General features: G+C 37.7%; 1 protein-coding gene across 1 annotated transcript; it reads left to right on the top strand.

The window, feature by feature from the left end:
• The first annotated feature begins 25,137 nt into the window (after positions 1–25,137).
• Positions 25,138–44,080, top strand: cmklr1.S (chemerin chemokine-like receptor 1 S homeolog). Its single transcript, XM_018242903.2, has 3 exons — positions 25,138–25,394; positions 41,805–41,878; positions 42,712–44,080. Exons 2-3 carry the CDS (start codon positions 41,837–41,839, stop codon positions 43,747–43,749), a joined length of 1,080 nt encoding a protein of 359 aa, XP_018098392.1. The 5' UTR covers positions 25,138–25,394; positions 41,805–41,836; the 3' UTR covers positions 43,750–44,080.
• Positions 44,081–72,089: the final 28,009 nt, after the last annotated feature.

Raw genomic sequence — 72,089 nt, 5'->3', positions numbered from 1 at the left:
ACGAGAGGTTTTAATCGCTAGCTGTCTAGGATAGGACCTAAAAGATTATCTCCATCTAAAGGGCAAGTATATCTGTATATACACCTTTCGGATGAACAACATAAACAGAACTTGCACTTAAAATACATTCTCCCAATTCTTTTTAAAAAAAATCCATATTTATATTTTTGTATTATAAAAGTTAGTTGGCTTCTGTTGATATTGACCATAGTCAGGTCCGGATTTGTGGCACGTCCACAAAGGCCTGGGCCTAGTGCTGCAAGATTTTTGGGGCAGCATGTCGCCCAGCCGCATTCCAATTTCATTAGAAGCACTGGGGAAGAGTGGAATATAGCATATAATGAGTATATACTGTAGTTATAAGCTGTGGAAAGCTTTCTAATTTGAGAAAACTGATAAGTTGAATACTATGCTGTGCCCCAGGTTTTTAGCAACTAGGTTTATGTGTTCTCACAACGTATAATTTTGATTCTCTAAAATAAAGGTATGAGGATTATTGCTCCTGTATATCACTTGCGGTAAGTGGCAAACCTGATGAGCACTATAATTACTTTTAAAATAACAGATCGTTTCACTTACATTTCACATCAAATGCAAGTTACACTATTATAAATTTTATTACAGCTAAAAATTATATACAGAATACAGCACATTGTCTGGGAAAGTGGTGGCAGGCTCCATTCATTAGCAGCGATTAATCAGAAAGAAAGTTCTGATGTTTTTTTTTAGCTTGTGAAGAATAATTGTGCAGGGAAACTTACCACATTATACACAGTGTCGAGAAAAGGGATACTATACTCTGGGATAACTTCACAGCCTAGCATGAGGCTTTCCACCTGCAGATACAGACTTTTGAGGAATTTTTGTGGCCCATAGTCTGCCCAGAGATCTCACAGACTTCTTTTCATGGCATCACTTGATAATACAAATTGAACCTTAGATACATCTTCTGTAAGGTTATGGACAGACATTACACAGCTCTAGAGAATGGATCAAATTGTGCTGTGGCCAGTGTACTTAGAACATCCCACTAAATACCCACTTGCCACCAAGCTGCTTTATAATCTCCTGTGAGTATTCGTTGGGTGATATGAACTTTTATTTATAGTCCCAAGTGAGTCCAGCCATCATTAGAGGGACCCTTCCACAACTAATTAGGTACATGAAGGCATTATTGATTAATATGCAATTATACACATCCATTTCAGCAGAATGACTCCTTAGTAAGTGAACCCATCATTTTATTTACCTTTTAGGTGCTATATGTACAGAAGGGGACCTGTGCATTCGCGAGCACAGTGAGCAAAGTGCAATTACGAGGCAAGTATTTTTGCCAGAATTCTGACATCATTGCCGTTGCAATGCTCTTAACACAGTTGTGGTGTACCGACTGTGTGTGTCCGATTTGACCAAATGAATGCAATGCAATACAGCATGTGACATGTGCCCCCTATTTTTTTGGCGCAGTTGAACTGAGAAACCCTGGAGCTACTACCTGGTCTGAAGGTGGAGGTAGATACAGGGTTCCCATTTGTCAATAATCTGCAGAGAAAGAAGAAAGAGGGGAATACTGTATGTGCTGCCATTTTCCAGGTTTATGCTTTATCCCAGACACAAATAAGGGCTTGTTTATGAACACAGCTGCAACTGGGTTATGCAATAAATGTATGTAATTGTTGAGCTCCGTGCACCCAAACGCGACATCCATCTATGCCCCTTTCTCAAACTTGCTACCTGACCTTATTGAACTAGAAATGGCAAAACTGAGGTTGGGGAGGTGGGGGGATTAGTGCATGCACTTTTCATACAATCCATGTAGGGAATCCGCAAACCACCCACATGGTCAGGGAATCAGGGACTTTCTTTTGGTGAGTATCTAACATGTCTCAAGTGCCTATTGAGGAAGGGAAACACTGGTAATTATTAACATAGTTAGTTAAAAAAAAAAGACACATGTCCATCAAGTTCAAACTTTTAAGTCTACAGTTAGGTCCATAATTCTTTGGACAGAGAAAACTTTTTTTCTAATTTTGGTTCTGTACATTACTACAATGAATTTTAAATGAAACGACTCAGATGCAGTTGAACTACAGACTTTCAGCTTTAATTCATTGGGTTGAACAATTGACTCAAAGGCTATTTCATGGGCAGGTGTGGGCAATTCCTTTGTTATGTCATTATCAATGAAGCAGATAAAAGCCCCGGAGTTGCGGAGTTGATATGAGGGGGGGGTGCTTTTATGTGGAAGATTTTGCTGTGAACAGACAACATGAGGTCAAATAAGCTCTCCATGCAGGTGAAACAAGCCATCCTTAAGCTGCAAAAACAGAAAAAAACATCCAAGAATGTATCAGCCTGTACGACTGATTCCACATCTTCACAGCTCTCACTTTAAAAAAAAAACCCTTCTGAATATTTAGCAGGATCCTCAGAATGGGTGCCCAATATCAGCTGGAAAGACCTACTGGTAAATAATTATTACCTGATTCCCCTTATGAATTTATACATAGTTATTATATGACGCCTCAATCCCCCCTCAAACGCCTCTTCTACAGCATGAACAACCCAACTTAGCTAGTCTTTCCTTATAGCTGAGATTTTCCACTACTTTTACCAGCTTAGTTGCCCTTCTCTGTACCCTCTCTAATTTAACCAACTGTACCGCATATTCTAAATGGAGCTTTGCCAGCACTCTATACAGTGAAGAATAATCCCCTTCTCCCACAAATCTATGCCACTATTGATACAGCTCAAGACTTTATTTGCCCTAGATGCTGCTGACTGGCATTGCTTGCTACAGCCAAGTTTATCATCTACAATTACTCCACAGTTTGTTTCCATTATGGATTTGCCTACTGCAGTCTTTTTAAGTGTATACTGTAAATGTCTTGCATATTTTTATATCTCAGGTGACTAACTTTACATTTATCAACATTAACTCCTATTTGTCACTTAGCTGCCCAGATTCCCAGTTTGTCAAGATCATGTTGCAAGGATGCCACATCCTGGATGGAATTAATTGGGCTGGATAGTTTTGTGTCATCTGCAAATACTGATTCATTACTTACAATACCCTCCCCTAAGTCATTAATGAAGTTAAATAAAAGTGTGCACAATACAGAGCCCTGAGTGACCCCACTAAGAACGTTACTCCAAGTAGAAAATGTACCATTAACAACCACCCTCTGTACCCGATCCTGTAGCCAGTTTCTTATCCATGTGCAAATGTCTTATTTATTATTATTATTATTATTATTATTATTATTAATAATATTATTATTTCTTCAATTGTAGGATGTCAACTGCAGCCTGGGTCAAAAGGCACTGCAGACTTGCACCTTGCAACTGTGCTGAATGCAAATCTACACATGTACAATGATGCTGGAATTGTAGTAAAAATGCTGCATTATGGGTAAAAAGTCAAAACAAGCTAAAATTCTGCTTTTACACCTGTAATACATTATTAATGCAAATGGGTTCCCAGGTCTTGTTGAAATAGGCCTCCACAAGAGGGAATGAGAAGGTCATATTTTGCATTTTAGCTCTGCTCATCCATTGCACGTTTAATCTGTTGATAACAATAAAATATCAAGTAGAAAGTATGTCCACTTAACTTGCATAGTATACAGTTGTATATGTGACAGCTCCCTTATACCTATACATAATAATCAATATCATTGCAATTTCACTGGTGGAGAACTGGTAAATAGCATTTAGTTTTCATAGTTGTAGTCCTGAAAATGAAAGCCTATGAGTAAGTGTCCTTGGTAGACATGAAACGCGTCAGGCTTTGGCTTAATTGGGGAAAATAAAATGTAAGCTTTTTTAACCGTTTTACAATCTGACTCTGGCTTTACTACTTCGTGGGTCCAGGCTTGTGCCAGCCTCTTTTGAAGTTTTCTGGTGTTTGGCCCCCCTTGCTGAAAATCTGATGTGCATGCTCTGGGCCCAATGTACACAGTGGTAAGCTCAAACAACTGTTTCTAAACTCAGCATATACTGGTTAAATAATTGTTAAGTCTGAAAATGAAAGTCAGATTTGTTGTAAAAGTCACATATCACACCTGAGCTACACCTGAAATTCACATTTGATTAAATTCTGATAAATTCTGATGCTTATTGCACTGGTCTCAGAGCTGCAATACAATTAGAATCTGAATAATGCATACACGTATATTCTCTATATACAGTATATTGTGTGTCAGTCCCTAAAATCAGGTAACTGACAACAGCAGAGAGCATGTGCAGTGAAACAGTAGAAAATACGTCTGGAAGCTACTGGGGGGCTGATATGTAGAAAATACATTTAGAAGCTACTGTGGGGGCTGATATGTATATGTGTGGGGTCACCTAAAACTGTTGCTTAGCATTGTAAATTATTATACAGTTAAAATGTTTGTAAGTGTATGCTATGTATGCTATTTTAGTGTATATGCAGTTCTGTCTGAGCTTATTGTCAGCCCTGTCTACAGCCCAGCTTAAAGGGGAGAGAACACTAGAAAACACAGACTGAAAGACAGTGAAAGGGGAGAATTAATGGAGTAGATGCCAGTCACTAGGATGAAAGCAAAGTACAAACATTTAGTTAATGTTTCTCAGTTGTTGATATATAATAAGAGAAACAACGGATAAATGGATATGACATACAAAGAGCAAGATGCCTATGAGACATGGCCATTCTTGTGTATAACAGACATTTTCAGTGATGTGCAGTAAAAGCATTAAAAGCCATTCATGAAATGAGGAACTTTTGAATTACAGGAGGCAGTAATAGTGCCAATTGAGCTGCAAGTCAAAAGGAGCTTAGTTAAAAGGAAAAAATGACTAGTGTTTAGCACTTAGCTGTAGCTGTTCTGCCAGAGGAAGGCCAAATGCTGTATCACTCTGACATGTTCAACCTTTTAACTTAAAGTAGTTTAAGTAGTTCCACAGCTGATTCTGGGTGCTGAGAATCCAACCTCTTCTATTGTTGCCTCAATAAGATCATACGTCAACAAAGCTATAGCATCACAATAAGAGGCATGTTGTGTTCTTTATGTAGATACAGCTCTCATAGATCTTGAAAGCAAAAAATAAGGTAGGGAGTTAATGTTGCTTAATCACCCCCCCATTACACGTGGCTTGTACCTCTTTGGGTTCTTTGTCAGGTGTGTCAATTCTTTGTAAATATATGGAAATACACTAGGGGCGACATTTACTTAGCTCGTGTGAAGGAATAGAAGAAAAAATACTTCGAATTTCGAACGTTTTTTTGGGCTACTTCGACCATCTAATTGGCTACTTCGACTATGACTTCGAATCGAACAATTCGAACTAAAAATCATTCGACTATTCGACCATTCGACAGTCGAAGTACTGTCTTTTTAAAAAAAAAACCCTACTTCGCCAAGTAAAACCTACCGAACCTCAATGTAAGCCTATGGTGAAGGTCCCCATAGGCTTTCTAAGCTTTTTTTGATCGAAGGAATTTCGTTCGATCGAACGATTATTTCTTCAATCGAACGAATAGCGGTAAATCCTTCGACTTCGATATTTGAAGTTGAAGGATTTAACTTCGACAGTCGAATATCAAGGGTTAATTAACCGTCAATATTCGACCCTAAGTAAATGTGCCCCCACGTATCAAACAATTGTGTCACAAGCCCTTTAATTAATGTGAGTATAATTATATATATATATTTATATATATATATATATATATATATATATATATATATATATATTGTCTTAAAATAATATCAATTCATATTTATTATTATATTGCTGAGACAGATGTTTTCAACCAGACCTAAAAATGTGTATAACTTCCAAACTTGGTTGGGAGAACGGGTCTCAACCTTAAGGCAGTGTAGGCTGTGATTTTGGTGTGAAAGCTTATTAGTCCTCCTAAATACACTTATAAACCTCAGCTTGAAGGTCAGTTTGGGTGAGGTTTACTCTTCTTGAAACTATGGCTGAATGACTGATACACCAATGTTATCCTCGATCTCATACTTTATGAGCCTTGGAGGCTCTGAACAAAGATTGGACCTCCAAATGGGGGGGACTTAAATTGAAATAGTCTGACAATCACTATGTTAAGCTAGTAAAGTCAAAGTGCCAATGCCGGCAGATAGAGTGTGAGCTCATGCACACTTGAGAGGGGATGGGAGCAAAAAGATATGAACTAGTCTAGGGGTGCTGGAAATAGAAATCTGGATTCTCACTCATGAGAAACCCCCATCTTGTCCACTAAACAATCCCATCACAGCCGCTCTCCTCTTATCTGTCCCAAACAAATATTTTTTTTTACAGATTTCCTTCTCCAATCTCATATGCTCTCAGTGGGACACCCAGTCTAATTTATCCCTTCAGAAACATTACTCCCAGACTACTGAGCACTACCTCCTGGACACCTCCAGGCACAGAGAAGGGTGGAGGTTCCCTGCAGTTGACTGAGGTCAACGGCCTATAGGACAAAATATTACATTTAACATCTGCAGCTTTTTTTCTTGGAAAACTAATGTCATTTAGACGAATTGGTAATGGGTAGGAAAACACAAGAAATATTATTTATGTCAACTTTATAAACAAAATACATATTCCTAAGTTATAAAACAGTTCCACAATTTCTTTTCAAACCTTAGTGATTTTTCACTTAAGCAAAAGGAAGCATGCTGCAATTCCAATCACTGTTTGCTGCTACATGATGCAACGAATGCTTCATTTGAAACCTTTCTCACAAATAAAATGCCTCTTGCTTTACTAATATAAATGACCATCAGCATCAGGGTGGCAACCCATAGTAATTAATCATACTGTATATTCTGTTTTATTATTCAGAACAGAGATCAGAGACGATATTTGCTTACTAGGTCTATCTGTCCTAATTGCAAAGTTGCACTTTAATTAGTAAGGGAGCCTGGGAATGATAAATGTAGGTTTATTGTAAGCTTAAGGCCAAGGCATGGAACTCTGGCTCTGCTGCTCTCAGCCTGTGTTTTTTTCTTTGACAAACTGAGAGAAGATGATCCACTCCCTTTCTCAGCTCCATTGATCTGCATTGAAAAGTATTGCATTTTGCTAGTATGTAATACTGTCACACTATTGAAAAAAGTTTTCCCCCAATTGTGTTCCTTGTTTCCTATACTGCCTGGGTTATCAGGTCGAGTTGAAACCTCTATGACAATATTTTACTGTTCTTTAGCACTATTTTGGGAGTAAGTGATATACAAATATGGAGAAATACTCAGCTGTAGACGGTTTTGTTTGTTAGTTAAAATTTTTATTGGTATGTAATATATAAATGGAATGTCATCTCTCCTTGTAACTGATTGTACTGCTGGTGATTCCCTCTGTGTAGGTGATCATCTGTTATCTGCGAAAAATCAGAAACATGGTTACTTTATATCTTACATGGATGTAATATGGTAAACCAATAAAAAAGTTTTGAAAAGAAAAGTATTGCATTTTGGGGCCACAGAGGGTGGTTGTTAATGGGACATTCTTGCACACAAGCAGAAGCTGCACTACTTTTCACTGCAGATCAACAAATCTGAGAAAGTGAGAGGATCCTCTTGTCTCAGCTTGCAAAAAAAGCAGGCTAAAAGCAGTGGAGCCAATGCTCCTTGTGCCCTGCCCCTCATATAAAGATTAATATTAGGCTTAAACCAGCATTAGCAAACAAACAGTATGTATAGAAGCATCAGCTGTAAGGAAATGCTGACAAGGGTTTCTGCAAAGTATATCAACATTACAGTGAGGAAGTCTGGTGTCTAATTGAATTTGTTTATAATATTACACCATATTGCACATGGAAAAAGCTGCATTGTTAATGTAAAAGAGGATGTGATTGTGTAAAATGTTTAGGTAAGCAAAGAAGAGTAACTGTAGAATGTATCATATGATAATCTAAGAAAAAGGATATGAAACTGGCAATTTCCAGATATTGAATTGAGGAAACAAGAGAATGCTAACTAAAGAGCATTTCAGAAAGTAATAACATCACTGAAATCTATTGCTGGCTCCTATGTGCTTTACCTATGTTTTCTAACATTGACTTTTAACACATCTAAGATGAGTACTATTAGAAAGTGTTCACCGCAAAGATTCCAACCATCCCTGCTGCTCTGTACTAAACATACAAACATTTCAGCTACTTCTACAGCCAGGACCACTGCAGTCCTAGGGCACCTAAAACGTGCCCCCCAGTAGTGTTCACTTAATCCCACTTTCCCATATAGTTGGCTTTTCAGAAGGTTTTAGGATCAGCCCACTACATCTGAAATGTTAAACAGCACTTTTGCCTTGCCTTGTCTGTGGTTTCTTGTAACCAAAACTCTCTCCCATTCCATAACGGATTACAAGTAGTTTAGAATTGACTTGTTGTAAACATGATTTATATATATATATATATATATCCTATATGTTGCTATGTTAGATTTCTGCTTGCTAATGCTGATGTCACAGCTTTTACATTCCCATCCTGTTCTTTTTTCAGTTCTTTGATTTCTTAATGTTACTTAGGGAAATGGTGTATTTGTAAATGGTGCAATTACCAGTGCTGACAATACTATTCGCCCACCTTCTCTGGGAACCCATTTAGAAATGGAATTCTTTATAAACTTGTTCATTTCTGGAGGAAAGTGAAGTAGCATAAATGAGTAAACAATGTGTGCTACACCCTAATGCAAGTGCAGAGGAAGTTTAACTGTTGCAATCACAAGCCAATATCTGTTTGTGTTTAGTCAAACGTAATACAGTACTAATGTCAGAATTAAAAGTCTTTCTGATGTTAAATTAAAAGACAATTTACACTTGGGTGTTTGTGTGTTGTGTAAATCATTTATATATTAAATTCTGGAGCTCTATATGTTTGCTTCCTCTAACAGCCTACCATTAGTTTCAATAATAGACTGGAAGATGCATAAGATGCATATCTTTTAGATTAATCACTTATTAATAACATTGGCATCTATTTAATGTCCATGGTTAACATTCGACATTTCAAATCAGGAGTTCAACACTGTGGCAAAAGTCATGGCTAACAGTTCACAGGTTTGCTACAAGTCTAATTTCCTCTAGCAACCAATCAGCAGGCAGCATTTACTGGCCACCTAGTTGCACCTGGCAAAACTTTGCACCTTTTATTACATATGGAGGTGGATTAAAATCAAATTAGAGGTTTCTAATCAACCAAAATGTATTTTGCAGTGAGTTTAGCATAGATTGCCTTGAAGGTGACTGATCGTTTATAATTCTATTCCTCCCTCACCACAACTTTAGACGGGGGGAGGTCAAGGAGGGAGCCACAATAATTTCCAGCAGGTCTGGGTGGCAGAGCCCAGGAGGGCTACAGCCCCTGGGTATTTACCTGATGCTCCACTGGCACAGTGAGACAATGCTTCCAGTTGGTACCAGTATTAGGAACTATTGTTTAAAAACTGGGTAATAAGGTAATAAGTCTAATAAAAAACCCAAATAGGACTGTTTGGCCACCAAAATGGATTCATGCAGCTTAGCTGAAATCAAGTATAAAGTACTGTTTTAAAAAATAAGCATTAGTTAGTTACATAGTTACATACAGTAGTTAAATTGGGTTGAAAAAAGACAAAGTCCATCAAGTTCAACCCCTCCAAATGAAAACCCAGCATCCATACACACACCCCTCCCTACTTTTATTAAATTCTATATACCCATACCTATACTATAAAGGGGTGGCCTCTGGTACGGTGATCCACTTTATGGGTAAAAAGGTCCCCTGCCATTTGTCTATAATGTCCTCTAATGTACTTGTAAAGTGTAATCATGTCCCCTCGCAAGCGCCTTTTTTCCAGAGAAAACAACCCCAACCTTGACAGTCTACCCTCATAATTTAAGTCTTCCATCCCTCTAACCAATTTAGTTGCACTTAGTCTCTGCACTCTCTCCAGCTCATTTACATCCCTCTTAAGGACTGGAGTCCAAAACTGCACTGCATACTCCAGATGAGGCCTTACCAGGGTCCTATAAAGAGGCATAATTATGTTTTCATCCCTTGAGTTAATGCCTTTTTTATACAAGACAGAACTTTATTTGCTTTAGTAGCCACAGAATGACACTGCCCAGAATTAGACAACGTGTTATCTACAAAGACCCCTAGATCCTTCTCATTTAAGGAAACGTGTATAACTTGCATTTATATTATTTTTGCCAAAGTGCATAACCTTACATTTATCAACATTGAACCTCATTTTCCAGTTTGCTGCCCAGTTTTCCAGTTTAGACAAATCACTCTGCAAAGTGGCAGCATCCTGCATGGAACCTATAGTTCTGCACAATTTAGTATCATCTGCAAAAATAGAAACAATACTTTCAATGGCCACCCCCAGGTCATTAATAAACAAGTTGAAAAGCAAGGGACCTAGAACAGAGCCCTGCGGTACTCCACTAACAACACTGGTCCAATTAGAAAATGTTCCATTTACCACCACTCTTTGTAGTCTATCTTTTAGCCAGTTCTCTATCAAGGTACAAATACTATGTTCCAGGCCAACATTCCTTAATTTAACCAGTAACCTTTTGTGTGGCACTGTATCAAATGCTTTAGCAAAGTCTAAGTAAATCACATCCACTGCCATCCCAGAATCGAGGTCTCTACTTACAATCTCATAAAAAGAAATTAAGTTAGTCTGGCAAGATCTATTACGCATAAAACCATGCTGGCACAAACTCATAGTATTATGATTTGCTATGAAGTCCAGTATCTTATCATTTATTAACCCTTCGAAAAGCTTTCCTACCACTGACGTCAGACTAACTGGCCTATAGTTTTGAGGCTGAGAACGGGATTATTTGCTTAAAACTGACTACATTGAAGATGACCTTCCTGTCATTCTGAGATTTGACGAAAATGGGATTGCCATTCACATAAGTTATTTGTGTCCATTGGTTATTTTATAAATTGTTCTCCATTTTACTCAATGTAATGCACATATTTAAATCCAAGAGATTGATTTACAGGTTGATTTGGTGTAATGTTCTTTATTGATATGTCACCATGTCTCTTAATCTTGCTACCCACATTTGTGCACCTTAGGAACAACTCTTTATCTAACATTGTCAAATAATTTGTTTTGAAGGTACAACTACTACACTCATAGTTGCCCCACAAAAGGGTAATAAATATAAAAGTAAAACTTTGGAATAAATAGAACAAATATGACAGGATCATATAAAAGCATTGTGATCGCAAGTTATAGCAAAAGTCCTTAAGTATCTAAGGCCATCAAAGTTGCTAAAATATGTCTTCCATTTCCATTTCTACACTCATTTCAATTTTATACCACAGTTACTAGAAATATTTCGGAAAATTATATTTTCCTTTCCGAGATATATTGGATTAGCAAACTGCTAAGGGATTTGAGAAGTTTGTTCTGCAGCCACTTGATATACAACATAAGCCAGGTTGCTAAGACTATAAAGTACGGTATGTTTATTTTTATTTATGTACTGTAGCACTAGTAACATCCACACTATTTTCCTTTCTTGACTGCCTTTATTACATTGTAGCTCCTCTTAAACAAGGTACTGATCTTTTCTTATTTTAACCATATTTAAACAATTGCACTCATTACCCGTGTGCTACAATTACCATCTACAGTGGTGGTAAACATTGGATCACTTAGCAATGGTAGAAACCTTATTACATTATCTGTTCACTAAGGGCACATAAATATAACAACCTCCTTACTCAGCCTGATTATTGCATTTATAAAATGTAGCATGTGCTTAGACATAATCAATATTGCCAAAGAAAATGTGCTTTAAAACATATTCTTTTCTGGAAATTTGCTACACCCCACTGTAGCTTCTCCCAAGTATACAAAAACATTTACTCCAGAACTGGAAGGACTAAACTGGCCTGTATTGTTTAAGGTACACTGGGCAAGTTTTTTTCCATTGGAATCAAATGCATGGCAATAGCACACAATATAAAGAGCTCTGGGCCGGTGCAGACAAATTTAGATCAGTTTTCAAACAGACATGTGTATTCACACCGAAACCCACAACATGTTTCTGTTCCAAGGCCAACGCAGTGTCTATGAGCGCAGACACACAAATGAGCAGAGGTCACAGGATGGGTTAATTCTTAGTCTGTGTTTATGCACAGTTTTTTTATCTCTCTACATATATACTTTCACTTGATTTTACTGTTTTTGTCTGCTAGCAATGGTCCTTTTTGGAACACAAAATATGCCTACAAAGTAAATTCCATCCACTCTGGGTCCCCTGCCGCCCAGTTCCCCAGCCGAGCCCCCCCCCTGCATACGTGCAGCTTGTATTTGCCATGACCTGCGGCAACAAGAATAGCACAAGGAACAGGACTGGGCCAGTGGGGCCCACAAGAGCCGGGGGCCCATCTGTTTTTTTTCCCAGTGCCCCGCCAGCCCAGTCTGACCCTGCCCTATACTCATATCCCCCTGTACTCAAGAACAAAGGTTTGAGGTAAAGGCTGGCTGCAATAAAAACACATAAAGAGCCCCCTCAACATTATTTTTCAGCCATAAAACAATGGGGATTGGGTAGGGGAAGGGCATTCAAGAAGATGTAAGGGATCATAGGGTTAATGCTCCCCTATGGCTTTAAATGCATACACTTCCTTATTCTTTGGTTGCCGGGCAAAAGCCCATGTATCTACTTTTGCTTATTAGCATAATGTGTACAGTGTGTTATTGGCCCAGCGGCTGACGACAAGTTCCTGCTACACTTTAGTGCTGGGCAGAGCATGGAGCCAGGAGGGAGTGGAAGGTAATTGGATGCTGGAGCTTAGGCCTCAGTAAAGGGAAGGCTTTGGTGAAGTTGGGGGATACAGGGACCCTGTGAATGAGCTGTAGTCAGGACAGGGTAGTTCTCTGTAAAGCACTTTCTAGGAAAGTGAGGCAGATAGAACTAATGAGCAAGAGCAGCCTGGCTCCAACTAGGAGAGATATCCGGGGGTAGCTCTCCCCTCAGGCAAGACTGGCAAGAGAGACGGCCAGATGTCGATTGGGCAGGGGGAAAAATCCAGTCAGATTGCGGACCGCATCTGTTTGTTGATGCGGTCCCACGACCGCCCATTTGATCCAATTGTTGGGCCATAGGGCCCACGATCAGATAAGCCTCATATCACCCACCTCCAGGTGGGCATATTGGGGAGAGATATGCTTGTTTGGCAAAATCGCCAAACCAGCGGATCTCTATGTATATGGCCACCTTAAACGTTAGGTTTAGTGATTTCCCTGATCAAATGTGTGGGGATCCAGGTCATGCTACAGAGATCCTGAGAGTGCATCTATCCATGTGGTACACTATCGTCACAGGGATGTCACAAGGTGCTGCCTCTGAAATGCTGTGCTGTTACCTGACATGTATGTGTATACCTCAGACGATTGTGAGTATCCAAACCCTGATTTGCGCTTTAATGGGGGAATGTAATATGTTTTGCTGGCACAAAAAACCTGCGCAAAGATGATTAAGAATGTTAGCGACCATGTTTGCGTCCTTTTTGACTGATTAAAGACCTCAACGACTTCATTACAAAGTTTGCGAAGAAATAGTTTTTGCGAACATTTGCAGTGGATGCAATAATTTTTGCTCCAGAATATTTAACAAAACTCCAGAGCAGGAGCAGTTGTTAACATTAAACCTTTGCTCAGCAAAAATGCGCAATGTAATATTCACCAGCGACTACTTTGTGAGCAGTGCTAAACATTCTCAAGGATGCCATTTTAAATACCACTGCGACTTTTAATTACATTCCCCCCAAAGAAAATAAAACCTGTTGCTGTTTGTATCGTTCAAGAATCTTCTGGCATCCAATTCTGTTATTTAGTCACTCAGCACAAGTGAGGTGTATTTGCACAAAACACCATTCCTTCATCCTTTCATATAGCAAAGGCCCATCCTGTGGAGAGAGGGTCAAATGTAACCAGTGCTCTGCCCGTTCTTAGCAGGACAAGGTCTAGCCGAATCTGAGAGTCTCACTCATAACATAGTACTAACTGGCACATACCGAGGAATGGAGACTGAAACTAATTTTATTAAACTTCTTAGCAGTAACTACTTGAAAAGATGTTACAGGGCAACCCTTTTGAAATAAAAAAATAATAAAAGTAGTATAATGGTTAGATAGTTACATAGTTAAATTGGGTTGAAATTTCAACCCCTCCAAATGAAAAACCAGCATCCATACACACACTTTTAATTAAATTCTATATACCCATATCTATACTAACTAAAGAGCTTAGTATCACAATAGCCTTTGATATTGTCTGTCCAAGAAATCATCCAAGCCATTCTTAAAGGCATTAACTGAATCAGCATCACAACATCACCCGGCAGTGCATTCCACAACCTCACTGTCCTGACTGTGAAGAACCCCCTACGTTGCTTCAAATGAAAGTCCTTTTCTTCTAGTTTCTTCTAGTGAGGCCTCTGGTACAGTGATCTTCTTTATGGGTAAAAAGGTGATACCTTTATTGGTATCAAGCTTGAAAAAGGAACTGAAGACCTGAAAGCTTGTTATGATTAAATTAATTAGCCAATAAAGGTATCACCTTTATACCACTTTTGTTTGTTTTTTATTTCAAAAGGGTTGCCCTGTAACATTTTTACTGGCTAACCCGGTACAGCAACTTTACCTACTTGAAAAGACAAATTAGCGAAAAAGACATGTATTTCATTAATTTTAGTTAGAGTTGTCAATATCCTCATTCCTAACGTTTTTAGCTTTTTTCCCTAACAATGATGGTCAGACCAGTGAAATGGCAACCCTACTTTCAGGGGGTTATTTATTAAAGTCCAATTTGTTCTGGTTGGAATTTTAAAGGGGAAAACACCATTTTGTCAGAGAAAAAAAAACAACTAAATTTTTGTGATTTATTAAACCCTGAGGCTGCTAAAAGTCTGAATAAAAAAATACTCCACCTCAAACCTGTCGAGGTCATGTAGAAGTCAATGGCAGATGTCCTGCTTACAAATGGAAGATATCATGATCTGTGCTGGGTTTTATAGAATAATCCAAAGAATTTGTGGTTTGTGGGTGAAAAAATCTGAATTTTTGGGTGTCAAATTAAAAAAATTATTACGATTTGGATTTTTTTCACAATTTTAATGAGTCTTTTCCTACAATTAATTTTTTCAAGTTAATTTATTGATAAATGCGATAAAAATGTGCACAGGGGTTTGGTCGAAGTGGTTTTAAGAAAATAGTGAACAATTTTAAGATTATTGTGAATAACCCCCTCAGTGTCTAGTAGTTTCCTTTTCATAATTAAAACAAGAGCAATTCGACCATTAATTTACTATACCATTACATTATGCTGCCACATTTTACTTTTTAGTAAAGGGCAATACTCAGGCTTGCATAGGTTTATTTTTACCTCTGTATAGACTATAGCATTTTATTTGGCTGACTATGTTTACAATAAAATAATTTTACTACAATAATGGTGTCTTGTAAAAGCATAAAACAAAAACCTGTCTAGAAGCCTACATAACAATAGATGAGAATAAATCTGCCATCTCTTGCCTCACAAAAGGCAAGAGTAGTAAAAAAACCCATCTTTGTCTTTGACATCCATCATGGCCCATATAAATTCTAATGTGCTGACAACTCTACTGCAACATTTCTACTACTACTACAGTACTTTGCAAAAAAACCAATCATACTACTAACTTGGCGATCTGTAAACTCTCCACCCATAAAAAATTTGGATGAACATAATTTATAAATTCTCCTTATCTTAACTTTTTATTTTTCTATGTAAGTATAGGAAAGAGCTATAAAGAGATAAACAAGTATTTAACTTCCTGTTTTACTTTCTATAGTTTTTATGAAGCTACAACATTTGTCACCATCTCCTAATTATGTTGGTTTGAAACTCTGCCGCATCTTATTATGTTGTTTAAAAAACTAAAGAAATTGTTCTTCGACTTGGCTTATTCTTTCACTTATTCTTACCCCCGTCCATTTTCGAAGCAATTCGCCTCCTAAAGTTTTAGGGGTACAACACCCAAATTCTCCACATTCCTATAGTGAAGCAGGTTGCTTGTGCTTTTCTAAGTGAACCTACCCTCTGTCTTTTTGGGGCGGCACTCCGAACACCCCAATTTTTCCATTGACTTTGACAGGGAAGATTTTCACACTGCTGCCATTTTGACACAATTTAAAAAATGGTCCCCAAAATTTGTACAGTGTTTTTTTACAACATTACTGTGGTCCAAATTTAGAAAAACTGGGTGGAGGCAACAACAGCCAATCAGGATTTATTCAGTGAGCTTGTTCTCAAACTTCCCTTTTCTTGTATTATCTTATAATCCTTTAAGAATAATATAGAGCTATACTACATAATAATATTGGAACATAGACACAGACCTACCTGATTCCACAGATTGAAAGCAAGCCATGATAGTCTGTCTGTGTGTCTCTGGGACCAGATCTTAACCCCCTTAGGCTCACAGTGTCATGGCACCCTCCCCCACCTTGTTCTATTGTGAAGTGATCGATTCTCTGGATTGAAGCCCATCTGCTTTGGTTCCCAAATTCTTTGGAAAGCAAAGGCACTTTAGAGTGCAGAATCCATCACTTTCCAATAGAACAAGGGGAAGAAGGTGGTGCAAGACTTGAAGTCCATCTGCTTTGGTTACCAAATTCTTTGGAAAGCAAATGCACTTAAGGTTGTAGAATCCATAACTTCACAATGGTGAAAAAGGGGGTTGCATTAAACTTTTATCCTAAATGTGGTTGGGAAATTGTTTGCCTATGCATATGTGGACCATAACGACTTCCTTTCAACGTGGGCTGTCGGTGTAAAAATTAAATTTCTGCTTATTCTTGGCAGTTCAAAATGTGTTTATGAACCTGTTCTACATAAGCCCCAGCTGAAGGAGCTTATAACATAAAGGGGGTATATTTTTGCTTATGGATCACAAGATACAGTATTTCACATAGGAAACAGCCTAATGTTTTTCACTTCCAATTATGGACTCTGTAAGTCATGGCAAGAACTGTCTGAACGGGCATTAACAATAATATGCTACATTGCTGACACTAACATGTTTTTTTTTTTTTTAAATGTACAGACAGTATTTAAAAAAATGGTGACATGGCAGCTTCCAGTTAGGTTTGCTGTACCCTTTCCCTTAATTAAGTGTGCAACGAACTAACTTCCTACATCAACTATGTGAGCTGGTCACTAGAGTTCACTTAGAAGTCCACTGAAACAAAGTGCCATTTAAACAATGAAGAACGTTTGGGAGAATTGCACAAAACACCATATATGTTACAGGTGGGGAGCTTACTCCTTTTATTTTAGTGACTACCTGTGCATCCACGTAACCCTCCCTTCGTCAGGATCCTGAACACATTCACCACAATCACATTTTTGCAGCTGTTTAGTTTAGGGCTATGGCACACAAAACCTTTGAATTCGATCAAGAATGGTGTTAACCCAAATGCTGCTACCCATCCTGGATCTCACCTGTATTGTACAGTACATCCTGTGAATCCAAGTGAATGGGATGTAATCTGAAGTGGTTATCAGTAGTGAGGGGCGAATCGATTCGCCGAAAATTTGCGAAACGGGCAAAATTCGGCAAAATGCATTGAAGTCTATGGATGACAACATTTTTTTGATGTACGACAAATTGTGCAACAAAATTTTTTTACCCATTAGAGTCTACGGCCATCGTTTTCACTGTGAAACTTGCCGAGAAATTACGCTCATCTTAGGTTATCAATGCTTTGGATCATCAATAGGGATTAACGCAGTATTCAGTACCATAGACCTTACAAATATTTTGAAAATTAGTCAGGTGTAGATGATGAGAAATGAGATCTCAGTAGCAAAAATAACCCCCAACAAAAAAAAAAAAACAAGGAAATGAATTTACAAAAGAAATCCTTTAGTGGTTTACCTTGTCTAATAGATTGTTGCGATTATTGCATGCTATGGTTGTGTAGTGGTTACCCACTGCCAATATACTGTCAGAGCAGACAAACCTTGCATTTTAACTGAATTTATTCATTGTGGGTTTATTCTGTTTCTGCAATACATCAATTTTGTTCTAAACAAGTGGAAAAAAATGTTTTGGTGAACTCTAAATGGCCTTCCAAATAATACATTTTTGTTTCCTAATCTCCATGTTAATTGTGCAATTGCTTTGCTTATCTTACATGAACCACACTGCATCTTCTATATATTTTACATAAGGCCATTGGAACCTAGACATGCAGAAGATGCATCGATGGCTAACAGCAAATGACTGAATGATATGTAGCTTTCAAATCATATAGTGCCTACAGTATACAAAGAATTTTACAACTGAACTCAAACTGAACTAGATCATACAATAAATACAATAAATGTGAAAAATTTACTCCATTATCTGAGTTATATTCCAGTTCGTACTAGTTAGTACTGGATCAAAACTATTACATTAGTATTATATAGTCTGATGACTACAGGGTCTAGGGTTGCTTAACCACTCCCATGATGTTGTTTGGTTTCTGGTTCATTTCTAAGGACCAATTTTTAGAGACCATGTTATACATAGGCATAATATTTTCGTGTTGTATTGAGCTTAGTATGGGGCAATAGATTTACTGGGATCATTTTATCTTATCCCTTTGTCTAGGCTATGAGCATCAAAGTTTGAACAGCCACTCGAAAAGATCTCTTTTGATATAGAATGTGTTCAGAATGTTCTGAAGGGGTTCATTTGATTTGGCTGTACCGCGATGCCATTTAAGGTTTTTCCTCTTTAAAAAGCTGACTTTTAGGGGCAGATTTATCAAGGGTTGAGGTGAATTTTCGAATGAAAAAAATTTGAGCTATTTTTTTGTGTACTTCAACTAGGGAATAGTCCAAATTCTATTTTGAATTTGAAAAAAAATAGAAAATTCAAATATCGAAATTTATCATGTACTGTCTCTTTAAAAATTCAACTTCGACCATTCGCCATCTAAAACCTGCCGAATTGCTGTTTTAGCCTATGGAGGAAATTCTAGAACCTATCTGGAGTCAATTGGTGGGAAAAACTTTGAATTGAATTCAATCGAATGCGCTATTCCTTCGATTCATACAATTCAAATTTGGCCTAATACGGACCTATTTGATCGAAAATGATCATGGTTGGTCTTTTTTAATTCAAAGTTTTTGCAATTGGAAATTCGACCCTTGATAAATATGCCCCTAAATGTGAATATGTATGTCTATGATTAAGTGCCAAAAACATGAAATGTGTCAGGCAATGAACTGTATTTTTTAATGAACTACAAATAAAATGGAGTCCAGTCCAGCTTGTGTTTATCTGAAAAACTGTTGTCATGTTTGAACATACGTAATTGTCTGATCCAACTAATTGTCTTACTGGACATTTTTAACTGCCACAGACACCACCAGTGTTGCCATGAGACCATACATACAGCTTGTTTTATTAGAATGTAGGGATGTGAAAATCTTAGACACCCTTACACTTTACTAGACAGGCACATCCCTAGTAATATGGACACCTCAGTGGGTCCTTATGGGGACCTTGTGCTTATGCAACCCCTGTAGTTCACACAGTGTACACCAGATGGCACTGTGCCAGAGTATAAAAGGTTTAGGAACCATGTGCTCTGGGTCCATTGCTTTAGCCCAACCAAGCAGGCTGGAAGGGAGTGGGTAGTGTCGACCCTAGGCTCCTTGGCCCTAGTAATTAGACAGCTATACTTGTTTTATAGATCGCTCTAGGAGTGATAGAGAGGTTATTTAGTTGAGCAGCTCAAGGCTCCGCCGAGGAGATTAGAGGGATTAAGATCCCAGGGTATTACTGACCCGGAGTAAGGACTAAAGTGTTGAGATAGGGATGGTAGGAATTCCCCTAGTCTGCCACTGGAAGATATCCTGAAAACTGGGCAATACCCATCACATGCTGTCAACTTACTCTCTGCTGTATATTCCCTAGCCTGTGGGGATTAAGCCTATACGTGCTGTGAGTATATGCTTCCTTTATGCTGCTGTGTATGTTCTATGCTCCATTGTGGATCAATGTGCTAAATGATCTATGTGCTATTGTTCAATAAATACAGTTCTATGTTCAAACGTTAAAGAACTACTGGCGCCCATCATTGTGCTATCGCACCCTGGTTACAGTTACACTACACCCTTGCCTCCACCGCGTTGCGAGGGCTTACCTCTGAGAAAGAGAGCTCATCTGTGGTCTTAGCCCACAAAGGAAAGTAGCTAGAACTGCCCTCGCACAAAGCAGTTTACTATAGTGCTACAAGAACAATTATAATACTTTCATAGGTTAGCAGGTGGTTATCGAAACTATTTTGTCAAGGAAATTAAAAATATAATGGATGTTCAATAACTTAAACCGCAAAGTGAATTTGTAAACCTCAATACTAAATGAAGCAACAGCATTCAGCTCTTTCTTTCATTCTTATTTCAGTAGATAGAGTATCAACCCTTTATTGTATGTTATACCAGTATTTGCTTTTATAAATAAATTTGTCTAGTCTCTCCTATGTTAGCACTTAGCTTTTACCAAGTCTTTACATAGTTCTGTCCTTCTAAACCTGTCAAGACTCCCTCAAAACTACAAAACTCTAGGGGCTTTAGATGTAATTAAAATAGCAATGAATATAATTCCAACAACAGCAAGTGATACAGGTTTCTCACCCCATCTTTCCTTGGCACAAGCATCATATTTCTTAATATACACAAAACTGTTGCCTTGAAAGAATAGAACAATTTATTTTTTCACTGTACCAGCGTAGGACTCAGTTTGTCATTTCTAAAGCAGACAATCATTTATCATGGTTATTTCTAAGAAGCTTCGCATTTCATTACACACCGTGAAGCAATTTTGCTATTTCTTGTAAGGACTGAGTGGTCTTTGTGGCAAATATATCACAAAATCAAGCTCATCTAACAATGAAGCTAAATATTCCAAAGTAGAAAGATATAGTGAGCGAAAAAACGAAATACGATTTCTAGAATGATTTTTATTTATTCAATTAACTTTCTTATCAGTCTTTATGCAAAACTGTTATTAACTAGGAAATACAAAAAAAAAATCACTGAGCTTTGTGCAGTGAACCTAAAAATGGAATATTATAATGCAATTGTACTACAGAAGGTAGTGTAAGAAAAATGCTTTGTTTTTCTATTTGTAATTATACTATATAAGAAGTGCTTAGTGCAGCACAAGGTGTGAAAAAGAAAGAATTACTGCTCAGTAATATCCATCATTCTGCAATATTATCAAGATCCTTGTAAGAAAAAGTTAAAATTAATATATGTAGGGGCAGATTTACTAAGGTTCGAGTGAATTTTCGAAGTTAAAAAAGTTTGAATTTCGAAGTAATTTTTTGAATACTTAGACCATCGAATAGGATACTATGACTTTGAATTTACTTCGACTTCGATTCGAAGTAAAAATCGTTTGAATATTCGACCATTCGATGATCGAAGTACTGTCTCCTTCTTTGTACATCGAAGGAAAATCCTTCGACCGTACACTAAAATCGTTTGAATCCTTCGATTCAATGGATTTAATCATTCGATCGTTCGAACGCTAAATTCGTTGAAAAATCCTTTGACTTTGATATTCGAAGTCGAAGGATTTCAATTCAACGGTCGAATTTCGAAGTTTTTTTAACTTCGAAATGCGACCCTTATTAAATCTGCCCCGTATAGTCCTTTAACAGTAGCTTTATTCACAAAAGAAACATTTTACGTGGAAATTCCCTTAAATGTATTCCAGAATCGATATACATATCATAAATAATATAAAGTAGTACATAGTATTATCACATTTATAGGATCTATTATCTGGAAAGCTTGGGACTAGTGTTTTTTCTGACAAGAGATCGTTCCGAAATTTGGATCACCTGAAGTCAGCGAAAAATAATTTAAACCTTTAATGAACCCAATAGGATTGTTTTTTCCACTAATATGGTTTTGTGCAGCTCAATAGTACAAGGTACTGGTTTATTATTATAGAAAAAAAGGGAATCATTTCTAAAAATTCAAATTATTTGTTTTAAATGGACTATGTTAGAGATGGCTTTCCTGTAATTCATATATTTCGGTATAATGGGTTTCCGGATAAGGGATGACATACCTGTATTTAGTTACCATAAAAAAATCTATTAGATCTCTTTTAATGGTTACTGGCTGGTTACATAAACAACACAATTACAGTATATTGCTGGGAAAGTGAAAAGTAGAACACGCCTTTAACAAGCATTATATTGTCCTTTGCAAAAAAAAAAATTCTCTTTTTAGTTTTTGTATAAATGTATTTATTCTTCAAGCACTAACAAAGAAGTATACTGAAAGGAAAACACCCAAGCATACAATAGAGACTTATTAATAAAGGTGAATCATAAAAAAATCATAAATTGTAAAATACTCTGTTATTCAATTTACTTGTGTAATTTTTTGTTAACTTTGTAAAGAACTTTCTTTAATCCTTGAGATTTGGGGCATATTTATTAACAATCAAGTTGGAGTTTTTACTGCGATTTCAGGCTTTTCCCCCCCAAAACTTGAATGATCAAGATTTATTAAGTGGTAAAAAAAAAGTAAAAGACTTGAATGAAAAGATGTGCCATCTAAAAACTGGCAATTTCGAGATTTATTTGAGATTAGGCAGACTCATTGAAAATGATGGGTAGAATGTGACTAAACTCACATGAGGGAATGTAATATGTTTCGTTAGCACAAAAAACTTTCATAAACACCTTTGTGAACGTTAGCAACCATGTTTACACTATTTTTGACTGATTATAGACCTCAGCAACTTCTTTGCAAGGTTTGCGACCAAATTACTTTTGTGAACATTCTCAGTGTATGTAATAAAATTTCGCAATCGCAAACCATTTTTTTCATTGAATTTATTAAAAGTTCCGGTTTAAAAAAGTATAAACGAAAGAATGCACTGAGAGGTCCCCTCCAAAAATCCAAATACCACGGAAACCTCTAAAAATTCAAGTTTTTGATGCAATTCATAGTAAAAATAAAATCCGAAAACCTCTAACATTCTGATTGGTTTAAGAATGGTTCCCATTGACTTCTGTAGCACCTCAACAACTTTTACTTTGCAAAGTATGTCATTAAAGGCTTTTTTTTCATCAGGGAGTCAAGATTCGGCCAAGAGATTTTTCTGACAGTGAATTTCCTGACAGTGAGAAAAGATTTCATAAATAAGAAAAATATAAAAAAGCTGATCTGTGTTGAGAGTATCCCAAATCCCAATGGGATTTTCAAAACTTTCTGATAAATATCCTGCCTGTCCCCAACCAGATTCTGACCAGACAGCAATTGTTTTGGTCCTGTACACAGCTAAAAGGCTGTTAATACAGATGCTGTTTATTTTTAATTTATGAATTTACATTATTTTGTTATAGATAATTATTAGGGATGCACCGAATCCAGGATTCGGTTCGGGATTCGGCCAGGATTCGGCCTTTTTCAGCAGGATTTGGATTCGGCCGAATCCTTCTGCCCAGCCGAACCAAATCCTAATTTACATATGCAAATTAGGGGCGTGAAGGAAAATCACGTGACTTTTTGTCACAAAACAGGGAAGTAAAAAAAATTTCCCCTTCCCATCCCTAATTTGCATATGCAAATTATTATTATTATTTTATTATTAATATGTATTTATATAGTTTATAAATTAGGATTTGGATTCAGTTCGGTATTTGGCTAAAACTTTTGCGAAGGATTCGGGGGTTTGACTGAATCCAAAATAGTGGATTCGTTGCATCCCTAATAATTATAGATTATAGATTGACAGTCATTAAACTTTTTAAGCAAAATAAATGTCAGCAATGCTACATGTTAAATCCATCCACATGTAAATACAGAAGATTTAATTGAAGCCAAGCTTTTATTTTTCTCAGTCCCCTTGTCTGGTATGGTGTTAATGAACACAAATAAGAAAAGTCATTTCAAATAGGGCATACTGTCTTAACCTGTTTGTTAAATGGGTTGTTCACCTTTAATTTAACTTTTGGTATGTTATGGCTAATTCTGCAACTTTTCAGTTGGCCTTCATTATTTTCTTTTTTTTATAGATTTTAAATTATTTGCCTACTTCTAACTCTTCACAGCTTTTAAAATGTGATCACTGACCCCCATAAGGCTAAAGATTTATTGTCATTTCTACTTTTTATTATTCATCTTTGTATGCAGGCCCTCTCCTATTCATATTCTAGTCTCTTACTCAAATCAGTGCATGGTTGCTAGGGTAATTTGGACCCTAGCAACCAGATTGCTGAAATTGCAAACTGGAAAGCTTCTGAATAAAGAGCTAAATCACTCAAAAACACAAATAATAAAAAAAACAATTGCAAATAGACTTAGAATATCACTCTCTCAATCATACTTAGGGGCAGATTTATCAAGGATGGAACTTTGAATTTTTTAAGTTTTTTTATGATCACAGCTGTCAAAGTCAACTATGGAGTTATTTAGGGGCAGATTTATCAAAGGTCGAGGTGAGTTTTCAAATGAAAACTATTAGAATTTTGAGCTATTTTTGTGTTTTTTGACTAGGGAATAGTCCAAATTCGATTTGAATTGAAAAAAATTTGAAAATTGAAAAGCCTTCTTTAATTAGCATATATAAAATCTATTATATTTCCCCATCTCTAGCATCACATGACTGGAGGCAGTTGCTTCTTTTCATGGCATTTATAAATAAAGTTGGCAGTCTGTGCTGAGTGGCATACAGTCAATGTTGAGTAATAGAGTCAAGGCTTTCTATGAAATAAAATATACTGTTTGTACATTGGCTCTAGTAAAAAATTTATGTTATAATTCTCAAAGGGAAATTTTTCTTTAAGCCTTAAAATCCTTGTAAAGTGTCAGGTAAAGGGTAGGAAAGAGGCATTTAAGTTGTAACAGGAAAAGTTATTGCAAAATAGCAACATAATAATCTGAAATACTTTCAAAACCCATCCTATGTTCTATTATATGCTGGCCATAGTCCTGAATTCTCTGCTTTCATTATAATGTTTCAGTTAGGTGTAAATATTCCTCTTCTAGGGTCTCCACTGTCTTGCTCCACCTCTGCTTCAGACAAATCCTTCCACCTCCAGCCATGTGATAATAAGAGAAGTCTGCGATGCCTGAATTCTTCATAAGTGTGACATATCTGACTTTTCCAGCTGAGCGGAGGTCTTCAAGCAAGCAGGAAAAAAAGAAGTGAAATTGACAGAATGCAAACGTCCAGCATCAAGAAAGCCACATCCTTTACACTCAAACTACACTTGCACATTTCAATGACAGAGCGTTTGTAAACTTGGCTTGACTCACAGTATAAAACAGTTTGCCTACTGATTTTGGGAGATATTTCATCAGAGAAGTCTTTAAAGCAATCCTCCATACACGGTAAGAGTATTTAAGCTTCAAAGATTGTGGTTTAAACTGCTTCATTTATAACTGAATATTTTATATATATATATATATATATATATATATATATATATATATATATATATATATATATACTATAACAAACAAGGGAAAGTTGTGCTCACCACTAATTTTTAAAACCATTAGGCGGGGGTGCAATGAGGCTGTGACCACAAAATACATATTGACAAATACAAGAGTCTTCTGCACTCAACCCATTATCAATATATTAGGACATTGAGACATTTTGTGCATACAGCTACTAAAAATGCCTTACCCTTTAAACAAAACATTGCTTCATTATACATTTTAACTTAGTCCCTTTGTAAAATGTTTAATGAAGCAATTGAATTCTTAATGAATCAGATGAGCGTAGGACTGGCCAGATATGGGATGACTTTGACGTAGTTGGCCAGCTTAAATATATTGCAATATATGGACAAACAACCCCTGTTTTATTTAAAGGGTAAGGCATTTTTAGTAGCTGTATGCACACCTTTTTCTTGAATCTTGTCCATTTACCACAAACCAATATACACCATTCATTTAGTCTGACTTAGCCAAGGAAAGGTGCAGAAATGATCTTCTTTTATTCTGCAAGACAACTTTATGGACCAACCAGTTAACCCTAAATTCTACAAATATATGTTCTACACCAGGGGTCCCCGACCTTTTTTACCAGTGAGCCACATTCAATTGTAAAAAGAGTTGGGGAGCAACACCTGCATAAAAAAAAGTTCATATGGGGCTCCAAATAAGGGCTGTAATTGGCTATTTAGTAGCCCCTATGTGCACTGGCAGTTTAAAGAACAGTCTAACTTGCCTCCTAGCAAAGAATTCAAAAACAAGCCACTGGAAGCAAAATCCAAGGGTGGGTGAGTGTTGCTTATGAGCCACTGGTTGGGGAACAGTGCCTTAGACCAGTGGTCCCCAACCTTTTGTAAAATGTAAAAAAGAGTAGGAGAGCAGCAAAAACTTGAAAAGGTCCTTGTCAAATAAGAGCTGTGATTGGCTGTTTGGTAGCCTGTATATGTACTGGTAGCCTACAGGAGGCTCTGTTTGACACAACACCTGGTTTTTATTCAACTAGAACTTGCCTCCGAGCCTGGAATTCAAAAATAAGCTCTTGCTTTGAGGCCACTTGGAGCAACATCCAAGGGGTTGGTGAGCAACATGTTGGTCACAAGCTACTAGTTGGGGATCACTGTTCTACACCATGCCTTACTGACACATTTCATATTTTGGCGGTACTTAGGGATGGGCTTTTCCCGAAAATTTGCGAAATGGCAAAGAACTCGCCAAACACACTGAAGTCAATGGAGTGCTTGTTGTGCAACTTTTTTCAAACTGCCAATCATTTATTTTCCTATACATAAGAGTCTTTTTTCACTGTGAAACGTGGCAAAATATTTCACTCATCACTAGCAGTAATATCAGTATGACTTTAAATGGCTTTCTGGAGCAAATCTAAAGTGTTTATCTGATACCTTGCCTCCCCAAGTGTTGAAAAACGCTCCTGGTACCTTTCAGAACTGAATTTCTGTATTTTAAAACCAGAAATTCAGTTTTCCTGAATTCTCTGCACCATCAATGCTCCCCCCTTCCGGAGGAACAAGGGGGGGCAGAATTGCAGGAGCCTCATTAGAAATGGCCTTGATCCAGAGGAAGGTAAAAATAACACAATCTGAATCTATCCCAACCATATGGAGTAGTGCTGCACAAACACTAATATTGCTTGTTATAACATTGGGTGTCAGATGTTGGCTTATCTGTGCAGGCTAGATATTCACTGAAAGAAAATCTTCCAGCAGCACCCGAAAATGTGAACAAAATTGATTTATTTATGCAACAAAGCAGGCCTTCAATCTGAAGCTATTATAGATTTGCCTCAAAGGTGGAAATAAATAATTATTGACTCCAAGATGGTGCTTGGACCAGTCCTTTGGTCAACTTGGTGCAAAGGGCTAATTTCAGTAACCAGTATTATCTCCCACACTAAAAAGCAATCCAACATTTTCTAGTATCTGTCAGTACAACCACTTTCAAGAGATAACTCACAGCTCTCAAAAAAAACCTTGTTCACATATTATGATGAAACCACTGTTCTTCAAATCTCATTGGATGCCCTTGTGTCTACTGGAAGTACAATACCTACTTGTGAATAGGGAATCAGAGAGAGAGAAAGATTTTATTGTATGGCTCCCTTATTTATTTTTATTTATCATATCTCACATTGAGACAAAAACACCCGTGAAGATTTGGGGAGATTAGTTACCCGGCGACAAATCGCATCTACTTTGGGCGATTAATCTACCCAAAAAGCCTTCCAGCCAGCTAGAATCTAATTCCCGAAGTTTCCTCTATGTCGCCGAAGAAGAGGCCAGCCTTTCCTCATAACTGAGACTTTCTGTTCTCTTTGTCAGCTTAGTTCTTTTTTTTCTATTACAGTATTCTTTCTGCAACTCTTTGGAGTACTCTCACGTATGCATTGCATATGTGCGAAGGAAGACCATTGTTTATTAAAGTGGAAGATTTACCCATAGCTATACCTCCTTTTAATATAGCTCAAAACCTTTAATACAGTTCAAAACCCCTATCGACGTATAGCTCACAACCTTTAATATAGCTCACAACCCCTATCGGCCAAATAGTACTTAGAAGGACACAGCAGTCAAACAGTTAATTTAATTTACTTCCACCTTATACTCACTTAAAAAGTAACATAGTAAGTTAAGTTGAAAAAAGACACACGTCCATCAAGTTCAACCTTTTAGGTCTATATATAATCTGCCTAACTGCTAGTTGATCCAGGAAAAAAGCTGTTTGAAGCCTATCCAATTTGAGGGGGAAAAATTCTTTCCTGATTCCAAGATGGCAATCAGACTAGTCCCTGTATAAATTTATGAGCTAAAGCTACAGTTCTCCTAGTTTGAACAGCAAACCACTTAACACCTTTTGTTTTTAAGTCTGCTTAACACTTATCTGCTTGCAATAGTTGGCTCAAAGGTAACACTCGCTAAACAGCTTGCATACTCACTGTCTAGCACCTAACTTGCGCTAAAATGTACTTCCTCTCAATGGACAGTATTCCCTTAAATATATTCATAGAACAACAAATAATAAAGTTGTTCTAAAGGAAACATTTAGCAACTAGGAAGCAGGTTCCAAGCATTCTGGATAATAGATCCCATACCTGTACTACTACTTATAATAAAATACTCTTTTGTGGTAAGTATTTGAAATTGATGGACAGCAGACTGTAGCCCAACAAATAATAATATGACGTTAGGAAGAAAACATTCAGCAACTAGGAAGCAATTTCAGGAAAAACACCAACTTCATCCAAAGGTTCATATTCCGTGAGCGATTGAGCATTACATTTTATTATGGCATTGACTCCTTAAATTGTAGCAAATGGCAGTTGATTACAAAACTCGAGAAGAACTGACATATTCTACACTGCCATACCCAAAGAGCAGAAAGTGATAAACAACTGCTTTCAATTGCAACTTCCTTTACAATATGTTGTAAAAGAGTTGATGGGAGGAAGTCACCTCTCTATATTTAAAGTCCATGATAAATATTAAAACAATAGAAAATGGCCTGTCGCCTTTCTCACCAGGACACTATATTTAGCATTGTAATCCTTAATTCTACTTTCAGTATTGGTCAATATAATAAATTATTAATACAGATTGAAAAAGTTTTGCATAGCTGCTTTAATTGATTTTTTTTATAGTTCTTGATTTATTATGCTGATGGAAAATAAAAGCCAATTAAGCAATTCTTTTTAATTAAATCAAACCATTTTTACTGCCAGCTGCTACCGTGAAAACAGCCTGTGTCTTGACAGATCTTATCTAGTAAAAAAACAAGTTATGCCATCAATTTGCCATAGACGTAAATCAGCCATCATGAAAAATGTGCATCAGGTTGGATGGGGACAAACTCAGCAAAGCTTGAGGGCTAATTATGATGTCACCTTCTTCAAGCGAGACTAGATCTTGGCTGCTTTCCTCTGAAGAGTCTTAAACGGTGTACTTGAAAAATTGAAGACTCTATAAATTCATACCTGGTGTCAGTTAAAGTCTGTGATGTAATAATGTGCACTATATCTTCAGGTTTTGACTCTCAAGCTGCTGCTGAAGCTGTTTCACATGCTGAGGTGTACAGTTTGGCAACAGAAGGAATAGCCTTGTTATATGGCATATCAGAATTGTTTCTGGCTCTTTAATAATGCTGTATATTGACTGTCACATGCCCAATTTGTGGGTTTGTATCCTCTGTTGGGCTACAAACTCAGCTCAATCCGGCTCCCTGCTCAATAGCTTGAGCTGAATCCTGAACTGCAGCTTTTTGAAGACTAGCCACTAAATGCCGACATGGATGCACATTTTATTAAAAGGAAAGTGTGCATATTAAGCATCTTCCACAAATAAGTGTAACTTATGCAATTCTTAAAGTTGTTAAGATTATCAGATAGTAAGTTAATCAACATGTTTTCTAGTTAGAAACAAAACACACATTCTTCTGAATCATTCAGCTGGGCAAATTGGCTGATACCATTTTTAAATGTTTAATGCTCAACTGCTAAATTTGATCGAGTAGGCTGATTAAGCATAACTTGGGGTCCTATTTATGACGGTTCTCCTTTAAGGCTTGCAGTGGACTGCTACACAAATATGAGCGCCTACACTGGCTCTGTGTTTTGGTACAAAATGGAGATTAATTAATTTTTTGGGTGAATAATAGTTCTGAACCACACTAATAAATAAATAAATAAAGTCCAATGATGTGGTTGATGAACCAATAAATGTATTCACTCATAGATACTTGAGGTTTCATATAATAATCTGTACAGTACATGTATGTTCAGCAACTAGACAGATATCCTTGCACCATGGATCTTGGATCAGACACTTTGAAACATTTAAGTCAAGCCCTTTTGTTCTTATGACAATATCTTGAAATGCATGGTCAATCTCATGTAGGATCTTTCCAGATGAAGACATCCTAACCAGACCTACAAACGCTATCTTTGCATGCATCTCCTGACTGATGACCGGACTTTTAACAAACAATCATATTTGCAAGACAGTAGTCTTCATGTTAATCAATTATTATTCTACCGTATATATCAAATAATAGGTCCCATAACCTGTCTGCCTTACGACAATATTGTGGCATATAAAGCCAGATTAATGCTGCTTGATGTAGCTTTGATAATATCATTTTAACTGTATTTCAACTATTTTCAACTAAAGTTGAATTATTGTAGAATCTTTAAATTCCCCATTATTACTGGTAACATATGAATTTGAGTTTCCTCCTTTTTCTATGAAGATGGAGCTGAATAGGGAACCACCAATGAAGTCAGGTACAATCGCCTATCTGTTATATTGTTTGATGTCCAAGTATTGTAATTTCTTATTCCCTGGTATAAAGTTCCACTGCTGCACCATATTGTGGTAAAATGTTTGACTCTCTGATATTGTTTAATTTCCTTGTTCACCTTTGAGCTAATTTTAGTATGATGTAGAGAATGAAATTGCAATTGGTTTTCATTATCTGTTATCTGTGGTTATTTAGCTTTTTGTTCAGCAGCTCTCCAGTTTGCCATTGTAGAAATCTGGTTGCTAGGATCCAAATTATCCTAGCAACCATGCATTGAAAAAAAGTAGCAATAACAATAAAATTGTAGCTTGACAGAGCATTTGTTTTTAGATAGGGTCAGTGACCCCCTTTTAAAAGCTTGAAAGAGTCAGAAGAAGAGGGCGAAAATAACTGCAAAAAATATATAATGAATACCAATGGAAAAGTTGCTCAGAATTAGCCATTCTATAACATACTAAAAGTTAACATAAAGGTGAACCACCCCTTTAAGCTATAGTGGGAGCTTCAGAAACACAGAGGCTCAACATTTGAGCTGTTTATCTCACTTAGCTAAAATTAAATGAAAGTCTAAAATGTTAAGTTTTAGAATGAGTACAAAGCTGACATTGATTGGCTGTGAATGAATGATTGATGGGTCTGTCTGATATGTCACTATTATTCTTCTACCCAGTGATCTCAAGGGCTATTATTAGAGTTCCATTGGGATATCATACATCAAAGACCAGAAGCAGTATACCAAACTGAAATGAAGTGATTGTTTTTCAATGTGTTACACCAGGTTGAGTTCATGAATTGAAATCATGCATTTAATGAATTTCTGATGGTTATACTTTATTGCTACAGTGAAGTGATTCCTCAAGAGCTTCAGTTATATTATAGGCAGAGACCTACTAGGGTAAAGTTCAGAGTCCCATCTGTGTAAGTCTATTGTCAGATTGAAATTGCTCTTCCTTTGGAATCTATGAGATGCTGTTACTGTCTCTCACTCAGGAAAGTTGAAAGGTATACATACAGTTCTGCAAACGGTTTTTGTACATTACATTTTGTTGAAGTTTATTAAAAAAATGTCTGTATATTGGAATTATTAGAAAAATACTAAACCATTTTTTGAAGATGAATAATAAATGCAAAATGTATATATTACAGTCTTTCAGGGATAAAGAGGACCTTAATTACTGGTTATGATCTACTGTCCCACCCAAGGGGCAAATTTACTTACCTTCAAAGTTGCCCAATGTTGGCTTTGCCGCACTTCGCCAGGCGAAATTTTGCCAGAGCGCCGCTAATTCACTAATGAAGTTTTCCCATATGGATTAATCTGGTAAAACAGCTGAATGACCGACTGGCGGATGGAGTTCAGCAGCACAGTCTTGATGAAAAATTCTGAACTCACAGCAAAATACTGTTTTTCTAATTATATTATTGTATGACATGCACCTGGATTGCTGCTGGTCAAGGAACTCCGCAGTTCAGATTTGACAGTATTAATTATTCAATGTCCCTAATTAGTGATGGACAAATCTGTGCCTTGAAATTCTCAAAACAACAAAAATTCGCAAAATGCAATGGGCGTCAAAATAATTCTGACCCGTGCCAATTTTGATGCAAGCTACTACATGCAACTATTTGGTCCAAATGCATTAAAGTCAATGGGTGTCTGAATAATTTTAATGTGTGTGTCAATTTTACTAGCGCCAATTTTTCATTTTGATGCAGCGGAATTTATGACGGCAGATTTTTTGCCAGCAAATTAATTCGCTTGTGATGAAATGTGGTAGTTCTCAGTGAATTTGTGTCTGGCGAATTTATTGGCATATCACAACCCTAATCACCAAGGCTACACATTGTACTACATAGACTTTAGGGGTCATTTATGACTACAGTTGCCATGTTTTTTACCACAATGCAGATGAGATGTGTGACACAGACAGAGATGTCTTTCAGGCCCCTAATATGTCTAGTGGTTGACTTGTTTTACCAATATTTATTTAAATTGTATATGAATTAGTGCCTTATGGGGCCCCTATACCTCCTGGCCCACCCTTCTTCCTCTGTAGTTACCCCCCTGCTTCTGGTACATGTATTACAACATGGCAGGTAGGTGTGGCCTGTCCCATTATTGCTGTCAGCTGAGACAGTAAAAGGGAAACAGGAACAGGAGTGAATCATAAGACAATGGCAAAACAGCAGGAATGCCCTTAACCAAAATGGCCACACAAGCAGGTTACTACAATAAGAATAGCCATATTGCCTAAAATGATCATATTTATGTTTTGCATACTTTTCTTTCTCTACAATCATTATAAGTGCAGCATTATATTTCTCAGCCATTTGTAAGAACTTCCAATTATGAACCTGTAGTGTTTAACAGCAGCTCTTTTAGGAAAGGTTTGTTCATGTTTATTACTATGCAGCAGAGGGGACATTAGAGGGCGCCATCTATAGCAGGCCAGATACTATGCCTTAGGGATGATGCAGCCATGTGGAGCAGAGCTGGCAACTTCTCATCTTGTTTGTATATGGCAATAAGCTTTGTTCTTATTGGTTCAGGAATGTGACTGACAGTATTGCTTCACAGAATAGTTATTTTATCTGTTTTGTGAAACAAAACTTTCATTTTGTGGAAAGAAAGAATCCTGTACTATAAAATTTTGCTTTCTCGCACAAATATCTATTTTGTCATTCAAATTTTTTTTTACATAATTCATTCTGTAAGTAACTTTGCACATAAGTGCGTCCATTACATGGAGGTTATACATTTGTGAAACAGATTGCTTGTTAAAATGTACAGAATGGAGTTTGTGATATAATGACATCCTTTTGTGCACTATCCACATTTTGTTCTCATTCTTTAATATAAATAAGTCTTTTGTATATTTTTTTATCTGTGTATGGTCACAAATGCTTGAGAGACATTCATTCTGTGTATTAGGGATAGTTTTGTATATAGAATGTATTAGGGACAAACGGCACCCCATAGATTTCCATATGTATTTCCTGCTTTAAATCTGCACCCCACGCTTACACCTGCTTTATTCTCCCTATTCCTTCCCTCCTGCACCTTCTCAGATTTAATACAACTTTACTATAAAAACAGAGTTTCTTTTACTCCCTAAACCCTTCTCTCTCAGTAAGCTACCCCTATCTATTCTGCATTTTTCTTGTCTAATAAAAAGTATATGTATTCTTCTGCAGCTCTGATGGTGACATCAATTACTTACTGGTGAAAGTTGTGCCGTCTCTTTATCATTGGCTTAAGAGCCGGGCTTATATAGCAAGAAAGCAACAGCTCACAGATCTATAAGCACCCATTAACATTCTGAGGCTCAATGGTAATTGCACACATTTTAACAGTAATTACAATGCAGTCTTTCTTGGTCCATTTTCAAAGTCTATTTATGCACATATTTATCTCCATTTTCTCATCATACTTTGTGACTGTTAAACAAACCACATGCAAACACTTCTGTAGCTGCCTTGTAACTGCAGTGCTTTATTATAATACTTCCATGGTATATGAGCTGGACAACACCATTAGAATGTTACCATTTCCTTACAGATGTATGCGGAGTACCTTTTCTGCCAATAGGGCTGTGGTTAGCATCAGGGATGGGCGAATTTGACCCGTTTCGCTTCGCCAAAAATTCGCTGCTGGCGAAATGTCGCAGACGCCCATTAAAGTCTATGGGCGTCAAAAAAATTTGTCGCGTGGCGAAACTGTTTTGACGCGCGTCTTTTTTTTTGACGCACGCTGTCATACGAGTCTATGGGCGTCATTTTTTCGGCGAAACGAGGCGAAAAAATTCGCCCATCCCTAGTTAGTATAACTGTATGCCACATTCACCCATAAATGCCTCTTCATATCCTCAGAAGAAGTTGCTTCTTATCAGTGCAGTAGAACTCCTCTCTGTTTGCCTTATCTGTACAGGTGTCTCTGCCCCTAAGGAAATTCTAAGGAAATCAAGTTTACGGTTTCAAGTTTGTGGTTCAATGTTTCATATTTTGATCTATTGCAGTTTGCTCTTTAATCCCTGATAATTTTAATGCCATTTAAATACGGACTAAATGTCCCCAATATCCACACCGTCACTAGAAACAACCTCACCAAAGAAATGTACACTTTGTTTATAAAGCAGTGATCCCTAACCATGTTGCTCGACAGCCTCAAGGATGTTGCTCTTAGTTGCCTCAAAACAGGTGCTTATTTTGGAATTCCAGTCTTGGAAGCAGGTTTTAATTACATAAAAACTAGTGTACTGCCAGTCCACATACGGACTGCCAAATAGCCCTTATTTAGCATCCCATGAGTTTTTCTTCATGTTTGTGTTGCTCCCCAATATTTTTACATGTGAATGTGGCTCATGGGTAATAAAGGTTGGAACCACTGCTCTAAAGGGTATAAAATAAATATATTGTAAATGTATGTATTATCACAATATTTTCTTCATGGTGAACTAAAAATATCCCTGTCATGAGATGCTGGTTGCTCTGCTTGGAGATTGTTGTGCAGAAATTGATGGTACCCATCATCTTAAGGTTCCATGGTTGAACTGAAAGAAAAAGAGCTAATATAACCAATAATTCAAACCTCCTGAAAGCATTCACCATGTAGAAATATGTAATTTGTACTTGTGCTGGTTATATTTTCCAGCCAAAGGGCAAGAGAAGGCCGAAATGTTTCCCAGGATACATCAAATGTCATGTCTTCCCTGCTCTAATGCCAGTCCTAACTCTTGACTTGCTTAAATAGTGACTTACTTCCTCTTTGGCAAGAAATGTGTTCTCATCTAATGGCAATGGGACTAGACAGGTCATCATTTCCAAGATAAGTCTTCAATAGAATTATGGGATTTCTAAGAATTTGCCATTTAGTGGTGCAAAGTGAAGCCTTCTGAAATCAAAAGGTATTTACTTGTCTCATGCCATACACACAGTACTGCCTAGAAACCAAAACTGAGAGTTTTAATTCTCCCATAAGGCATCATGGGTGGAGACATGCAAACCATTTAGTGATGGCAATTAGTAGCCTATGCTTATGGGTTTTTTTTTGAGATTTTGCTGTTTTTTCCATTTTTGATTGCATTGTTCTATGCTGTAATAATGATGCTTCAGATATCTGTTCACAAACATATAGAATAACATACAGAATATACAGTACATTAACTGGCAACCTGATTGCTGCTTTATGATGTATGACATTTTTCTTCATTCAGCAAAAAGCACATTATTCATTTTGACCACAATGAATAATGATGATTTAAATGGTTTGCTCCTACGTCTGACTTGTATTTTCTCTCCTTTCAACTAGTTTTTTGTATTTGTATTTAACAAGGGTCACTTTTTTCTGTCTCTCAGCTAATTGTTGTAACTTTATCCAATGGTGTAATAGCGGAGGAAGCAAACACCATTGCTGCAGGGGTGGCCTAAATGTAGACGGGACCCAGTGAGGACTCATGGGATGATGGCTGTTATGTGAGGTTCATTGGAGAGAACCCACAAAGCTACTTTTCTGGGACCCAACAAAAATTCAGCATGTATTGATCAGGAAGCAGCTTCTTTATAACCCCTGCAACCCACTGATTGGTTGCAGTGGTTTTTTAAAGTTTCATCTTTTATTACATTAGAATACAAATTGTATGATCTGGTATTTGTCTACTATTTGCTACAGGTGTCCTGGCATATATTTTCTTGCTATGTGTATGTTGTATACAACATACACATTTCCTGCAAGAACAGGAAATACTTTTTCTCTGCTGTGGAGATAAATAGACCGTCTTTTTCCTGCTTTCCTACTTCCTCTCACATCCATCAACAGCTTTCTGCCTCACAAATTCAGCTTTTTCCAAGGATGCAATTTTCACATTCGGCGTAATTCTGAAAATCATAAAACGTGAGAAGCATTTCTTAATATAGAAAAATACGAGATGTCAAGTGAAATGACAAGCAGAAGGGCAAAAATGTAATCAATACCCTATGGACTGTTTTCAAAGGTTACACACAGACTACAAGAGCATCTTAATTAACTTGGTTCCATACATTCCATCTGGAGAGTTCTCTCGCTTGCACTCGACAGTAATGGTAACTGAGGCTCTTGTTTGCCAAGTTCAAGGGAAAGAGGATGGAAGAAATGTTTACATGTGTATGGTCAGAAATTCACAAACAAAATCTTCCCTTGCATACAGGGGGCTTAACTATAGAGAAAGCAGACCCTGCAGCTGCAGGGGGGGCAAAAGAGGTAAAGGGGCCCAATGAGGCCTTAATTCATATACAATTTCAATAAATATTGATAAAACAGGTCAACCTCTAGACATTTAGAGGGGGGGGGCTAAAAATAATTTGCTGTGGGACCCAGTAATATCTAGTTACGCAACTGCTTGCATAGATTAAATAATGCATTGCCCTACAGTGTAGTATACCCTACATTCCTTTAAAGGAAATGTGTCCCCCCCTAACAATGTAGGTCTGTATAAAAATATGTTGCTTAAAGCATATGTAAAACCCAGTTTCATGTAAATAAACCATTTTCATAATAATACAGTATACTTTTTTAGTAGTATGTGCCATTGGGTAATCCTAAATACAAAACTGCCATAATTTTAAAAAAATAAGGCCCCCTTGGGATCCTAAGATTCATGGTGCAAACAAACAAACCCAACAAACTATACATGTTTGTTCACATGAGCCAATTAAAAGAGTTCTGTCTTTTGCTTCCACACTTCTTCCTGTTACAGTCAGAGCTGTAGTATTTCTGGTCAGGTGATCTCTGAGGCAGCACACAGACCATCACAAAATGGTGGTTCAAGGCAAGAGATGTTAAAGAGCAATATTTACTTAAATATATATACCAGTTTGGTAAGATTCTTTAATATGCCACTTATATATATACATATGATATAAACTGATATAAACTGTCTGTTGCTTAAAGGAATAGTTACAGTGTAAAAATTAAAACTGGGTAAATAAATAGGCTGTGCAAAATAAAAAATGTTTCTAATATAGTTAGTTAGCCAAAAATATAACCTATAAAGGCTGGAGTGACTGGATGTCTAACATAACAGAACAGAACATTACTTCCTGCTTTTCTGCTCTCTAAATCTGAGTTAGTTAGCGACTTCAAGGGGGGAGGCACATAGGACATAACTATACAGTGAATTTGCAATTGATCCTCAGCATGCAGCTCAGATTCAAAAGCAAACGGTTATAACCCATGTGGCTCTCCCTGAAGTCACCAACCAATCAGTGGAAACCAAGGGAGCTGCAAAGCAGGAAGTAGTGTTCTGGCTATTATGTTAGACACCCAGTCACTCCAGCCTTTTTTACATTACATTTTTGGCTAACTAGCTATATTCGAAACATGTTTAAATTTTGCACAGGCTATTTACCCAGTTTTTATTTTTATACTGAACAATTCCTTTAAGTATTCATTTTGGGGTATAGTTTTCCTTTAAAATGATATGTTCAGCATATTTATATTTTTTCAGTTTTTTTGTCATGTGAGTGATTTTTCTTACTTAGAATGCAGAAGTATGTCTCCTTTGCCAACTTGCACTTACAGAACATCTCTGTCAGATGGACTTGATAAGGATTCTCATGCAGTTTGGCTACTTTTGCTCATGAACATGGAAATTTCATCAAAATCACATTTATGTTTATGACTCATGATTAATAATGGGGAAGTGTACATGGGCAATTTTACAACAAGTTGGAGACTACTATAGCATTCATTCTGCCAGATGGGTTAATTATCAAGCACAATCGGTGTCCCATCAAGGAGTTTAGACTTGGGGTACTGCCGGAGACCAATTGTGCATCAGATAGGGAAGAGACTAGGTTAGTAGCAGCCTAGTGGCAGCATTGTGGCCAGCAGTCCAGAGGAAGCTTGTGCACTGCAAGTAGACACCGCTGAGAGGAAGGAGAGGTGGCCCTTTTGAACATCTAACAACACTTTGCCTGTGCATTTCTGTATGACAGGGGTCCTGGAGGCTTCAGGGAGACACTATGAGGTATATTTATCAAAGAGTGAAGTTAGAGGTCGCCAAAGTCCTCTAGATTGAAATTCTGCCACTCTCCATTCATTTCTACATCACTGTTATCCAGGTCCTGCAATGTGTTTCAAATAAAGGCATTTTATACCATTATAATAGTGCTGTACGTTAAATCTTCTTCAGTATTGGAATAGACTGTGGCCATTAATTGTACTTGCACTAGATATTATTGAATATATGAGTATTGGAGCTGATTCTGATAACTTTTCAAATAGGTAGTATATGTGCAGGTTAAGGAGCCCGTATACTGACAATCGATTTTCTGATATTTTCCACAAATCTCAAAAAATTCATGGTTTTATAGTTTTTTTAAAAAAACCTCTAAATTTCTAGATATATTAAGTGTAAAAACCACCAAAACCTCTAATACAAAACTTCTCCAGGTAAAAGTTGTCGAGGTCCTATAGAACTCAATGAGAGCTCATCCTATTGTACAGCTTTAAATCAATTTGGACTTTTACAGAGAGGTTTTGATACATTTTTTTTGCTAGGAATTGCCCAAAACTTGCATTTTTAGAGGTTTTTGAGGTATTTGTAGTTTTTGCGAATTGTTCAGTGTGTTTTTTTTTCTTTTTTATTCAGATTTTTTTAATAAATCTCATGACACTCGTAGTTTCATTGTTTGTTTTACAAAAACCTGTAAAACCACTGAAATCCGACCTTTTGTAGATTGGCCCCTTTAGAGCCAGACTTAGATGAACCAGGGATACTGCCCAACAGTTGGCGCCCACTACTACTCGAATTGTGATTTTTTTTCCATGAATCCCAATACATTTTGTGGTATTTTTGGTTTTCTAAAAAGCTCTAAAAATTCAAGATTCATCAAGTGAAAAAACCACTAAGCCTTTAATGCCAAACTTCTCCAAGTAAAATTTTATTTGCACTAGGAATTGTCTGAAAAACTCGAATTTTTTGAGATTTTTGTGGTATTCAGATTTTTTTCCTGATTGTTCAGCACATTAGAGTTTGTGAGTTTAGTCGTTGTTGAAAAACTCGAATTTTTAGAGATTTATGTGGTATTCAGATTTTTTTCCTGATTGTTCAGCGCATTAGAGTTTGTGAGTTTAGTCGTTGTTTCAAAAACCTCTGAAATCACTCAAATCCGACCTTTAAAATATAAACTTCCACGAGTGCTTTCAAATATTATTTAAGGGGGAATGTTCCTAAGTCGGTAATATAATCAAAGAACCTAATAATTTAAGGCTAGGAACCCAAAAGTATGACCCAAACTTCATGTACTCTAATTCTTAATGGATTTTCGCTTTGAGACCTTCGTACAGTTCTTCCAAGGTTCTCTTGCATTACTTGCAGATATTACAAAAAATACTCTCTTTAGAAGAGAAACAGCTCATTCCTTTGCAGATACTGCATGGATCTGGTTGAAAAGAATCTGCCCCGATATTAAACTAGAGATAAGTGGTTCTGCGACTAAGTGCATGTTGCAAAGCTATCCTTTAAAAGCAACCACTTGTTAAGGGAGTATGTAAAACAAATTGCAGGACTCTTGTTTTAATGAAATGAAAGCTGCTGAAGAGCCCTACAGAATATCTCATTTGAGGCCAATCTTCACCTTTCATTTTCATGAAAATGAATAACTTTGAGAGGATTGGACTTGATATCTGTGATAACAGCAGCATCAAACCTCATGACTTTAAAAATGTTGTTATATAGCACTGCATGTCCATTGGTATTGTTGCATAAAATACTTGAATGCATACCTAGGCACACAAATGTAAAACTCAAAATACATTTTATACTTTAGTTTTGAAATGTTTTTCATATGCCCTGATAAAAATAGGAGGTGGATAGATACCAAATAGTGACATGGTATAAATGTAGCTTTGAAGTGAAATTTCTACTTTTAGATTTTAGTGCTATTTTATTATTTCTTATTACAAATAGATAAAACACGTGGAGGCTTACTTTTTGGAGGTCAACTTTTAGTGGTTTCACAGGTTTTGGAAACCACTACTAAACTCACAAACCACAAATGTCAATGAATTTATTAAAAGATCCAAATACAAAAAGTGCAAAACTAAAAACGATAAGCTAAAAAATACGGATACCTTGAAAACCTCTAAAAATTTGAGGGTTTTCAGACAATTCCTAATGGATAAAAATCCGAAAACCTCTAAAAGTCCAGTTTGATTAAAAGTGGTCCAATAAGATTAGCGCAGCTTCCATTCACTTCTATAGCATCTCGACAACTTTTACTTGGCGATGTTTGTTATTAATGGTTTTTTCACTTAATAAATTTGACTTTTTAGAGCTTTTAAGAAATAGAGGAAAAATAAAATATTTTCAAAATTTGTGGAAACAAACACATTTCAGTTGTTAGTACATGGACCCCATAATGTCAAGAAATCATTTAGAGAAAATACAATAGCACATAAGTAGTGATGGGCGAATTTATTTGCCAGGCGTGAATTCACTGCGAATTTCCACATTTAGCCGCCAGCGAATAAATTTGAGAAATTGCAGTGAAAATTCAAAATATATTTGACGCCGAAGACAATTCTGTCGCCGGTGACAATTCCAACGCGGCTACAATTGTAGGCACCCATTGACATTAATGGGCACCATAATTGTCGCCAGCGTCGGAATTGTCGCTGGCGTCAAAAAATATTTTGATGCCGGTGTCAAAATTCGCGTTTTGCAAAGTTTTCGCTGGTTTGCAGATTTTTCTGCGAAACAGGAGAAATTCACCCATCACTACACATAAGTTCTGGCCTTTCACTAATTTCATCTTTTTTTAGGTTAAGAAAACCATTTCAGTACGGATAAAAGTTAATTCCCTAAAATTACATATCAATTTGAGTAAAAACATTTTTTATTCACTTAAAAAATAATCCATAGATTCCATTAGAAGGAAGTTGAATCTCTCTCCTATAGTAAAATAATCTTGTTATGTACAACATTAAACATTTTGTATTTAAATGTTCTTCAGGGCTACAAACTGTCAAAAAGAATCCAACTCTCATGGATCCATCTCTCATGGATACTTTCATAAATCCAACAGTGGTAAGTAAGATTTTGTGTACAAACCAGATCACATGTTTATATTGCCAAACTGTAAAGGAGGTCAGTTATCTAAAGAGCAGCACAGTAAATTTAAAATACACCTCTAGGCAAACTGCCTGCTACAAGAGGTAGCCAATATAGGTTGGTGATGGATGGATATTTTTCAGAAGCTATCTCAAGCTCAAGTAGGTGGGGGTCACATGGGATTAAATTATGTCACAAAATATATTATGCAACTTTATACTTTGTAATAGCCCCTAAATTAGATGAATCAATGATGGAAAGTGTTGTAATAATAGTAGCGATGGACAATCCGGCAATAAAAATTTGCCAAACAAATTGAAGTCAACAGGTGTTTTTTCACATAACATTTTATTAGAGTCTATGGGTTTTTTTTAGCAGCAAAATAATTTGTTCATCTCTAAGTAGGCAGCTATAGCAATGCAAGTCTATAGTCCAGAAAGATGGCCTTGACTGGAAATGTGGAATAGGGGTGTAAGATGCATTTGAAGATGTACAGTAGTTGCCTTGATAACATACTGATAAAGCCCATCTTGGAGTAAACATCAAACTTTTAATCTCCAATAGCAAAACAGATCAGAGAAAAGCGACTAAATTAATTACAGGAAAGGAAGGTCTCACTGAAAATACATTGGCCAAAATGCAATTGTTTACATTTGAGAAGAGTCACTTCTGGAGAAATATCATTTTGTATAAATATATAAAGGGGCTGTACAATATACTCTTATGATTAATAGAATGTTTTGAAGGGAATTAGATTAAAGTATGTTTGTTTTTCTTCTTAATAAGCAAATCTAACATTTATTTTCTAGAATTCATATGACTATGAACATTATGACTATGAAGAGGAAGCTGTTCCCTCTGTGGTCCATACGGATCGTGGTCAAAATGAAGCATCCAATCAGATTCTTTCTGTCGTACTGTACAGTGTGGTGTTTATCGTGGGCACACTTGGGAACGGACTTGTTATTTTCATGATCACATTCAAGCTGAAGAAATCAGTCAATGTTATATGGCTTTTAAATCTAGCTATTGCTGACTTTTTATTCACCTTTTTCCTGCCTTTCACTATAACCTACACGGCAATGGATCACCACTGGATATTTGGAAGAACTATGTGTAAGCTGAACTCATTTGTTCTAGTCCAGAACATGTTCACCAGCATATTCCTGCTCACCGTAATCAGCTTGGATCGTTGTATATCTGTTGTATTTCCAGTTTGGTCCCAAAATCACCGTACAGCTAAAATGGCCAAATGGCTTTCAGCAGCTGCCTGGATCGTAGCCTTTCTTTTAAGCATCAATTCTTTTATTGTCCGTGATACAACACATAGAGGGGAAAAAACATTATGTTTCACCAACTTTTCATTGGCAGGAGAAAATAATAAGGCAAAAATACAGACAGCTTACTCTTTAACACGGTTTGCATTTGGATATTTGATTCCACTTATAATGATTCTATCCAGCTACGCTATCATTGTCTACAAACTGAAGAAAAACAGGATGGCTAAATCCAGTAAACCATTTAAGATTATATTTTCAATCATCACAGCATTCTTTCTCTGCTGGACACCATACCACGTGCTGCACATTATGGAAATTGAACTCATTCGATTTCCCGTTTCTGTATTCAGAATTGGTTTCCCTATAGCAAGTGCCCTGGCGACTGCCAACAGTTGCATTAATCCAATACTGTATGTCATTTTGGGACAGGACTTTAAGAAGTTTAAAATGAGAATTCTATCCAGACTTGATAATGCATTAAGTGAGGATACTACAAACTCCCATTTAAGCCACAGAACCTTCTCAAGAGTGTCTACAATGAATGAGAAAGAATCAATAATGCTATGATTTCTTTACAATGTGCTACCATGCTTGTCCTGACAGATTCAAAAAAACATATTATATTGTCCAAGAACAGTGAATATGCATAAATATGGTAAGACAATATATAAATCAAAACTGAATATATACGGTATATATAGTATGCTAGAGAATACAGTATCTGTAATCTGTATAAAAAAAATATGGAGAAAATGTAATGACATTTGACTTAGATGACCCTTCATGCCCCATTGTTTCTCTACTGCATTACAGTCCTAGTATATTTTATATGATCAAGTACAAGCTACTGTTTTATTATTTCAGAGAAAAAGGAAATCATTTTTAAAAATTTGGATTATTTGGATAAAATGAAGTCTATGCGAGAGCCATTCTGTAATTCGGAGCTTTCTGGATATCGGATTTCCGGATAAGGGAATATATATATATATATATATATATATATATATATATATATATATATATATATATATATATTCAAGGAACCAGCACTCCCATATAAAACTTCAATTGTTTATTGTGTTGGTACAATTGAAGTTTTATATGGGAGTGCCGGTTCCTTGAATACGCGGTTATATATATTTTAACGGTGCACCTCGGCTATATATGCCAAAATAACGGTTGCCTTGGAGTGCGGATACTCACTGTATATATATATATATATATATATATATATATATATATATATATATATATATATATATATATATATATATATATATATATAAAAATTCAGCAGTGTCAACGTTTTTGACGCCAGCGACAATTCCGACACCATCGACAATTCCAACGCCACCTGACTTTAATGTGCGTCAAATGTCGATGGCATCAGAATTGTCAGAGGCATCAATTTTGACAGCTGCGAATCGTCGCCAATGTCAAAATTTTTCGCCGGTTGCACTAATTTCTCGGGAAAATCTCTATATTCGAAGCGAATCGAAACAGGACAAATTTGTCCCTTAACTATATATATATATATACTTAACATTAACAAGTTCCTTCACATTTTTGTTATACACAAAAAAATCAGATGGTTTCCACTTTCTCAGTCCTTCCTAACTGTGATTATTATATTTGATTTTTGCGAACATGAACTTTATGCATTCTTACCAAAAGCACATACCTAATTTCCCCTTGTTCAATTATTTTCATTTTAATGTGTCTTATTAGTTCAGCTTTCTGTCACCACATACATCAAGTTTTCATTCATTTATATTATACTATAAGTCACTCTGCTAATAAATCCTGCTAAGAGCTCTAAATTATTCAGTGATATAAACTGCAGGTTTCAGAGGGGATATCAGACCACTGTGACAGAATGATATGTTGTAAATATAGCAAGAGTCTCAGCCATAAAGCATGACATAAATGTTGCTTTGAGACTTAATCATTTAATCACTTTTCCCTTATTCAGCACAAAATTCAGTATAATTTTTGAAGATGTATCAGTTTCCCAATACTTTGCTTTACTACTTTTTACTGTTTTCAGACACATACACATTTTTTGAATACGGCGTCTTTGTGTATCATGAAGTGCAATAGAAGCAAACATGACAGACACAACTTCCCATCACAACCGCTAGAATTGTACGGAAAAAATTTAATGGGGGAATATAATATGTTTAGTTAGCACAAATACATTTGCAAAGACCATTGCGAATGTTAGCAGCCATTTTGCTTTTTGATCAATTACAGACCTCAATGACTTCCTTGCAAAATTTGCAACCAAATGACTTTTGCGAATATTCACAGTGCGTGTAAAAAAGTGTCATAATTGCAAAGTATGTGTTAACACTAACCTTTGCTTAGCAGTACTGAGCAATATAATATTCACCAGCAAACGATTTTACATTGCGAGCAGTGCAAAACATTTTGCAAAAAAATATGGTGGCCATACATGGGCATAAAAAGCTTCCGATATTGGTCGTTTAGACCAATTTATCTGCTCGTGTATGGGGGCTTCCGACGGGTCTTCCATACGGCCCAACGTTCGAATTACCCCCGATATAGCCATCCCGTTAGTGGCATATCGGGGAAAGATCTGCTTGTTTGGCGATGTTGCCAAACGAGCGGATCTTTAAGTCTATGGCAAGCATTAAGCATTGCTTACAATTTTTGTATTACATTCCTCATTTGTGGGTGATTTATCAGCATCTGAATTGGATTTTTTCTGTGATTTGATTTTTTGTGAAAAAACTCCTGAATTTGAATTATGCTTTCAAAAACCTTGAATGTACAATTTTTATTAAGCAAAAACAATTCAAAACACTTGAAGGTAAAACTTTGGCATCTAAAAGCTGCCAATCCTTATAAAAGGTAATCGGAGCTGTCTATGGCAAACTGAAAGCACTTTTTCAATGTGACTTTTACGGCCCTCTGAAAATGATAAATACAGTACAAATCTGACACATACAAAGCTATTTTTCACTACCTTATTTCATCAAATGTTTTATATTTGGATTTTTTAATAAAATAAGCAATCATTTGAATTTTTATAAATGTGTCGTTATTCAAGGTGGAAAAATGTTCTGGGTTAAAAAAAAAAACATGGAGGATTACATTCAGAATTCCAGGTTGTACATTCCTATACACATGATTTCCTTTCCTTTGGAAAAGGTTTGAGAATTGGTTTCAGCATGGCAAAATGCATTTCCATGTATTATTGCAACTGCCAATAAATAGCATTCCTGCCTGGATTGTTTAAATATATTCAGAATAGGATCCCCACCTTCTTCCAGATTATAGGTCCCAACTACAGTATCTTGAGCAGACTATTTATGGTGACAACTATGGTGCTGCACACTACAGATCCTTGGCATTATCTATAAATATAAAACCTAATAATATTTATTTTACAAAACTGAGCAAAAAAAAAAAGCAAAAAGGATGACAACTTTGGCTATATTAGTTTAAAATGGTTCTAGACAACCTGAAATAATAATGTCGCCTGAAGAGAGCTGTAAAGTACAGTATCTGAAGAGGATTTGGAGTGAGTATCCTGTTTAAAGGGGCAGTACCCTAAAGAAGCGCTTAAAGATAAAGAGACTGTTATTGAAAGGACATTAAAGGACTTTGTTTCTTTTAGTTAGATAGACAGATCGCACTAGCAAGTTAGTTAGTGAGGCCCTATTGCCACCGGTTAGGAGTGCTGCATGTATTAGGTGCCCATTTATTTTATATCAACAGTTATTCAGTTTAACCAATAAGGTGTGTGTGTTATTACTATATTCCTACTGGGGCAACCCGTAGGTGCATTCCTGGATCCCACTAGGTGTAGGCACTGCTAGTAAGTACCATGTACCCAGTCTCTCCCCTTACCACTGCGGAGTGGCTCAGGTTTGTCCCGTGTCATCAGGTAAGCGCCACACGTGGAGTATAACACCAACAAAGAGGTGTCGAAAGGGTTACACACACATATATATATACTATTATATGTATTGAGTTTTTATTCTCCATTCTTCTATAATGCAAGTTTATTTGAGCCCATTTTTAAGTATGTTCTGTGGATGCATTTAGGGGCAGATTTATCAAGGAGGGTCAAATTTTAAGTTTATGGGAGTTTCTAAAAACTCCCATAAACTCAAGATTCGAAACAAAAAAGGCCAATAGAATTTTATTAAAAAAATAGAATATTTTTAAATTCAGGTGAATAGGGACTATTCTCTAGCCGAATTACACTAAGATTTGTATTCAAAAATTCGAATTTTCAATGAGACCCTTGATAAATCTGCCCCTTACTGTATGAATCCAGGTAAAATTCGAATATAAGCCACCTACTGTCAAGCTGTAAAATATAGGCAAACAAGTGCAGGGGATTGAAAAATGTAATCCCTATTTATATTGCAATCCCCCAAAGATTGGCCACTTACTGTAAGGGCTCCTTAGTTATACAGGAGCTAGACTCAGCTAGAACTGGGTCAAAATATGCCCCTAATTATCCCTGGTTTAGCCACTAGGTGGCACTGGTTATAATATATAAGTTGATCAGACATGATCAGGGTCCATCTTGTTAAAGGAACTGTAACACCAAAAAAATTAAAGTGTTTTAAAGGAATGACAATATAATGCACTGTTGCCATGAACTGGTAAAATGTGTGTGTTTGCCTACATGGATTATCTTGTCCTTTAATAAATCTGTTCTATGGTAACCTCTGAAGTGTGGTGTATGTGGTCGCCTTTTTTTACACATCATGATAAATAGCGATGTGCCAATCTGTGCATTGAAGTCAATGGGTTTTAAAAAATTTTTGATGCACACCAATTTTTATACACGCAACTATTTTGTCCAAATGCATTAAAGTCAATGGGCGTCCGAATAACTTAGCCGCATGACAATTTTTATGCGTGCAACAATTTTGATGCGGTGGGTTTTTTGCAGTTTCGCGAAAACATTCGTCGTCTGTAGTGATGGGCGAATTTATTTGCCAGGTGCGAATTTACGGTGAATTTGCGCGATTCGCGGCCACCAAATAAATTCGCGAAACGCCCGCGAAAATTCGGGGCAAAAATTGGCACTGCTACTGATGGGGTATGGGATATATTATCTGCAAAATGGTGAAAAAAAATCACGAAACAGCGAAAATTTTGCAAAGCGCCTTGAAGTCAATGGGCTTCAAAATAATTTTGACGAAATCTACAATTTTTATACGCGCAACTATTTTGTCCAAATGCAAGTTAATGTGAGTGCGAATATTTTTCATGTGCAGCAACTTCTTTTTGACACTGCAGTTTTTTGCCGGCGAATTTTCACAAAAACATTCGCCCGCAGAGAAATGTGTGAATTCGCAGCAAATCCATACCTGCCAAATTTATTTGCCCATCACTAATGATAAATAATCGCCTTAACTATAGCACTTGGCACTGCTACTGATAGGGGTATGGGATCTATTATCCACAAACCCATTTACCAGAAAGCTCAGAATTATGGGAAGGCCATGTACCTTAAACTCCATTTCAATCAAAATAATTCAAATTTTTAGAAACAATTTCCCTTTTCTCTCCATTAATAAAACAGTATCTTGTACTTGACCCCAACTAAGATACAGTATAATTAATCCTTATTGGAGGCTTACTGGGTTTATTTAATGTTTTCATGATTTTCTAATAGTCAAAGTATGGAGATCCAAATTTGGAAAGATCCCTTATCTGGAAAACCCCAGGTCCCGAGCATCCAAGCATTATCCTGGATAACAGGTCCCATACGTTGAGTATATGTATTTTATCGTACAAAACTTATTTTTGTACGATATTCAGAGCATGTATGGCAGGTGATGGGCCGACTGATATCGGCAGAAGATTTGGATATCGGTTGATCGGACTGATTGTAAAATTTTGATAGAGAGTCTTTGAAGGCACACAAAAATCAGCCATTGTTTTAGTGAAGAATTGTCACATACAAGCAGAATTCTATTGTTTCTAACTGCTTATCTGACAATTCAGGTATACACGTGTATTTCCAGGAAAAAGATTTTTTCCAGGAAAGATCGTAATTGTAGAGTGTATGGCCACATTTACACTTGTGTGCAGGTGATTCTAATAATAACAGCTAATGTTGCACTTCGATGCCCCAGGAGTGCACCCTTAATAACTGTAATTCAGTGGTATAATATAGCAGTATGTATAAATTATAGGAAAACTCACCACCCCACCCCCCTTTTTTTTTGTTTCAAGCTAAATAAACACCAGTAGCAGTTTACAAATGAGAATGACATATCAAGTACACCTTTAGGCAAATATCTGACAATGAATTTGCATCTTTTAAGTCAGCTGAAATGTCCAAACCACTCTGAGTTGAAATGCTCAAACATTTACATAAAATAAATGGACTTCGGAAATGTAAACCAGCCTGCCACAATCTTGTTCTTCAGTTACTAGAATTAATCACATTGCCAGTGCCACCGTTTTCTGCCCCAGGCAATATTTGTACAAATGCAAAAGGCAGATGGAAAACTCTGTAGAGAATTGGCGCGCCCTTTCTCATGTCGCTAAAGATATAGAGCTGAAGAAAGAACAATAAATAGTATTATTATCAATATATGTGGGAGAATTCTACTTTATCAAATGGAAATGCTTTATTATTATGCATTTAATTTTAGCAATTAGAATTAAAATGATCATAAAATAATCTATTTTCTTCTGTCTTCATTGTCCTTTCATATAGTTTACTTGTTCAGATATATCTAGTTAAAAAACAGTTCATATTATCCTTTTATGTGAGGTTATTTTTTTTCTAAACTTTTCAAACTTGTTTTTAATTTAAAAAAAAAAAAATTCTATTGGGGAAAATTGACTGTATAAAATATAAAGAATGTTTATTTAAAATTCTTCAATGGCATAGGGATGTTGTAGAGTAAAGTTCAATTGCTTTTTATAGACTCGTGTGGGATTTTAGGGACATATTAAGAGTAAAACAGAGAGTTAACCCTTTATGTCAGGTTATAGTGGCCTCTTTTTCCACTCATTGATAAATATACCCTAAAACTGAGGAATTAGTGCACATTGGTGTGGTGTGTGGTTCTTCAGGACGCAGAGTACTTGATGCACATGCACACCTGTATTCTGCACTAGTGATGGGCGAATTTATTCGCCAGGCGCGAATTCGTGGTGGAGTCGCCGCCAGCGAATAAATTCAAATTTTTATTACTTGTACACGATCCAAACTAAGATATAATTAATCCTTCTTGGAAGCAGCCTATTGTGTTTATTTAATGTTACATTACAGAAAGATTCATTATCCGGAAAGCCCTAGGTCCGAGCAGTTTGGACACATCAAAGTGTGGACACAACGCATTTATTTTGAATGAATTTATTTGCACTCATCAGAAACATCCTTTAAGGCAATAATTATTCCTTTCAGGTTTCCAAGTTACACACACAATCTAATTATATTATTAATAAGGCTGTGCAACCTCGTTAGCTCTTCTTTGCAGTTCCTTTCTTTTTGGTACAAATTCATGTTTATTCTTAAGAGCTGTCTGCACGTCTAATATTAAAGGACTTCTAAACAGTGGTGATGGGTGGTTAGAAGGTGCGGAAAAACCAAGAAACCCAATTTGTAATTGTTCTTACATCTACCAGGGAGCTGTTATCTTGTGTTAGGGAGCTGCTATCTGGTTACCAGACAGACTCTAGCGAAGTACCGCTAGAGTCTATCTCCTTCGCTAGCAAAGTTACAACAGTGAATGTTAATAAATCGGTGAAGTTCCGAAATAACGTCACACTGGCAAATTTTTGCAAGTGTTCGTCACTTCGCCCTTTAGTAAATTTGCCCCAATGGGTAGGTGTATGTCTAGCCTATGGCCTTCCTATAAAACTATAAGGTTTGCACCTTCATACCAGACATGGGCAAAAGGCAGCCCTCCAGATCTTCGTAGTATATAAGTATATAATTTATTTATATATATATATATATATATATATATATATATATATATATATATATATATGTTTTTTTATTATTTTTTTTTCATTTATTATATATGAGTTTGGATGTGACACTCAGTAAGCAAGTGATACCACATTCTTCCAGCTATATTTATCTAATCATTTAACTACAGTAGCTCTGCAGTAGGTAGTTGGTGTCATATGAGTAGCAAGAACTGCAGAGAGCACTACAGAATGACATTTAATGATATTTGATTCCCCCTCACGTTTACTACAGAGATCATTTGTGACAGATTGTTGGTTCAATTCACTTAATTTAGGCCAAGGAAAGACACTGATTACATATTCTGTTTCTACATGTCCTAGGTCAACTCTGTCTATTTATTAATGCCTTAGGAGAGTATTATTCACATATGGTTTCACAACTGAGAGCATTTTATGAAGGAGCCGGTACCCTGAGGACTTTTTTCCTAATGGATTTACATGTATAAGCAACAAAGGGTTCAGTTTAAATTATCTTGTCAAAATTGTATATGCAATTTCTTATATTAGAAAATATACATAAAACATGCAAAACACCAGTGAAATCCAATGTATGGCTTATATGAGTACTCCCCCGGGGGCGAGGAGAAATGGGGGGCAGGGGTGGATTTACATAGTGGGCGGGCCTTGGTAGCCTTTCCACAAATCCAGGCTTGATGGGGGGGTAAAGGGGGGGGAGGTAAAGGGGTGGGTGGAGGGGAATTATGTTGGGTCAACTCACTCTAAATCAACAGTGAAGGAAAATATTCAGTTATTCATGGAGTCCAAATCATGTAAAATGTTGGCGGGGCAGTCTCTGTGCATGTAAGTTTGGCCTTTCCCCGAGTTTTAGTTTTAAATAGAGAAGTCAATCAGAGCAATGCATATGCATATTGTTTTATTGTACATCTGCTTTATAACAGCTCTACTTTCAAAAGAAGATGTGAATACTGACTCCACACTGAGGTTTGGTCTACCTTTCTAGGTATAGGAAGGCTTAAAGGAATTGCCCAGTATAAAAATAAAAACTGGGTAAATAGATAGGCTGTGCAAAATAAAAAATATTTCTAATATAGTTAGTTAGCAAAAAATGTAATGTATAAAGGCTGGAGTGACTGGATGTGTAACATAATAGCCAGAACACTACTTCCTGCTAGTCCGTGACTATTCTGACTCGCACCCACCTTTTTTCACCACAGTTTACCGAATTTGTTCACCGGCAGCAAAATTCTAAAATTTCTAGCTAATTCGAGCCTGCCGAATTTATTAGCACCGTCACTACTGTTTTTGAATCTGAGCTGAGGATCAATTGCAAACTCACTGAGCAGTCATGTCCCATGTGGCCCCCCTTCAAGTCGCTGACTAACTCAGAGTTAGAGAGCTGAAAAGCAGGAAGTTGGATTCTGGCTATTATATTAGACATCCAGTCACTCCAGCCTTTTTACATTACATTTTTCGCTAACTATATAAGTTATATACAGTATAAGTATAACTTATAAATATGTAAATTATATAAGTATATAAGTTACATATTTATCCCATTTTTATTTTTACACTGAACTGTTCCTTTAATGCTTAATTAAAAAGTATGCAAGTGCTTCTGATACAACCAAAACGATTTTGACCAGTTCAGCAGCTCTTCCATAACACAACACATCCCTAGGCTCCAATATTCAGTTGTATCAGATCATAACACTTTTAAATTATCATTATAAATCACCATAACTGCTCACATATGTATAGAAACACATGCTCAGCATTGCACTACTGGCACTTCCATGATGTTTTATATAGTTAAATATATTTATTTGACCCTTAATATGGTTAAGATAACTATTATTTGCAGCATGAGTTTATGCTTCATTTTCAAACCTGCAGTCCATTTTGGTAATTAATAATACGTTATCTCAGCAGATAGACAAACTTGAATTACAACGGGTCTTCATTTCAGAAGGAAAAAAAATCAATATCAAAGATTTTTAATTAAAAAAAAAAAACTCTTAAAGATCTTCTAGAAATGTCCTTAATTACAAAGTAGTTAGAAGAAAGCTTTTAGACAAAATTGCTTTCTGGAAATGCATTTAGGACAGTGTGACAATGGTTTTTTTTTTTTTTAAGTAAAAACGGTTCCTAGCATGACTGAGGTTAGTTCATCTATGAGCAAAAGGCAATGATATAGAGATGCTGCATGAGTGTTGATTCTCCTCTTCTCTATGTACAGTTTTTTTTATAGTATCAGAAGAACTGAACAATGCAGTATTGGGTTTCAGTTTTGCTGCTAATAATTCGACAGCTTGTTATGCACATCCTGGTGTACATAAATTACATGTTTAAGATGTGCAACCCGTTTGTATTATTGGCCTCATTATCACATGGATATGCCCCTTTATCCCTTCATGTACTGTGTTTGCTACAATGGGCTAGTGCTATATACTATACTTCTATTATGTTCTACAAATGAAAGACGTTCCTACAGATAGATCAGAGGTGTGTGAGCATTGCTGATGACACAGGGGAAGAACTGTAAGTGAGTGTGGGAGCTGTAGAACTAGACTACAACTGAGAGAGAGTTCAAGAAACAAATGAGCTAAAAAACAATGAAAAAATATAGCCTCTGATGTGAATAACATAGAGCACAAAGAGATAGAAGAACCAAAGTTCTAGCTCAGTCCGAAAAGGAACAAGAAGAAAGTCAAACAGTTGCTAAAATTTATTCTGACCTTTTTCCCGAGACGCAATTACATTTTGATGACAATGGAAGGTGGGCATGATATGACATTTCAGTAGTGGTTGCAACTACTTCAGTGCATACTGAAAACCTCATTAGACTGTGGACCCACACTTATAATTGGCTAATAGTTTTACATCTATAGTACCAGATCCACTGCAATTGAGTTTACTGTCAAAATTACTGGTTTGTATAATGGCTAGGCCATATAATATAGCAACCTCACCATTATACAGATAAGTTAATAGCAGGTTACATCTTTTGTAAGACTGTAAGCTCTATGGGGCAGGTACCTCCTTCCCACTTGTCTCTTACCACATAGCACTTAAGCTCTTTGATCTGATATGATTCTGTATATATTTATTATGTGATGTGTCTTTTCTCATTTATACTTTTATATATATTGTACTTTTATGCACTGTACAGCGCTGCAGCTCCTTAACAGTGCTTAGCAAATAAAGTTATACATACATACATAAAGGGGACCTGTTGAGAAAAAATTATGATGAACGTCATCTCAAAGAATAAGGATTTTCTTATGCCTAAACAATCTATTAGAGCTAACTGTTAGGGATGTAGCGAACCGCCGAGTATGTGTTCGCGAACGCCGTTCGCGAACACCGGCAAAAAATGCGAACAGTTCGCGAACTGTTCGCGAACTTCGAACATCCGAAAATCGTTCGATTCGAACGATCGAAGGATTTTAATCGTTCGATCGAACGATTTTCGTTCGAATCGAACGAAAATCGTTCGATTTTAGCGATCGAATGGTCGAACGATTTTGACGCGAACGCCTATTGGCGAACGTCGCGCGACGTTCGCGAACTTGCGGCGGACGCGAACAGTCGAACAAACTCATCCTGCATGTAGAGAGACACATTGCTAAGAGGGGATACTGAAGAGTAACTTGGTCATTTCAGTAATGACACATACAGAGCCAGAGGTTACAGGGGAAACTTCTGTGACGCACATATGCAGTAAATACAGTATACATATTAACAATAATAACACAAAGCAGCCTGATAGAGACAGGTGTGTAGGATTTAAACTTAGGGAAAACTCTACTGACTACTAATATATTTAGAAAAAGGTAAATTCCACTGACCCCCAATGAATTGACTGACTTATTAGAACAGTTATTAATAGAACTATTGATATAAAAACCTAGTTGTAGAGTAGCATCAACTGTTTGTATTGCAGCTGCTTATCAAAGTCCCACTGGTCCCCTATAGTTCCTGGGTCCCTCAGCAGTTGCAGGGACTGATTTTCAGTAAAATGATTTGTATAGTAGCTGAAAAACCCATCTGTTAGTTGCTCTTTTATGTAGTGCCAAACATTTTTGTAGTGTGCATTTGTAATGATGGGATGGGAGGGAACAGAAAAATAACTTGTACAATACACTATGATTTCTGATGGTGGCTCTGAGTACAAAAAATTCAACTGATTATATTTACAAAGTTTTTTTTGAACGTATATTAAAATTCAAGTTTCATGATGGTTCCCTTCCAAGTGGTTATGGTGTTTATACATAAATTGACAGTTTCTTTTCTTGTTGCTAAAAATGGATTTTGTTAAATAAGTACTTTATTGGTAAAACCCCTGGACCTCTCTTGCCTTTTCCCTATTCATCTTCATAATTTCACGGTATGTTGTTATCAATATCAACCAATAATATCAACAATTTTTCATGCATACCTAGTTCGGATCCTCCAAGTCTAGACAGCTTATCTCATTTGTACAGATAAAGTAATAGGATGATGCACACCCTGTCCTTATATTTTAGGCTCTCTCTGACATGGAGGAAAAATCCATATTATATTCTCAAGCTTCAGCAAACCAATGTTTTACTATCGGTATCCCATTTACATTATATGGTGTATGCTCCTGGTACCTTCCCAACTTGTCCAACTTAGTAACACAGTTTTGCAACTCTCTTTAAGCTCAAAATATAACTAATGCTATAGTTTATCTTCTGAGCCTCTCTATGAGCCTAAGGCCACCACGACTCTTTCATGCCTTCCAGTATTCCCCAAGTTTCTTACTGTGTTTTATAATATTTGCAGCTCTGGGCTGCTGTCAGTTACCTGATCTTAAACATGTAGTGTATCCTATTTTAAAGCAAGCAAGCCAGAATCCATGTATCATTTATATTAAATAAATCAAAGAATAAAATCAGCAGCTTGTCTAGTCAGTTTCACGTGGATGGAATCGTTGGACAGTGTACATTTAGAATGCTAATAGAACAGAACCTATGTGTGTATGTATATGTTTCTGAATCCTTTGTAAGGCTGGCTATACACTGACCATCTTAATATTGGGGCCTGATGGGGCCTAAGGTTCAATATTGCACCATCCATACACCAAGAAGGACACAACCTGAGAATGGTCTAGATGTAATGTTTGGGTTGTCTGTTGAAACTATTCCTGTTCTGCGATTGCAGTTAAGATTTTTCTAAGGGCCTGATGGGATACCCCCACCCATGAGGAAGGTTTAGGTATTAGGTGGCAACTGGGATTTAACAGTTTGATGAAACTGCTCTTGAAGTGCCAGATATGCCCAGAAGGTGAAATATTAATGTCAAAAATGGCCTGACCAAACCTAAGGTGACTGGAAAATAACATTACACATATGTATCTGTTATGCTGAAATTACATTTTATTCCTCTTATTTCCTCTTTTTTTCTCTTTTATAGAGTGCACATAAATGCATTAACAATGCAATATGGAAAGATAGTCTGAAAAAATATTTCATTGAGTTTAGTATTCACATCTTAGTCCTGCCATTAAAATCAAGCTTAAAGCCTTTTCTCAAGGGGCTTTATCTTTGTTAAGACAGTATAGAAAGCCTTAAGCCTGTATAATGCATTTGCTGTTTTATACATAGTAGTGATTATTTATTCACAGAATAGTCTGAAAATCTGTAATTAGCCACAATTGCCATTAATCTATAATTAGGCACAAATAACAGTCTGCTCCTGCTGAGATTTCTTAGCTCTGGGCTTAACAAGTTCTGTAATGAAAATAGCTACAAATCAGGCTGCTGAGTAATGAATGAAAAGTTAGTATTAAAATATTCATATTAGCTTAACCATGTAAAGATACTATAACTGAGATTGTCTTTGTGGCACTAAGGCACTTGGACATGTGGTATATAACAAGATATATATAGAAAAGGGAAAAATAAACTAGATAACCATGACTAGGGCAGTATCAAGCTGTTTGTACCCCACTTAAATATACCCCAACCAACCACCTCTGTCTTACTACAGAGGCTGCTGCCTCCAGGGATCCCAAACACACCCCCGGGCTCCCCACTCCAGCCGCAAAGTTTCCTCTGGGCCCCACCCCAGCTGCAACTCCCCTGTGGCTTACCCGCCCAGTCCTATTCACTTCCAGTGCCACGCCTGGGGCCAAAGAAGGAGGTCGGGGAGGTGGCAATAGTTCAATAGAGGGAGCAGGTCTGGGCCCATAAGGACAAGGGCCCACCGGGTTTTTTTTTTTCAGTGTCCCATCAGCCCTGTCCACCAGTAACGAAAACACACTGAAAATCTAGGTCGATATCTAGGTCTTAATTTTCCTGACTTTCAATACCAACCACCCATTGGGTAGGCAAGTGAAGGCAAGTTAAGCCTTACTCTGGACCCCTACCTCCTGGGACCAATATCCAAGCAGGTTCTAACTTAACTTTAATAAGCAGAGACATACCAGTCCCAAACTGGCATTTCTCTTGCCACCCATAGATGTGGCCATGGACAACTTACCCAAAAAAGAGACTGCTGAACAAAGATCAACTGTTCTCCACTAAAAATTAATAGAGGGTGGGTTTTTGATCCCTAAGTTGTATATAAACAAGAGGATAGGGGAGCTGCCAATTAAACCTTTTCCTGAGTTATATTGCCCTGCGCTATAACCCTACTGTACCTTAGTGCTCAGTTATAATAGTGCTTGCTTGTTTCTTTTACTGAAGTTAAATATGTGTTCCATGTGTAGGGTCCACGCTAACTTTTATCAGCTAGAAAACACTAGTTATTTATTTGGGATGCATCAACCTTGATCTCAGTGATTGTATCTGATTCAAAGTAAAGGCCCACAAATTCTGCCTATCCTTTAATGTAAGCCACATTGTCTTTCATACATATAATTATATGTTTTTTAATGGGCGATACAAATTCATTTTACTTCTGTCAAAAGTATTTTTTTTCCCACAACAATGAAAATAGAGTATGATCTGAAGCTGAGAAACATATTCTCATTCCTAATATTCCATTTACTATACAGAATATCAGTGCATTTGCCATTAGTAAATTTAATTAATATTTCACCTTGAACAGCTGCTTTGCTTATATTCATGTTTGAGATTTGGCAGAGACATGGATGTCACAGCTAAAGATTATTAAAGACAGAGTTTGCATGGATCAGTAAACCATATGGAAGAGTTCCACAGCAGTGCCCCTGTCAGGCGGCGAAAAGCAAATAGATTTCCATTTTAGTCCTGCTGCTTTTATGATGTGAGCACTTGAGTCAAACTTAGGAAAAATCATGTTGACTCTTTGGAAGTAAAAACAGGATATTTATCCGTGTCTCTTTATTGATACTAGGGAATATGCCAGTATATTTACAAGAGGCGAAGGGAAAACTCATACCTTAGGGGAAGAATAATAATAAATAAACTTGGGGCCCTCGCATCCAACAACCTTGCATATTTTGTGGTCCTATCTAGCATGATTTCATCCATTTAGACACTGAATGCAGCAAAGCATTTCAGGTACTGTCCTCTAATAGGGGAAAAAGCCAACAACTTCTTTTTGGTTTCAAAACTATGGTACTTATGTCCCCAGTGGGCCACAATCAACATTCCATAGGGTATGACCAAATACAACAGAACATGTTTTCAAAGATGGAGAGCTTTAATATGCCAATGGGTTATACACTTTCAATAAGTATACACCATATACACCAGTTTCTATTGGAGCTCTGCTAAGGAAGCTCTACCCTCTACTCTACCCTGAGCTCTACCAAACAGAAGTCCATACTCTGGTGGGTTTCACCTGGGAGATTAACAGCAATAACAATTGTGCTGTTCCCAAGAACAATCTCCTCTCTTTTGATGTGTTACTTCTCTGGATATTTGACAGGGCCTCAACTTAAAGTAAAAGGATGCTGAAAAAATGTGTCACACATTTTGGATAGGAAATAGGGCTTTAAATCCATTTATTAGCAGCGGTGGGACTAAAAACCCCACTATCTTTCCTTGGTGGAGCACATAACTGCTCAATAAAGCAACTCTGTTTATCTCTTTTACATCAGTCCTCATTGACAGAGTCCCTTTCTACAACTTCCTCTGAGGTGTACATCTTATCTTAGGATTCTGGCTTCTCCTTCCCTGAAACCTCATGCCTCCAGATTTTACTGAGGCATCCTATGTAACTGCATGGACCATGAAGAGTGCAATGAGGAAGAACATGGCTCCCTTTTCTATAGCAATGATTATAACACACCTGGGCTAATAGGAACACAACTCTCTTACAGGGCAAATGTACGTGTATCCCTTCATATATAAATAAAGATCCTCAAGATAGAAAGATCCTCAAAACATAAAAGCTAATTATTGAGGCAGAACAGAAGACGCATAACCCTATACCCCACTGTGTTTACATGTACCCAATCAGTACATCCCTATCATTCCACTACAAAAATAAATCAAATAAAGAAATCCCCATCATATAGAATGTCTGTATGTTGATGTGTCCAGTTCTGTCTTTTGACGTGGTTACTAAAGATCCATCTTGATGAAACAAACTGCATATTTTTCATTGCACATACCGTATTTCTGCCCTATTGCACAAATGTAGTGTGGCAGCGAGCATGCAGTTTGAGCTCTAATTGCAATTCTTTGACACACCGATATAAGCTATAAAAGTATATATCAGATTTTTACATTTTTGATGTTATTTGCACTTCAAAATTATATACGTTTATTCATATACATTGAGGAACATCTAATATTTTTTAATTATTTTTTTGGGGGCTTTTAGACACAGCTTTTTGTAAATTACACATGGAATTTGAGGATGTGAACTATGTTCAGCAGGTTGAGTGCCATAAATGATTACCATAAATGATTACTTTATCTTTTTTTTAAGGGACAGCTCAGCTCTGTAAAATTACATTACTAGAAGTGCAAAAAAAACCAATCCAATTATTTATCAGCATACCCCTGTAAAATTGATCCCGCAAGAACAGCCCAAATCAGCTGTTAGGTATATGACTCCTACTATGCTCTAGATCCCTGCATTCTGCACCTTATATCAAATGCATTATGGGTGAAGAGTGTACTGCACTGGGGATAGGAGCATTTTGGGGTTTTTTTATGGGGCCAGTTGAAAGGGGAGCAGGTCTGGGCCAGCAGGGGCCCATGAGGGCCAGAGCCTACCTGTTTTTTCCCGGTGTTCCACCAGCCCAGTCCGACCATGAATATACCTATTAGCAAATCTACTTCTTACACTTACCCTAGATTAACAAAAGTGTCTGCTTTTTTAAGAAATTAAAATTCACTAGCATAATCTGCAGTATTTTACTGTATATCCTCTTTGATACTAAACTCTTAATCTTTATTGTAACTATACAAAATGTATTTATTTGCATTTATTATTATAATGATCCCGTTTGTTCTATTCATTTATTGTTCTGCTGTACAGTGCTGCATAGTGTAGCACTATTTAAATAAAAATAAATGCATACATACTAGCATAAGCATAGATAATCAGGTTCATGTGTATGCAAAAACTGATGTTACAAGAAAAGGAAATGTCAAAACCTGAAACCCAGAAAAGCAAATACTGTAAAATCCAATAATGTATTCCAATGGATTTGGATTCAATGCAATATTTTACTGGCAACAGAATTCATATTGACAGTGCTCAGCAAGGGTTACACAGTGCCGCTACATTTCTAAAATAGAGAAGTAAGACTTGCTGTTCTTGTACATTTACAGAACGTGACTGCTTTGCCCAGTACTACAGAAAAAAAACACATGCTATGAGTTTTAACAGTGTATATGATTACTCAGCATCACATGTCAGTCTGAAAACACAACATATTCAAATATATACAGATGAAATATTTGATTCTGGTCATAGTGATATGGATGTAGAAAAACAGAATTCTAATATTAAGCAGAATAATTAATATATCACATATAGTAGCACATAATCTGATATTTATCAAACCTTCTTTTTGTATATTGTGGGCTCCATGTGAAGAAGAAGGTTAGCGTCTGTGCAAGCAACTTGATGATTCAAGGAATGGTGTTGAGAAATATTGCATTAAGTCAGAAGTGTCAGCAAACTATAAGTGACAATACACTATCTTAAAAATCAGTGCAAATGTAGGGATGTGAAAATCTTAGACACCCTTACACTTTACAGACAGGCACATCCCTAGTAATATGGACACCTTAGTGGGTCCTTATGGGGAGCTTGTGCTTATGTAACCCCTGCAGTTTACACAGTGTACACTAGTGGCACTGTGACAGAGTATAAAAGGTTTAGGAACCATGTGCTCTGGGTCCATTGCTTTAGCCCAACCAAGCAGGCTGGAAGGGAATGGGTGGTGCTGACCCTAGGCGCCTTGGCCCTAGTAATTAGACAGCTATACTCGTTTTATAGATAGCTCTAGGAGTGATAGAGAGGTTAATTAGTTGAGCAGCTCAAGGCTCCGCCGAGGAGATTAGAGGGATTAAGATCCCAGGGTATTACTGACCCAGAGTAAGGAACCAAGTGTTGAGATAGGGATGTCAGGAGTTCCCCATGTCTGCCACTGGAAGATATCCTGAAAACTGTGCAATACCCATCACATGCTGTCAACTTACTCTCTGCTGTATATTCCCTAACCTGTGGGGATTCAGCCTATACGTGCTGTGAGTATATGCTTCCTTTATGCTGCTGTGTATGTTCTATACTCCATTGTGGATCAATGTGCTAAATGATCTCTGTGCGCTTGTTCAATAAATACTGTTCTTTGTTCAACTGTTAAAGAACTACTGGCGCCCATCATTGTGCTATCCAATCAGGTTACAGTTACACTACACCCTTGCCTCCACCCCGCTGCGAGGGCTTACCCCTGAGAAAGAGAGCTCATCGGTGGTCTCAGCCCACCAAGGAAAGTAGAGTAAACGGCCCTAGCACAAGTCAGTTTACTATAGCGCTACATTTTGGCGCCCAACGTGGGGCTCTAAAAGGGTTTAACTGTAACACCGCACGCGGCCTAGTGTGACAGGTGCTGCGTGTGCGGACTCAGTAGGAAAAAGGCACCTAGGCGGGGAAAGTCTGTAGTTCTTATTCCCCGAGCGGTGTGCCTACTGATTATATTGTTAGCGTGTATCCCTCACACATTTCGGTCACAGCAAAAGCATAATTGCTCCCCTGTCTGAAGCTGCCTTGTGGGACTGGTCCTTAGAAATGGGAGCGGATCCTGACCACGTTTGTAGTGGATAATGTCCCAGAGGGGTGCCCTATAGAGGTTGTGAATCATTCCTTAAGGGACAACCCCATATTTAATGCTTTTGAATATGTTGCACAAGAACCATCGGATGAGAAAGGATTTGTCCGGGTCTTGTATTGGGTCCCTGCCGAACCTAGCAGTGACACATGGCCTTCCAAGGTGTACCCTATGGGAGTCTCTGCAGAGGGGTGTCCGTGCCAGTATCAGAGCCTGCCTAAGTCTGCCCAGCCTATGAGCAGTCCCCCTCCTCTGTCATTGCTTAATTTGACTTCTGAGTGTGAGGATCCGATGATAGATGAATCTTACTATAGCTCCAGCCTATGGGAAGAGAAAAAGGGCTGTAGTATCAAGGATTCAGAGTACGCTGAAATTAAAATGTCTACCCCTGGGCTAAATCCATTCCTAGCTGCTGATGCCATAGACTTTAATGACTTTATGCTAGCTGAGGAACCTGTTTATTTGGCCTTGGGAAAAGAACCATTGGTGAACAGTTGCCCTACGACACCACCACCTTCACCGCCACCTATACCACCTCGTGTAGGAAAAGTTGCTGTGAAGGAATTTTGTGTTGCGCAACCTACAGAGCCAACGCCCTACCCTGCATGGGTTAAGAAGGGAAACGCGCGAAAAAGTAGAAAAGGGCGTACCAGATTATCCCAAGGGGGTGTTACCCGAGCCATGGCGTGACGTCCCACCCAGGAGGATAGTACCGCTGCCATATTGAGTTTGGTTTCCATGCTGTTAGACTCGGCTGAGTCAGATAGGTGTGTGGACAAACCAATTGCTGAGTGCGTTGCCGAACCGGGTGTTGAGCCTGCGGCTGAATTTGTTATTGAACTGGAGGTTCCGGAGCCTACTATGGAGCCTTTGCCCTGTGATACTACCCAGGTGGAGCCCGAGCGGCAGTATGTATACCAGGGTACCTTTACCCCGAGCGAAAGGGGAATGATGATTCCGGCCTATGGCGTGTGTGATATGGAAGCGCCCAACACCTTGGAGGACCCGGATGGCGTGTGTTCGCAATGCGAGACCCGCTTATGGATGGGACCATTCAACCGGGCTGATCAACCTCCATTGGTGGAGAAGATACGGGACAAGGTGAGCGGCAAAACTATTCTTGTCTACCAAGAGATAGAGGAGGCCCCGGGGGTGTCAGTGGCTGCAGCCACCGCACCCGAACTTGTTCCAGAGAAGGTTCCAAAGCCCGCGCTAGAGCCGGCCTTTGTACCCGCACCAGAGGGCGTATTAGAGGGATTACCCGGTGAGTCTACGCTCACCTCAGTTTGTGCCTCCCCAACCGAAGTGATTCCGCTTGAGGGAGATGTGCCCGTGACCGCGGCTGCGGTCAGTGAAACAACTCCGTCCGGCTGGACGGCAGATGTGTGCTCCACTACCCCTTCGTTGAAGCCTGAGGGCTTGTGTGATGTTTTGATGGCCATGATGCCCACACCTTTGGTTGTGTCTACCGCAGTGTTGGATGCACCAGGGGGAGAGTGTGTACCCCTTCTGCTAAAGGGGCCCCCATTTGTTGTGTGCCTGCACCAGAACCGCTACCAGAAGATTGTCTGGAAAGGGCGTGGCACGCGCCTGAAGTTGATGCGGCTTGCAGGCCTGACGCTGTTTCTATATCCTCGGAGGAGGAATACTTTCAGCATGCTTCTAATTCTGGAACAGAGAACCCGCTGGTTGAATCTCCAGTTTCCAAAACTCCTATGGTTGTTCCAGGAGCTGCCGCTCCTCATGTGAGGTCTAATTCTTCTGAGTCAAAGTCTTCATTCCGCAAAGTGTTGCTCAGTGATTCGAAGCCTTGTGGGGATTTGACCGTCACCATCTATACAGCCCTTGCTGTTCCTACTCCAACTCCAGTCATAGGCCATGACGTGGACTGGAGAAAGTTTTCCTTTAACCGATTGGGGCCGATTGCACCCATAGCACCTTCCATTCGAGACCCTCCAATATTGGAGGATGACGAGGATCTGCTGGATAAGTTGATGTCCTCCAGTGTGAACAGTGCTGATGAATCCATACTGGAAGTTCTTGCACAGATTCGGTGCCAAAGTAAAAGGTCTGTGGTGAGTGAGCCAAGCAAATCTGTATGCCCCAAAGTGATTGTGCCTCAAACTCCTAGTGAGCCTGGAGAGAGCACTCAAGTGGCTGAATTGTACCACTACGAGTGGGGAAAGATATCTCTGGAGAGGAAAAAGAATTTGCTGGCTGCTATTCCCAAGCCTAAGGAAGATAATCCCTTAGGACCAGTTCCAGGATGGGAAGAATATGAGGAGACTCCAGAAGCTGAGCATGGTCTAGGTCCTCCTACAGAAGCTTCATTGCTCCTCCTATCATAGGCCCCGAGGAGGAAAAGGATTTCTGGGTGCTGCCAGGACGGGCAGATCCGAATGTGTTTACTTCTGTCTCCAGAGTGCAGAGAGTAATCAACTTCCATGTCCATCGAACCTGGGGTTACTTCATGCCCTATGCTCCTCTGTGGGTGTACGAAAAGGTGGCTGCATCTTATGAGAATTGGCTGATTGACGAGATCTTAAAAAAAGAAAAGATGCACCACAGTTGCCTCACAAACCCCGACAAGGTGAGGCGTGAGCAAGATTGGCAATACCTGCGCTCCATCGAGAAAGAGTGGTGGTATGGCCGCACTATTCTTCAAAATGCTGTGAAGAGCTGTGGAAAGTACAATCCCACCAAGTATTTCAACCTAGAAGTCTATTTGGGAGATGGACAATGGGTGGACAAACCCCATCCCAAATACTACATTCCCTATGAAGACACCAAGGCCAGGTTTCTTCACATGATTTGAGTCTACTGGTGGGTGGTGGTTTGCTTTTCCACTGATGATACTTCATTGGGAGTTTGTTTCCAGTTACCTTTGTGCTGTCCATTTTTCCTGTCCCTCCAAAGTGATTGAACTTTCTTCAGGGAAGGATTTTTCTTCTTTTGCTCCTCTTGGAGTTAGGTCCAAGGACTGTTTCAGTTAACACCTGCCTGTTGGTAGGTTCCTCCAACTTTTCCCTTTACCCTCCTAAGTGCATTTGAAAAAGGACTGTGGGTTCGACTATTTGATGGACTAGAATACTGATGTGTTTGAAATGCAGTATCTCTAACTTGTACCTTCTTTTGCAGGTGTTTTCTGATAAAGTTTACCTGCCCATGAATGAAACTGTTGCTATTGATATGTTTCTTTCCAGCTATGCCATTGTACCTGGGTTACTCAGGAGAGTTACCCCGGAGAGGTTATAAGGTAATGGTATAGAAATGCAATATATTTTTGGTCTGAAAAGGTTTCTTGAGGTTAATTAGTTGAGCAGCTCAAGGCTCCGCCGAGGAGATTAGAGGGATTAAGATCCCAGGGTATTACTGACCCAGAGTAAGGAACCAAGTGTTGAGATAGGGATGTCAGGAGTTCCCCTAGTCTGCCACTGGAAGATATCCTGAAAACTGGGCAATACCCATCACATGCTGTCAACTTACTCTCTGCTGTATATTCCCTAGCCTGTGGGGATTCAGCCTATACGCGCTGTGAGTATATGCTTCCTTTATGCTGCTGTGTATGTTCTATACTCCATTGTGGATCAATGTGCTAAATGATCTCTGTGCTCTTGTTCAATAAATATTGTTCTTGGTTCAACTGTTAAAGAACTGATGGCGCCCATCATTGTGCTATTGCATCAGGTTACAGTTACACTACACCCTTGCCTCCACCCCGCTGCGAGGGCTTACCCCTGAGAAAGAGAGCTCATCGGTGGTCTCAGCCCACCAAGGAAAGTAGAGAAAAGGGCCTAGCAAAAGTCAGTTTACTATAGCGCTACACAATCAACAAACAATTTTGAGGTAACTAGAAGGTCAATAGAGTGTGAAAATAATACTGAGGAACTAGTGAAAAGCTAGTGAGCTGGAACTGGTAAAAAGAAAAAAAAGAAACACATTATATCTGAGAAACGGTATAATGAATAAATTCAGAAGAATTCTTGTACTCACTACACTAGCGGAGACTATATTTCAAGATCATTTAATCTAAATTCATTAGGAGCAGCACTGTACATTGTGATTGTCTTTAAACTGTACATAACGGATCAGAAATGCACAACTTTAGTACTTTGCATACTGCCATTGAAAACATACTAGAAGTGCAAATGCCTGGTGTTCCATTGGCTCAGAAATAATTACTTCATTTACCTAAACAAACCTTTTAACATTAATTCATTATTCCAACTTCAACAATCCTAATATCTGGTCATCCTAATGTTCTCTAATTGAAAAGTAAGTATTTTTATGAGCAATGATTTTACCCTGCTTCAGATTTTCTTCCATTTAGCACTATAGTATAAGATTATAAGATTTCCACTGAAACGTTTCTTTTTTGAGGAAAGTTCCCAGTTTCAGGTTCAGGCATATGAAAGCTTATTTACTCTTTTGTGGTTCCACATCTTTCCTTTCTTCAGTTGTACCCACTTGAAGTAATATTTGCTAAATAAAAGGGTATTGATGTAGCTTTTATTTTTATCTGAAAGTAGCATTCTCCTCATTGGCAATATAAAGTATCTTTTAACTTGGCTGTAAAGTGTTTTCATGAGGTTTCTTAACTTTGCCTTCTGTCTTCTGTACTTTATTCCATTTATTCCTATTGTTGGATCAGTTCAACTGGTTTATTTCAATTTTTTATGTTTTTAACATACTGTACAGCTGTATAAGATACCTATTCCTTCCAATTTAAAAAGTAAAACGAAAACTGAAACCCATCCCAACTAAAAGGCCATAAAAATATCCATAATCCACTCATTTTTCAATGTATTCATCCACACCATCTCTATTTTTTATTTTAGCAAACTGTCCTCTAGTGCACTAACACCAATGCTCTAAACTGATTTCTTGTGACCAACTTATGGTACCTTTAGCATTAAACATGGACAGTTCTCTGGGCTGACGTCTGTGACATTAATAATATTTGTTTCCTTCCCCTGTCCACCAACCTTTACACAATCTCTTGTAGTAGTACTGGAACACATAGATGGGCTTGAATTTTCTCATACTAAAATGTTTAAAGAGGACATCCAACAGAAGACATCTTGTCACTTGTGGCAATCTAAAATCTAGGGGGAGCATTTGCCAAATGCAACTCAATTTCACTGGCAGGGGCCCTGCTGCCATGCATGAGGCTTGTTGAGAAACTCCCCTCAGGTGGCAGCAATCCACAAGTTACCAGGGGCAGCAAAAAAGTAAATCCTGGTAACTTTAGGAGCTGAAATTCCGATTTTTAAATCTGAATTTCATCCTTGCTAGTGCAGAGAGCACAATTGTGCTCTACATACTAGCGATGCACCCCCCTGCACTCGCTCCAGCGCTTGAAATGGTATGTGCTGGGCACGGGGGGGGGCATCAGAAAGTGGCAAGGAGCTCCAAAACACTTCTGTTCACAGGACCGTAGTTTCTACTATAACTTACAGCACAAGGTCCCCAGAGCCTCCACAAGAACAGACAATGCTGCCAGATGTATATACAAGGAAAAGGACAAAGGGTTTACAGTACATACCAAAGCATCAGACTGGCATAAGTGAGGCAGACGCAGAGTAAAATCCAGACAAATGGCAATTTCACAGAAACACAGGTCAAGTGAGGGAAAGGTGGGTTAAAAATACATACTAGAGGGGCACGGAGTAGGAATTGCCATAATTACAAGGGCAAGAGCCAATAACAAGACCAGAACAAAACCGAGAGCTATCACAAGCAAAGGCAAGGAGCAGCAGGTGGTTCTGCTGTACAAGGAAATAATGTGATTATGGTTGTGAAAGAAAACAATTGGGGATACTAAATAAAAATCTCAAAAATCACCTTGACTCTAAAACATCAGTAAGATAAAAAAAAAACCCTGTAGAACAATCTGAATAATAATTAAAGTAAATAGAAATGTTATTCTATATTATATTGTGGCAAATCAGAAAATCCTAATTCCACCCACAAAAAGCTACAAGTATTTTGGTAAGAACAGTAAGGAACTGAAAATGTTGTGACTATCAGTTGCTAGACACCTGGAACATTAAAGTCAAAAACCACATACAAAACCACAACACCAACATCTCTTTCTCTCCCACTCACTTATGCTTGGGAGGCTTTTCTTACCTTTTATCCTACAGGTCCAGAAATGGCAAAAGCAAAGTTTACATAGTTTATATAGGACTTATTTATAAACAGCAACAAAACTGAAGTGCATGGGGAATGGGAAAGTAGAGCAAAAAAAATAAATACAAGACAGTCCCCTAGAGTTTGTAGGCAGCTTATATTACTTGAGGGCCCCATTTAAGATAAAGTGTGGCATGTGATGTGTTCTGCCTGGAATTGCTACAGTATAGCACAGCACTTATATTACCACCTATATTCCTCACCTATATTACCTATAGCATTATACAGTATATATATATATATATATATAACCCTAACCCTAAGGTAACCAAAGCCATAGAAAAGTCTGCCAAAGCAACATGAATGAGGAACAGGTAGCGATGTTCATGTTATAATACATCCCAGGGGTGTAGGTCAGGGCTAGTGAGTAAGATCAATTCTGTGCTACACTGAGAATAAGTGGGGTTAATATTCCCCAGGCATGATCCTGGGGTATGGATTCCAGTGTGGTTGGACTCAAGGTACAGTATAATCCCTTGGAGCCCCACTTGAAATCCAGTATGCTGGGACTGACAACTATGGTGAGATTAATCATTAATGTGCTATATGGGGTATGCAGGATTTATTGCTTCTTTCATTATTATACCAAGAAAGTACCTCTTTTGAGTTTAATAAACTTAAAATTCAAAATTAGAACCTGACATCCAAAAGCCTTTTTGTGCAGCTGAGCAATATAGTTAGGGCTGCCCGAATGAAAAGTGCCTGTCCGGATTTCCAAACTAGGAAATCCAGACAGGATATAAGTGATTGACATCGTGATCAGCCAATCGCTGATCACCACATCATCAGCCCTGTCCCCAGTGATGTCACTGTCCTGCCTCCTGCCCGTGGCAACCCAAGATATAGTTCATCAAAGTTATTAATCATTATTCATCAGCATTACAGTATAAAGCGAGGGCCAAACTGAAAAAGAGGGCCCAATATAACAGATAAACTACACCAGTACAGGGGAAATCTAGTTCTGGCCTGGAAAAAAGGGTTATAGGTATATGTTATATTAAATGATAACTTTATAGTGATCTACTCTTTCAGTACATTTTCAGATAAATGACTCTGCTATGGCTTTTGGGACAGTGGCTTGCATTCTGAGGGCATGTATAAAAAAAGCGGAAAGGGAACAGTAAAATTCACATGAATAGTGTAAAATAAATTCCTCTTTGGAACTATAAAATGTGACAGTAAACTTTTCCGAAGTCATTTCATTTCCATGACTGTGTTACTTTACACAATACTATGCATTATTTCCAGACACTACAACAGTAAACACATTCTTTTTCTTATGATAGCATTCCTTTAACGCTTGAAGTTTCATCCCATTCGCTTATCGGTTTTTGCATTATAAAGTCCATTTATAGCAGCAGAAGGCCTATTTCCCTTATCAACATTTTTTTGAGGCTGGTTATTTACAGATAGTAAATAAAATTCATTTCTGCAGATGTCCTCCTAGAGTCCTCATTTCACTAGAAATAAACCTATAGTGCATATCCGTCATTGCTGTGCATTTAACCCAAGCTACTTAGAATTGAAAGATTGCAGGGAAACAGTTCCCCATTATATATCATATCATCTCTCATAAAGACATTTATATGACCTATATGTACCCACCCTATTCAAACTGACATAAGCTCAAGTTTACTAACAAAGTTACGCCAGGCAGAAATGAACGTTAGCGAAAGTTCGATATGAAATGCTCCCACTGACGAATTTACTCTAGCGAAACTTCATTAGGGTTCGCTTGCCAAGAGGTAACCTTGCATTTTAATGAATTAGTGTATGTGCTGAGAATTAACTTCTGATGATGTGGCACGAGGTGTGGAAGTGTTTCAAAATATACCCTTTACTGAATTTGCCCCCATATCTCTGTAATGGGTTCTACCTAACCCCCCTAGTGAATACAGCCAAATGGTGCGGTCCCTCCCAAATGCATTAGGAATTAGGATCTATGGGAGAGTCAAGGGGGCTCATTTATTAAAGCAACGCAGCGCATAAGTGGACGCAAAAGATTGTCTGCGCCATCACAAGCGTGATCGCTAATATATTTGCGTGATATTGCGCATAACACAGAGCTTTTGCGATGGTTTTGTTTATGCACATTGCGCAAAAGATTGGGCATTTATGTCGCAAACGATGCCGTGGTTGTTAGGGGCGTGGCTGTGGGCGTGGCTACAATGCGCTTGCACTGCGGCCGTCGCAGATTTGCGTCTGTATATGTGCAAAACTGCACCCGGGCAACAGCACCACAATTTTTACGACTGCCTCTTCGTGGCGTAATAGTAACGCTCTTCAAAATGCGCATTCCTGCCCAGCTGCGCTAGTATATTCATGTTGCTTAAAAGAGAATTTTATATATGTGTGCAGAGCCACACTGCTAAACTGGGTTCTGGCAAATACAATGGTGCTGCTGTTGGTGGGGATGTTTGTTAACTCAAAGTTAACTGAAAGATGAACAACCCCTGTAAAGTGCATATTAACCACGCCTTCCACCCAACATGTTTATATTGACCAAGGTTCCTTTAAGGGTATCAGGTAGGCTAAACACCTTTGCAACCAAACAAATATTAGCACAGAAACAAATGCAGATGCGTCTAAGTGAACGCAATATGCGCAATATGTGACGCAACTAATTAAAGCAGCGCATTCATACATGAGCACAACTAATCCTTACCTTTGCGGTATCTTCCTGTGCGCACAATTTATTATAAGCACTGCGACAGCTGATACGCAGTTTCACACGTCGCACCTGTCTGTGTCTACATTAGCGCACAAATTGCACTGTTAAGGTATCGTGCACTACATTATTAAATACTCGCATGCGCTGGGCAAATGTAAGGCCACTGCGCTCTTTTTAGCGCTGCGCTGCGTTAATAAATGAGCCCTAAGATTTCAGTCACTGTTTTGTTCATGAAAACATCTGATATTCTGTTCTATACGTTAATAAGTACATTCTTCCCCTGTATATGCTCTGTTGTATGTTGTGCAGCAACTTTACTGAGTTTGCACTGCAAATTAGCTCAGGTTTATAGGGAAGCCCTGCAGAGCACATGGTGCATCCCAAAATGGCTATTGTGTGAGAAACCTGCTCAGTCAGGTTGCTAGGGCCCAAATTACCCTAGCAGCCATGCATTGATTTGAATAAGAGACTGGAATATGAAAGGGCCTGAATAGAAAGATGAGTAATACAAATTAGCAATAACAATATATTTGTGGATTTACAGAGCATTTGTTTTAGATGGGGTCAGTGACCCCTATCTGAAAGCTGGAAAGAGTCAAAAGAAGAAGGCAAATAATTTTAAAATGATAAAAAAGAAATAGACAACCGATTGAAAAGTTGCTTGGAATTGGCCATTCTATAGTCCGATGGTCTAAAAACTCATCTAAAAGCTCTCGAGGTTCTATATAAGTCAATGGGGAAGGTCCCAGTGTCTGTGCTGATGTCCGTACCGATATTCAATAATTTCGGGGTTTCTGCGCAAAAAACTCCAAAAACTCAGAAAAAATCAACAATTCTGAGTTTTTGGGGAAAGCT

This window comes from Xenopus laevis, chromosome 1S (assembly GCF_017654675.1).
Source record: "Xenopus laevis strain J_2021 chromosome 1S, Xenopus_laevis_v10.1, whole genome shotgun sequence".
NCBI lineage: Eukaryota > Metazoa > Chordata > Amphibia > Anura > Pipidae > Xenopus > Xenopus laevis.
The sequence above is the reverse complement of the archived record's forward strand: the minus strand, read 5'-3'. Positions and strand labels throughout refer to the sequence as shown.

What these genes read in the sequence shown, in the direction of transcription:
- cmklr1.S (XM_018242903.2), top strand. Translation starts at nt 41,837, where the DNA reads ATGGATCCATCTCTCATGGATACTTTCATAAATCCAACAGTG. An exon ending in CTTTCATAAATCCAACAGTG is followed by an intron (nt 41,879 to 42,711) that starts GTAAGTAAGATT and finishes TTTATTTTCTAG; the next exon opens with AATTCATATGACTATGAACA.